General features: G+C 33.4%; 6 protein-coding genes across 6 annotated transcripts; 3 read left to right on the plus strand and 3 right to left on the minus strand.

The window, feature by feature from the left end:
* Positions 1–2,303: 2,303 nt before the first annotated feature.
* LOC128040495 (uncharacterized) lies at positions 2,304–3,906 on the minus strand. Its single transcript, XM_052629260.1, has 4 exons — positions 3,751–3,906; positions 3,370–3,492; positions 2,774–2,863; positions 2,304–2,438 (listed from the first exon to the last, which is right to left on the minus strand). Exons 1-4 carry the CDS (start codon positions 3,904–3,906, stop codon positions 2,304–2,306), a joined length of 504 nt encoding a protein of 167 aa, XP_052485220.1.
* Positions 3,907–10,949: 7,043 nt separating this feature from the next.
* On the plus strand, positions 10,950–13,771 carry LOC105780519 (uncharacterized). Its single transcript, XM_012604903.2, has 3 exons — positions 10,950–11,422; positions 12,351–12,567; positions 12,856–13,771. The coding sequence occupies exons 1-3, from the start codon at positions 11,201–11,203 to the stop codon at positions 13,338–13,340; spliced, it is 924 nt and encodes a 307-aa protein (XP_012460357.1). The 5' UTR covers positions 10,950–11,200; the 3' UTR covers positions 13,341–13,771.
* Positions 13,772–26,699: 12,928 nt separating this feature from the next.
* Positions 26,700–27,974, plus strand: LOC128032008 (uncharacterized). Its single transcript, XM_052629261.1, has one exon. The coding sequence runs from the start codon at positions 26,700–26,702 to the stop codon at positions 27,972–27,974; it is 1,275 nt and encodes a 424-aa protein (XP_052485221.1).
* Positions 27,975–29,459: 1,485 nt separating this feature from the next.
* On the plus strand, positions 29,460–32,624 carry LOC105778941 (uncharacterized). The gene has a single exon (XM_052629262.1). It carries the CDS (start codon positions 29,475–29,477, stop codon positions 32,622–32,624), a length of 3,150 nt encoding a protein of 1,049 aa, XP_052485222.1. The 5' UTR covers positions 29,460–29,474.
* An 8,722-nt stretch (positions 32,625–41,346) lies between these two features.
* Positions 41,347–43,956, minus strand: LOC105779793 (actin-58). The gene is made up of 5 exons (XM_012603719.2): positions 43,793–43,956; positions 43,227–43,296; positions 42,547–42,940; positions 41,706–42,319; positions 41,347–41,619 (listed from the first exon to the last, which is right to left on the minus strand). The coding sequence occupies exons 2-5, from the start codon at positions 43,284–43,286 to the stop codon at positions 41,554–41,556; spliced, it is 1,134 nt and encodes a 377-aa protein (XP_012459173.1). The 5' UTR covers positions 43,287–43,296; positions 43,793–43,956; the 3' UTR covers positions 41,347–41,553.
* A 614-nt stretch (positions 43,957–44,570) lies between these two features.
* On the minus strand, positions 44,571–47,520 carry LOC105780559 (very-long-chain enoyl-CoA reductase). Its single transcript, XM_012604955.2, has 4 exons — positions 47,147–47,520; positions 46,980–47,019; positions 45,126–45,880; positions 44,571–44,897 (listed from the first exon to the last, which is right to left on the minus strand). The coding sequence occupies exons 1-4, from the start codon at positions 47,213–47,215 to the stop codon at positions 44,829–44,831; spliced, it is 933 nt and encodes a 310-aa protein (XP_012460409.1). The 5' UTR covers positions 47,216–47,520; the 3' UTR covers positions 44,571–44,828.
* Positions 47,521–61,161: the final 13,641 nt, after the last annotated feature.

The raw sequence follows: 61,161 nt of genomic DNA on the forward strand, positions 1-61,161 counted from the left end.
CTAACTAGGCATGTATGAATGACATTTGAATGAATGTAGAATGTCATGAAAATGATATTTTAACACTTGAGTTGTCTTTACTCCAAGTTTATTAAAGTCTTATCGCTTAATGTACTATAGCGCCTTTATGCTCGGCTGGCGAACCCAATAAGCACTTGACCAGATTGCCCCCACTGTAAACCTCCAAGTTTGATCCACTGGGATGCAAAATTTGTACCATCTTTTCCCGTCGTAACCCAAGAGTAAAAGAATTGACCTTTTCTTAATCATCTGCTATCACAATTCAAGGATACAGGACGTGAAGCTTTTTGCTCTCTTACACCATTCCCAGGGTGTCCTGCCAAATGCTCATGCACAAATGAAGAATTTTCTTATCCAAGAACAACTTCTTCTCATTATTCGGTGATCATTGCTTGCTTGTTCATTGAAGCTTTGTCACCAACACAACATCTTGCCGTATTGTTCAATCGATGTTTTAGACAGCAAAACCTCAAAGGGATAGTCTGAATTTAGACTTTTCCTGGTGCGTTCTAAACAATAGTCCTGTTTTAGGTTCCTGTATTATTTAGAAACTTCTAGAGTAATATGCAGAACTTCCCTTGTGAAAGTTTTATTAGTCTATGAATCATTATTCTAATGATACATGCTTGCAAAAAGATAATAGATAAAAATAGAGTTGGTTCTGAGCACAGCTCGAAATGAATAAATTGCCAAGGATAATAAATATGGATAACAAAGAAATTGATTTAGGAATGTATATCTTGGAAATGAATGAAGTGTTCCAAGAATAACAAAAATAGTATAAGGATTAGGTGCCCTAGATATCGCAGCCTGAACTTCTCTGTACAGACTTTCTGAAGACCATTCTGACTTTAACATGTGTTTAGGAGATCTACAGTACTTTGTCGATGCCCCCAAAATGTCGTCTACCCTTTCCTGTTGATTCAAGTATAGCAAGACCATTGCATGCCCCGTTCTGATCAGTATTTGAGCTGCTCTGATAATCTCATGCCCCATTCTGATCAATATTTGAGCCGCCCTTTTTGGGTTTTCAACTCAAATCCCCTTTGGTCTAAGGCGCCCTTTGCGGGTTTTCACCTTAGCCTCTCCATTTTTACTTTTTCATTTTTCATTTTCATCTTTTCATTTTTTCACATCACTTCTTCTTCTTCTTCTTCTTTTTTGACTCAAACTTCTCTTTGTGGGTTTTTACCTTGGTCCTTTCCTTCTTTGAGCGGAGAATTTCCTGACTGAATCAGAGTTTACAGGACTTTACAGGTTTATCATCCATCTCCTTCTCTATAATCATAAGGTTCCTCCCAATTTGGCATCCGTTTCCCTCCATAATATTTTTTGTAGATGGAGGATCTTCAACATTTGGTCACCCTCGTGGAATTCTCTAGGATGAACCTTTTGTTATAGGCTTGCATCATTCATTTCTGGTACATCTGACCATGATGAATAGCTTTTAATCTTCTTCCTTCTATCAAGTTCAATTGATCACATTGCGATCGGATCTATTATGCTTCATCCAACTTGCTCAGCCAATACCCGGAGAGAAAGAATTTCAACTTCAATAGAAAAAACCGTGATGAACTAAAAAGGGTGGCATTGCCCCGGTAGAGTTTTCATTGCACCATTCATGATATTCACCTTGAACATACTGTAAATTTCTGATATCGTGCCGTTGCTTAGATTGCAATGACAGCGCTTAAACTGGGTACATCCTGGTATGACCATGCGAAGGCATCTTTGAATGCTTGAAGTAACTCAGCAACATCTTGCTTTGTTTTTTTTGATCGTACATGTTCCCTCAAGGTCGCAATTTCTATTATCTCCTCATGAGGTAAAATTTCCTTCCTGCTCTACCATCCTTAATAAGTCCAGAAATAAGCTACAATCCATGTCATCTTCAAAGTTTTGAGATCCCTCCAAACACATGTCTCACTCAAAAGGAGATTCTGGGTCTGTAACAGCGTCATTCATGTCATTGATATTTGGGGACCCATAGTGGGTACCAAAGAATATACAAAAGAATGTATGAATAATATGAATGAACGAATGAATGGTTTGGCAGAAAAAATCAAAAAGAACGACGAGAACGTAAATACTGAAAGAACATTTACTCAAAGATGATTGCAATAATGTATTCATTAAAATAATAATATTCAAACGTGAGCCTATTTCACAAAGAAATTCTTATTGCTTCTAGGCTGAAAGTAACAAGTGTGTTCTGAACATTACTCTAACAGACTCTAAATACTTTAGGGGTTTCCTCTACAGTCCCATTATTTAGAACACCTCTACGGCGAATATCTAACAAGGATCCTTTTAAATGTGTCTGCAAATATGGCATCGATGTGCAAATTTCTCACCACTCCTTCATACATTGCAGTCCCTCCATCCTCAATCATGATTGGGTAATGGATTTTCTGCACCTGATGAGCCACCCAACTTAACAACACCCGTGTTGATGAGTTTTTCAACTAGCTTTTTGAAGGTAATGCAATTCTCGATTGAGTGCCCTGTAATTCCCGCATGGTAGTCACACTGTGCGTTCGCATCATACCACTTGGGATACGGAGGTTGTGGAGGTTTTAAGTAATGAGGAGCAACAACATGCGCATCGAACAAACTTTGATACAGCTCCTTATATGACATCAGAATTGGTGTGAATTGGAGCTTCTCGATACCTGGTTTCACTCCAGATTCCTGTCTCATTGAACTTTATTGGTTAGCAGCAACCTTTCCTGGCTGACTCACTGTTACTGACCTCGAGTAACCCTTGCTGTACATGCTCATGTTGTTCACCTCGCTCTCCTTCCTCTTCAAGACTGATCTTCCCGTATCGATCTTCCCACTCCTGATGGCATTCTCAATCATCTCGCCATTCATGACTATGTCAGGAAAGCTTTTTGTGGCACTTCCTAACATGTGTGTAATGAACGGTGCCTTCAGGGTGTTAATAAACAACATGGTCATTTCCTTTTCCAAGAACGGTGGCTGAACTTGGATCGCGACCTCCCTCCATCTCTGTGCATACTGCCTAAAGCTTTCGCTCGGCTTCTTCTCCATATTCTGAAGGGTGATTCTATCAGGAGCCATATCTGTCACATTACTATACTGTTTCATGAATGCTTGTGCCAAGTCTCTCCATGAACCAATTGTGGTACAGCTCAGCTGATTGTACCATTTAGATGCTGCCCCTGCTAGGCTATCTTGGAAACAGTGTATTAATAGCTGGTCATTATTAACGTATCCAGCCATTCGCCTGCAGAACATGGTGACATGGGCCTCTGGGCAAGTCGTCCCATTGTACTTCTCGAATTCCGGCATCTTAAACTTATGAGGGAGTACCAAATTAGGAACTAAACTCAGCTCTTTAGCGTCAATCCCACGATAGCTTTTGGTGACTTCCATTGCCCTGAATTTCTCCTCGAGCCATTTGCACATTTCCTCTAGTTGCTTTGGTAACTCTTCCTTCATTCTTTCCTTCTCAACCATTTCATCAAAATCAGGAATGGCAGAGTTAATAGGATTATTTTCGGGATTAAATTTCGGTCCAAATTGGAAGCTCGAAACACCAGCTCGAAATTGTTGCGGCATGGTGGTGACAGTTGATTTACGCGGGCATTCTGCTTGAGTTCGCATATGTGGAGGGGTGAAATCTGGAGGATAGAGAGATTCATCATCATTTCCCTCATCGACATTTGCCATGGGGCCCTTTCCTTTATCACTTCCCTTAGTTACCAGTTGGGTTAATTTTGCCACTATATCTTCTTGGGATTCTTGCATCTTCTCAGACATCTCTTGTTTCATCTTGTCTAACCGCTCCTGCACCTGTAGCTGAAGTCGGTCCTGCATCTCCTTCTGACACTGTTCGAGTTTTTCCAATCTCTGATCCATATCTTTAATCTTTGCTCGAGTGCCGTAACGGTGTTTGGTTGGTTGGTTGGTTTCCAGGTTGACTGAGCAAAGATTTTAGTTCATTAGGATCATTTAGAGGTGTCTAATGCATATGATGTAATGAAATGCAAATGCATATAATGAATGCCTAAAGAGATGTTAACCTTGATTTAATTACATTTAAAAAAACTTTACTAGAAGACAAATTTCTTTACATAAAGCAGATATATATATACGGCTTTGCCCTCATATTCCAGTCGAAGACATCTTCTCTTTCTCCATCCGGATGCTAGGATAAACCTTGCGAATTCTTCAAAAGGGACGTCTCTTCTATCTCTTTTTGCTTGATCCTGGTTAATATCCATCATCTGCCCATCTTCATAATGCTCAGCGGCTTCTTTAAGGAAGTTATATAGTCGGAAACTCTTGAATAATCAGCTTGAACCATTGGGTCATGAAGTAAAGCCACGAACTCTTCTGTTGCCCTTCTTGTGTTTCTCGGAATATATTCAGGCAGACATATTATTTTCTATTTTATCAAGAAATCCATATTCCATGACAAGCTTTCTAAGTTAGTAATCGAATGTGAATCAACACCTCTTTTCTATAATGCAAATACAATGTAATCATGATGTCATGCAATCAAAACAAAATAAACCCAAGTCAGTATCAGGTATAAATATTAAATCTAATACAATCAAGAAATAATAAAAACTCCTAGTCAGGTATCTACTAAAGTTTAGAGTGTTTCTACCTAAGGTAAGTTCCTAAAGCTCACTATATGAGGTTTAGTTTCTAGAGTAAGGGTACCCGAACCAGCAGATTCCTCGATCCTCACCTATTATAGGCTCATATGGATCGAGTTCAGTTCAGGGGGATACATTTCCCTATGGCTGCACAGAGATGAAAATCTCACGAAGACATAAGTACGGATGTATCCCGGAAGCGGTCCACTACCCTGCATGGAGGTGAAAACCTCACGAAGGACTAGTTTCTCGCTCCCACTTAAGGGGTAAAATGCAAAAATGCAAATGCAATGTTACCAACATACCATGATGAAAAATCAATGAGTACGAAGGGAACTCATGAATTTTAAAAACTTTTGATTTTTGACACAAAGACAAACATAATCGTTTATGGCTCGACTCTCTAAGGTCCCCACTGAGTCGCCAAGCTGTTGAAACTGTTTTTTTGAAAACAAAAATTTAGTTGTCGACTTTAAAAATAAAATTGGAGTCGCCACCGATCCTTTATTAAGGTGTGATCGGCTCACCTTAAAAATTATGTTGGTCTATGAATTTTGAGAAAACGAGTTCGGAAGTCTGTTACGCACGAGGAAGGGTTAGCACCCTCGTAACGCCCAAAATCGGTACCAAATTGATTATTTGATGTCTTTGTGTCAAAAGTTAAAAAGATTTTAAAATAAGCTTGAATGATGAAATTTGCAAAACGATAACCAATCGTTCAAGTCATGTAAAGAAATCGAGTCCCAATACGTTAGGGTACAATTCCTCATAATTCCCCAAACTTGAATATCACTTTTATTTTATACGAAAATCTTCATTTCGAGAAAGTAACATGCCACACCCAATACGTTAGGGCACAACGAGTTAAGTTCCCAAAAATGATTTTTATGCATTTTGAATAAAAAATATTCTCGGTCATTTAGGATTGACAAAGAAAATCAGAACCCAATACGTTAGGGCTCAATTTCCCTCGAAAATCCCAAACTTCCAAAAGTGCTTTTATTCAAAAAAAACCTTTAAATCAAAAAAATAACTTTGATGAAGGGTTAAAACCAAAATATATTTTCAAAAGGGTATGTTAAAGAGCTAATATACAATATGATCTGAGATCCTTTAATTTTCAAAGATACGAATAAATATTTGCAAATATATATATACAAATACAATATAACAATAAAGTTGCAAACATATATACGCATATATCTAACACATATACAAGTATACATACCAATAAAAGGAATAAAATACACCCAATAAAACAAACACAAAAACATGTATTCAAAATAAAATAAAGGAAAAAATGCATATGTATATATTTACAAAATAGAAAAAATGTATAAGTCTATATATTTACAACATAAAAGAAATGTATATGTATATATTTATAAAACATAAAATATATAAAAGTTAAAAAGATAAGGAAAATAATAATAATAAAACGTATGTAAATAGGCATATGTATTAAATAAAACGACGCATGTATGTATATATTATATACAACAGTGCATGCATGTTATAAAATAATAATAATAATAATAATAGAATAGTATAACATAATTTAAAAATAATAATAATAATGAAACAGTTTAAAAATGATAGAAGGACTAATTTAAAACTTAAAACAGTAATTTGGGGGCAAATCCGTAATTAAACAAAAATAGCGTAAACAGGACCAAAATGAATGCGCAGACAACAAAAGGGACCAAAAGAAAAATATTCACGCCTTCAAAACGCAGCACTTTATGCAAGACTCAAATGAAATCAAAGCAAAATTTTGGGAAAATTGAAAAGTAAAACAAAACTTAATTACAAAGTGATAGAAAATCGGAAGGACTAAAAGTGAAATTAGCCCTCCATTAAGAAACGCGGATCTTGGGACCGGTCGGGTCGACGCGCGGATCTTGCCCTCATTAAACGGTGTTGTTTCAATTTTATTATAAAACCAACATTTCTTTTAAAAAAATCAATTTCTGCCATCTTTTCAACAAAAACAAACTTATGAACCCTAGCCTCCTCTGCTAGGGTTCCCACATTCAGCCGCCGCCGTTTTCAAGAACCCCCACGCCGCGGCTTCAATCGCCATCCTAGCCTCCGGTCGAGACGGAGGGAGGAGCAGAACGCGACAAGGCAAGGTCAGTTTCTCTTTTCCCCTTTTATTCTTGTTGAAAAATAAAACAAAACAAAACAAAATAAGAAAATAACAACGTAGTTCACCTAAAAAGCAAATCTTTGTATTCAGTGTTATCTCTCGTATCAGTATTCGACTATATTTGTCAGGATTTTCCTGTTTTTTCACTAAAATCTCTCCCCTTTTATATTTTTTATAATCGGTTTATATAACCGAAATAAAACATCCAAATATCAAATAAAATCAAAAAATCCATATTTTCTTGTTGTTGTTGCGATGAATACTGATGTTGGATCCGCTTTTCTCGCAGGTACGTGGAGGTGTGCGGAACGGCATTTACGGAGGGGTGGTGCGCAGACGGAGGCGTGTAAAGAGGGGTGCACGGTAGTTGCGGCGGCTGGTGGTTTCTTGCTTAGGGTTTCTGCTGAAATTTAGTTAGTGGGCTGTTAGGGTTTGGGCCTAGGTTTAGTTTATTTTTGTTTTGTAATGGTCTGGGCCAATTGGGCCTTATTACACATGAACTTTAGGATATTCACCCTGTCTATGATAATTTCATATCATTGTAAAATTTGAGATAAAATTATGTCATAAGAGGTGGAGGTTAGAAAATGTTTATGTTTAAACTTTTATAGCTGTAAAGTTATTTTAATTAGACATTATAATATTTTGTATTTTGTTGTGGTATGATATATAAAATATATATTATCTAACCACAATGATTTATTAGTGACATGAATTTATTATTTGTTACGTTTAATATATGTTTTGTTTATACCTATTCATTTTATTTTATATGAATAAATAAAATTTTATTTAAAATAAATTAAGCATTCATTAAGGTTATACAATAAAATGATTATATGCTCTGAAGAGTTAATATTGCATCAAACTCTAAAAGCTCTTTAAGAGCTTATATTTTAGCTCCTTGTGATGCAAAATTTTGTAAAATATAATATTATGTTTCAGATCAAAAGGTATATGTTGAATAAAACCTTCATGTGTTTTACATTAAAACCATATATATAAATAACACGGGATACTCATGTATTTGTATTATATATATTCCCCAAGGAATACATACACTATATGATTGAAATATCTAATGTGCTCCTGTAGTAGCAATATTGTGAAAATGACTTTAACAGTATTTTCGAACGATCTCATACCTTCTATTGGCTAAGCAAAATAATAAGTTACTAATGAAAAACTATGAAATTCTTTCCACTAGTTTTGTTTCATTCCCTAAAGTGAATGTAGCAGTACATAAAAGTTATGCAAAATGAAAATATAGAGATCATAATTGTTGTTGTAATTGAGGATGTGATCGGAGACTAATCATGACAACATGAATAGATAGATTTTGATTTGAAATCCACGCATGTTTTGTGATGGTGATTATGAAATAAAGAATCAATGGAGGCATTTAGAAGTCTAACTTACTAGATTTACTGCATTCCCTGAAGTGAATGCAAACATAAAAAAATAAAAGATATAATCATGGACCACTAAAAGTAGGAACATAGTAATAAATAAGAGAACAATGAGAGTTTCCAAGATAACTTATATTATCAATGTGATATGAAATATTATTGGCCACATATGTGGCGTATGCACAAATATTTTATTTCATTAATATTCTTTGAGAAAAGATATGAGAATGTAGTAATAAATTTTATCATTATAGATAGAAAGTATTTATCTTATTTGGTACTAAAACAAACAAATATTATTCCAATATTTGATAGTACAAAATTAGTCGAAAGCTCTAGAAGAGCTAATATATTAATATCTTGGGATGGGTAATCCATTGGTTTTAAAATATATTTATAATGGATCATATATTGAAATTGTGAATGAGGAAAATATTATCTTTCATATGAATCACTATTGTTATAAATATATATTTTGAAAGGATAAAAAGAGAGGATTGGGTTATTAATTTATATTTATTTTATAATATTTGTGATCTTCTTTTGTCATCATCCCCATTAAAGGGTTGGAAGCAAAATATTTGATGTGAAAGATTATGAGTAATAAAATATGATAATTCTATCTAAAGCTCATTATGGTTGGATGCACTGAAGTTGCAAATTTCTTTTAGATATTTGAATATTTGCATATTCCCGATGTGAATATTACGTATAATTGTTTGAAAACTATATTTACTTATTGACTTAGTAGCATTATAGGCTTCACATTGATTTAGACATTTCCAGTAGTAAATGTCACAATAGTATTTATATGTTGATACAAAATAAAAAAAGAATGACACTAAAATTATCAATTGTCAAAATTTATATTTACATTATTAGTACAATTGAAAACATGTTGAAGTAAACTAGAAGTTTACTAATACAAATATATTTACTATTTGACGTGACCAGTTAGACCATCCTGGATCATATATGATGCGAAAATTAATTGAGAATTTATATGGACATTCATTAAGGAACCAGAAGATTTTTTAATTGATTATTAAAAACTCACTTGCTAAAGTTTGAGATTTAATGTCTTGCATTTCTAAAATGAATATGGGCTCATTCATCCACAATGTGGATGATTTTAATATTATATGATTTTGGTAGATGCATCTACAAAATAATCACATATATGTTATCAATTTGCAACCTGTCGTTTGCAAGATTGCTTGTTTAAATAATTAATTTCAGATCATGCAATTAAGACAATTCATCTTGCTAATACTGATAAGTTTATATCTCAGTCTTTTATTGAATGAGTTTGAAAAACTTTTGTAAAAGTTTGCACATAATGGTTTAGAGAAATTTTGCAGACCCTTTAACACTTCCGACTTGGGGCATCCATTTTACGTTACTTAGGGATTGAAGCCAGCATCTTTTTTTCCTACAGCAGCTCTACACACAATAAGCTCTCCCTCGAGCTCCTCAAAATTTGACATCATGACCTCAGGTTTTGCCTTCAAAGTCACGGTTATAACTTCGACAACACCATTCTTCTTAGTCAGCTTCTTGGTCTAATCATTCACGGCTACATTAATGGTCTCTCGCATTGCATCTCGATTGGAATTGAGAGTCTCCATGACATAGTCCTCAAGCTTCTCTCTCGTCGAGTTTAACTCATTGATGCATCCCTTAACTACCACAAGTGCTTCCTTCACACCAGTTATGGATTCCTTGAGATTGGTGACCTGACCTTCCAAAGTCAACAGCATATCCCTTGATCTGCTATTTTTCCTTGTCTTTCCATAGGTCTCCATCGGGACATTCTGTTCATCTCTTCCTTTCGTCATCTCAATCCACACCTTTGAACACTAGCTCTAATACCAACTATCATGGGGCTAGAACTTTAATTTGCCTAATCGCGCAGCCTTAGGCGATTTCTTAGGTTCAAATTCGCCTAAGTCAGCCTTACTCTCGAAAAATGGTAGATCTCGTAAAAATTCTCTAAGGAACCGAAGCAAAGCGGAAGCAAACTCGAAAAAAGAAAAAAGAAGTCACAAATAAATAGAAAAATAGGCGCACACCAAGTGTTTGAGTTAATGCTCTTAAAAGTATTTTATTACTTTGAAGGTTTATAGCTGAGTGATTAAAATGAAGGGAAGACCTCTATTTATAGTTGAGCTCTCCCATATCCAACGATGATAATTGAATTAGATCAACGATTAAGATTAGTGTCTATCTACAAGATGAGAGTCCTAAGGGATTTAAACTCTATATAATATTATCCCTTAATTAAGATTTACATTAACCATGATAACCCTAGTTTTACTGTAGTGTTTAAGTAGATGGGTTTTTTCATGTGTTCCACGAATCGAGCCAATTGAGGTGGGTCAAATGAGCCACATTGATTAGTTGACCTCCATAAGATGTTCCATGTGCATTCATCATAGACTTTGATCCACAGTTTCCATTATTGGGTCAATATAATACTTTAGATCATATATATATATATATATATATTATAAGAATTAAGATTAACCCAATGTAACTTTAAAAAGAACACAATGTAATACAATAATTAAATTTTCTTAAATAAATCTTTAATTATGTCTGTTATTCTCTCTTATCACAATTACTTTTATTTGAGTAAAAAAAGAAAGAAGGATTGATAGCTCTCCATGCGTGTGGGGTCTTATGCTCCATTGTTAAAAGCTCATAAAATAAAAGCAGGGCTGCTGGATTACATATCATTTGGTAATTTCAACTTTTGTTTCCTTTTGGCCAATCATATTACTTTGTTTATAATAATAACAACCTGATTTGTTGTTTTTGCTTCCTTCCATCTTCTTTCTTTCTTTCTTTCCCCGTCCCTCCATCATCTCCCACAAGAAAACACACCCTCACCCTGCCCTTCATTTAGATTACGGGAACGCGATGCTTGGTGTGAATTGGTAGGAGGGACTGGGGAAATTCTGATCCTACGCCGGCGGTTTGTTTTGGCGATGGAGTGCAGCCTATGGGTGCCACCCGAGGATTATCAGAATAATAGTAATAATAACAATAATAATTTGTGGGGGTTTAGCCATGAAAGTGAACATGATTTGGCTTTAATGGTTAGCGATTTTTTGGAAAATAACGCCGGAAGCGCCGGTGCCGATTCTTGGTGTAGTAGCGATAGCGATTCTGGATTCTCCGATCTTATCCACCTCGCCGATAAAATATCTGTTAGTATTAACTCTCTCTCTTTTCTTTTCTTTTTTATTTATATTAACTGGTTGTCCATAATTGGGTGTTTTTGAGATTTTATCTTTTTCATCTTTGGAGTTTCTTGGTTTTGTAATTTTTTTTTGTCGGTTCTGGGTTTTATTTTGGGAAAGAACTAGTTTATTTAAGGAATAAGGGTTGAACTCTAAAGTTTGCTCATTTTATTTGAGAGTCTTCATTTTGTTTTTAACTTTTCCAAGGCCAAAATCAAGGAGCTGCAAATTTGAGATTGACAGAAATGAATTTTGTGGTTACGGATGAGAATTGCGGACTTTTATCTTCATAATATAATCTCTATATGATAGTTGTTGAAAACTGCTATAGCTTAGGAAATCTAACCATAATATTTGAGCTTGAAATTTATAAGCTTTGGTCATTTTTGTTTAACAGTCACAATTTTGTTATCCCTACATCTGTTTAGGGAGATTAAAGAATATGCTAATTCATTAGAAACTCCTATATATCATATATGGTCATTGTTCATATCTGGATTTTTCATTTTTCTTGGACTACCCCATACATCCGAACATGGATATAGAGATATGATTCTTCAAATATATGAGAAAACCTAGAAGAAAATGAATATTAACATGTTGGATACATACTCACACTCGACATGCACCCAAGTCCGACTAACATAGGTGCATACTGTAAGTAACATAGTGATTTGCTTCACATATCTGAAAATATTGGGAACTTCCCTTAAGATTGCCTTGTTAATGTGTTAATAAGTCTGCATTTTCTATAATTGCTCAACTCTATTTGGTTTCGAAACTGTAATCTTGTGAATTTTGGTGATTCTTTGTACTTTTACTATATCAGTTTCCTACCGAAAGCATTTACTTAAGGTTGATCTATCTTATTTCCTTTTGGTCGGTCTTGTTGCAGTACTATAAGCACCCGGTAGGCCAATATGAGATTGACCTTTCATCCGTGGTTCATTCTCTCGTATTCTCCATCAGTGAGACAGACCTACACTTTGTGAAGTCGGGGCAATGTAACACCAGCTGCATCAGGTATTCTCTGGTAAAGCTGTTGCGACTTTCCGGCTATGATGCTGCTGTTTGTGCGTCAAGGTGGCAGGGTAGCGGAAAATTTCCAGGAGGTATTCAAGGAGTCTCTGAATTCTAATTTTTGCTATCTCCTTTAGGTTCTTTGATTTTATTAGCTCTTGCATCATTTTTATTCAAGCTTCCTATTGCCTAGATGGTAGAAAAAGAGACCTCTTTCGAGCTGTGTTACATGTATCTGAGAGTTCATTCCTACAATTCGTGATGAAAATCAACTTCCCTTGAGATCTCTTAAACTAGTTCTAAAGTATATTCATGATAATTTCATTGCTTGAAAAGTATTAATTATTGTAATTTGACAAAACTGTGTGCGACACACGCAGGTGACCATGAGTATATCGATGTGGTCAATTACAACAATGGTTGTTCCGAGCGTTTGATTATTGATATTGACTTCCGAAGCCACTTTGAGATAGCTAGAGCAGTTGATTCTTATGGTAGAATATTGAATTCACTTCCAGTTGTTTATGTGGGCTCCTTGACTAGGTTGAAACAATTACTTCAGCTTATGGTCGACGCAGCTAGGTCGTCTCTTAAGCAGAACTCAATGCCATTTCCTCCATGGAGATCGCTTGCTTATTTGCAAGCAAAGTGGCACTCGCCTTACCAGCGAAAATTCAGTCCCGATGAACACGATATTAGTGGCAATATTCTTTCTGCCCATAAACAGTGCAATGGGAATTTAAGGAGATTGCAGTCGTCACTTCAATCCGAATTAGAAGCAGAACGATTGTTGAAACCTGTAAACGTTGATTGTAACCGAAGATTGAAGCTTGACAGGAGGAGGCAATCATTTAAAGCCCTTTAACGTGTATAGGTTTTGATCTTGAAGATGCAAGTTCCTTTTTTGTGAGAGATGAATTGTATTGCGGCCTTTTGTTAGTTTTCTTTATTATTTTTCCCGATAGCGAATAAGCGGCGGACCTCTAAATGAAGGGCAGGTTCATATAGCTGACCGTGAAGACAATAACACGTCGTTCAGGTATAATCTCCGAGTTGGTGAGAGGCATACATTTGTGTTTGATTTTTTTGTTCCACGGATTTAGTCACAGGACTGGATTCTGTGAAGTGCTGTAGCATTGATTGGTTTGAAAATGCTATCCTACACTAGTGGCATGGTCTTATAGATACTTAATAATTTTCCTTCTTAATATGGGTGCATAACTTTTGCAGCAGTCAAGAGCATATATGCTTTGGTTACAATTATACAACTAAATGAAATTGTAATTAGTTGATGTTCCTGTTGTGTTCTTTTGCACTAACTTCTGTTCCTCCAACTTTGCATTTCAAGTATTTTTCTTGGGATTTGATCAGATCGGCCGTAGTTTATTTGGTTTGATAATGCTTGAACCGATAGACATTCTGTCTGGTTTTAGCCTTAACTGGTTCAAGTTGGGTTGCTAGTCTGTTAATTATAATCTTAATAATTTACCCATGTTGGATGTAACATTCAAACTCAAATTCGAGTATGGAGGAGGATTATCTCACCATGTTTGAATGCCACTGATTTTACCTCACTCTATATGGAGAAACATAAAAGGAAGTATTTGTTGGATGCATTCTGACATACAAAGATACTCATTATGTGGGTGAAATGATTTTTCTAAACAGAATATATTTGAAGATTAAAACATCACAAACACATAATATAGATATGCACATTCGAGTTCTACTACAAAGTTGATGAGGGATGAGATGCAATCATGCAAATGAGATAAAAATAAGCATCAGATTATTCAGGTTGAAAAGTTGCCAAAAAATATTTTTAAATATATTGTAAAGTTCAAAAATATGTAGTTTGAATGATATTAAATCCATTAATATTAATATAAAAATATAAAACTTATTAAAAATCATTTATTAGTAATTAATATTATGATAGTATGGAATATATGAACTTAAATTATAAGTAATTCAAATGTGAAGTATTCATGATGATGATATTCAATTTAGGTTGTAGTACAAATATATTAAAATAATTTATGGTAATTAATTCTTACTATCATGACAAATTTTAAATACGATTTGTAAAATTTTATATTTATTTTTATAGTGAATATAAAGGGTAAACTACAGATAGTCACTCAATTATAAAAAAAATCATTTTAGGCATCCAAAATAAAAATATTGCAATTTAAACACTCACGTTATATAGTTCAGTCATTTTGGTCACTCCCATTAAAATCGTAAGCGACAAGCTAACGTGTTAGTTAAAAATTGATATAATAATAAATTTAACCCTCAATTTTACATACTATTTCAATTTAATCATAATTTAAAAAATTAACTCTCAAAATTTACAAATGTTCTCAATTTGATCCTAATTCTAAAAATTAAAAAATACATATTTTTAAAAATATATATAATAAATTTAAAATTGATATTAATATTAATATAATTTTAAATAAAATAATTAGATTAATATTAAATATATAAAAAGACCCTCGTATTGAAATCTTCTAGCACCATAGTTGATGTAAGGAAGAACCTGGTGTAATATTTCTCCGGTAAAAGAAAAAAGATACTAATTAAAATATTATAAGAATATTTGTCTTGTAAAAAAGAAAAAGAAGGTAGTATTAAAATGTTATAAAATATAAAGAGTTTTTAATGGTAACCCTCGTGGATAAAGTTGCACATAATCAATCTAATCTTATTTTCTGCAGTTTGATTTTGTCGTAAATCTGTGCCATTTCAAGTACATTTTACGAATTGTGCAACAAAATACGTAATAAATATATCTACAATTTGTGTGCTAGATAATATAAATATAATAATAGAATCTTGATTCAAGACCACAAATAAATAAGATAAGTACAGGAAATACAAATTTTAGTTAATGTTCTAAATTGAATCATAATAATAATAATGTATACTTGAATTTCGATTTTGTGTAATTTTATATATAAAATTTCGATTTGGTCCAATTCTTGTAAATTATTAACACAATTATTGATATAATATCATTTTATATTTATATATTGCATACATGAATAATTATATTTATCCAATATAAAAATGAATTGATGTATTTATTTCTTTAAATGTGCATGATTAAATTAAAATTAAAGTTTGAAGTATACATTTGAATCACAATTAGAGTTTCATGTTACAATCCGTTTTTCAGTGGTACCGGAAATGGTGCTTTTGAAACCCCATTCTCCGAAGGTTGAGTCTATAAATATTATTAATTAATGTTTATGAGTTAATTTTGGTATTATATTGAATTTTGGTCTAACTATTTTGTTAATTGGATAGTTAGTTAAGGTATAAGTGTTTCGACCCGAAAGTCAGTAATGTCGAAAATGGTGGTTTCAGAACCCCATTTCTGATGAACAAGTCTATAAATATTATTATTTTATATTTAATAGGTTAGTATAAATTTTAATTAAAGTTTGGTTCATTAATTTTTCTATTTAGATAGTTAATTAGAGTATAAGGACTAAATTGTAAAAATTTAATCTTTATGAATTTTTAATTGGTTTAAGGACCAATTAAGAAATTGGACCATTTCTAGTGTAAAAACGGTGGTGGATGACATCTAATGTCCACTAAATTGGTTAATTTCAATTAACGTTAGTCAATTATAGTTAATTATAATTAATTATAATTTAATCTAAGTATAAAAGTTAAAATTTAAAAGAAAAATAAGCATTTCATATATTCATCTTTTACTCGCGAATAGGGGAAGGAAAATAGGGTTTAAGAACTTAAGCATTCGTCTCTCAAATTGGTAAGTGATTCCAAGCTCGTTTCTTATCATTTTTATATTTTTGAAGTTTTGGGAGTTTGATTTAGTTAACTCATGCATTAATTTCCAAAATTGCTAAAGTTTATAAATGATGCTATTGATAAATGATTGAAGTTTTATTGTTAAATAGTTAGATTTTAAGCTTAGATATGAAAAGGACTAATTTGTAGAATAAAAATGGTTAGTTTTGAACATAAGGACTAAAGTGTAAATATTTCAAAATTTATATTAAATTTATGTAATTATAGATAGTAGAGGGTTATATAAGGATGAAATTAAAATTATATTGAAAAACGAAACTTAAATGTGAAAGATATAGTTATTTTAGTTTGAGAGACTAAATTGAATAAAACGTAAAACTTTAGGGGTCATCCAAAATATGAAATTGAATTGATATATGTTTACAATAGGCTGTTAAAATATGTTTATAATTGATAAATTGAAATAAATTATTATAGATCAAGATTTGAATCAATCGGAAGATAATAAAGAAAAGGAGAAATTGCATATTAGTCCTTGACACCTTGTTTGCTTGTTGTTTTTCCAAGTAGGTTCATTTGGAACTTATTATATTCTATTACATTTTGTTTTAATTGTGTGTTTATACTATTTAGTTTATATATACATGTGTAATTTTGATGATTTTGACATCTAAAGGACTAAACTGTAAAGTATGAATTATACGACAACTATGAATTGATACGAGGTATAGAATGGTAAAGAAATGTTTATATGGATTATGTTGTATGTATAAAATGTTATAGGGGGGTTGAATTGATACGGAAATGGTATTAAAGCCGTTGTGAACTTAGTAAACTATTAGAATATGAATAACATGCCATTAGGGTTTCAAAAGGAAAACGGGTGTTGTAATAAGTGGTTAATTCGATGGCTTGAGGTCCAACATATGTTGCGGATTCTCTGAAGCTAGTGTTAGCAGCATTGAACCAAGCTAGTGTTAGCAACCTAAATCCAAAGCTAGTGTTAGTAACCCGATAATGGTAGCATATGTAATCAAATTAGTCTCAAGTATCTGAATTCAATTTACTTCAGTTCTCTGAGCGAAAATAGAAATAGAAATAGAAATGGTACTATATGAAAACGAAATGGTTGGAGCATATATATATATATATGAATGAAATTATATGCATATGTTATAAGTTGAAAATGAACTAGTTGGTATATGTCATATGATGGAATGTTAAATGTTTATATAATTGTATTATGACTTCATGACTTGTAATCGAACTAACCCATTTGATACATTTGTTGAAATGATTATGGAAGTGTAAGGTTGCCAAAGATGCCTAAGGTAAGTTAAGTAAATTTCATATGGACTTACTAAGCATTCAAAATGCTTACTCGTTATCTCTATTTTCCTTGTAGATCTTCGGTTTAGCAAAACGTGTCAATCGGATCACCTCGGAGCTTACACTATCCAACCATTGATACGGTAGACTTTAATTGTATTGTATTTGGTTTTGTGACATTTATATAGGTTGTGATTGTCATTACCTAAATGATAGTTAGATTAGTCCTTGTTAAATTTTAAATTTTGTAAGGTTAATGCCCACATGTGTGAAAGTTGTTCTTGGGAAATATGTTGAGATGTTTTGAATGGCATCCAAATGGTATCTTGAGTATAGATGGCATGATAATATGATGGCATGAATGGTTGAAATGTATAATTGGTTTGGTATGAGATTTACAAATAGAAATGATGAGTTTTGAATGTCAACTGAGCTATGTTGGATTTGTTGATTGAGGAATGGATAAATTATGGCATTTTGATATGTTTTAAGTCGTTTATTTGCAGGTTTATAGTGTGCCTATAAACACCATTGAATTTGAGTTGGTTTGAGCATGTAAAAAGTTTCAAATTGTGTGATTTTTGACATTCTGGTAAAATGTATCAATACCATAGGCAAAGGTATAGGTACTTTACCAAATTTTATGAAATTTTCAAACATTGGTCCTAAAAATAGTATCGATACTAGAATAAGTATCGATACTTTATAACATAGGTATTGGTGCTAAGTTCCAGGTATCAATACTTGAGCATTTTATTTTAATTTTTGAAATATCGAAGCTAGAAATGGTGTCATTACCTAATATAGGTAGGAGTGAGCAAAACTCGATTCGATTCGAAAAAATCGAAAAAAAAATTCGAATTTCGAGTTAAACGAATCGAGTTATTCGAGTTAATCGAGTTATTTGAATCAACTCGAATTTTTTTTTCGAATTTCGAGTTCGAATCGAGTTGAGTTTTCGAATTCGAATAACTCGAATAATTCGAATAATTCGAATAATTCGAATAATTCAAATAATTCGAATATTAAACTATAATATTTTACATTTTTACCCTAAACTCCCAAACCTTTTTACTTTTCACTCAAAACTTTTACTCCTTCCCACTTTTCCCCCAAAACTTTTACTCCCCTCCCCTCCCAACCCCCCAATCTACCCAAAATCCATTTCCCATCAAAATTTTACTCTCCCATTTACTTTTTCTCAAAATTTTACTCCAAAAAATCCTCAAAACATTTTATTTTCCCCCACTATTTTTACTTCCTCCCACTTTTCCCCTAAAACTTTTATTCCCTTCCCATCCCACCTCCCATCTACCCCAAACCCTCCCCCCTCCAATTTTTTTTTAATATTTCCCTCCAAAATTTTACTTTCCCTCAAACTTTTATTCCCCAAAACTTTTTATTTTCCCCTAAACTTTTACTTCTCACCCTTTACTCTCAAATAAAAATCAAAATTATCCAAAAAATCACTAAACATAAATAGTAATAATTTTATTTATATCTACTATTTATATTATTAAATTAAATTTCACATTTTATATTATTTATATTATTGAATTGTTTAGTCATATTGAATATTTATATTAAAATTGAATTATTAATTATGCCATAAAATATTCGTGTTAAAATTTTATATTGGTATCAATTTCACATTTTATTTTTAAAATAACTTTTATTAAAAATCATATTTTTACATTTAATATATTATTTAATTCCAAAATACATAGTGACAAGAATCTAAAGATAATTGAAACAACTAAGCAAGCAAATAAGCTAATCAATATATAAAAATTAATAAATAAATTATGAGGTGATGAAAGTTAATAAAAAAATTGATTAAGGTGGACAAATTTTATTACGATGGGTGACAATAGTTACAAGGACTCAAAATTATTTTTTAAAAATTAACTCGAACAAATATATTCGATTCGATTCGATTCGAATTCCATCTCACTCGACTCGATTCGAGAAAACTTCAAATAAAGTTAGGATGATAAAATGAGATTCGAAAACTCGATTAACTCGAAAATTTTTGATTCGATTAGATTCGATTCGATCGAATGCTCACCCCTAAATATAGGTATCGATACTTGTTCTCAAATTTTGAAAATTTTACAGATTGATCCTTATTCAAGCTCGGGTCAACTTAAGAGCTTTTGTAGGCTCGACTAAGGCTCGGATTTTAATTGTATATCAAGATATCTAAGTGTTTATAACATGATTGAATGTTTGAAGGATTTATTTATGATATATTTATTCATCTGTAATTTTGAATATGCTACAAATCAGTCCTTGTTAAATTTTGAGTTGATTCAAGAGTGTACATAGGCTCATATAATACCTGGGAAAGGTTGTAATTGGTGATTATTGAATTGAATTGATTATGATTGTATGAATTATGTGTGAATTGAATATTAATTGTCTATTTTTACTTTGAAAATGATTGTAGCATCTCGTAACTTGGATCCGGCAATTGGGTCGGGTGAGGGGTGTTATATTTCATGTGTATTGTACAAGCCCAATTTTCATGCCCGGGCCCAATTAACCTCTAGCCCAAGCAAAAACAAAACACAAAACCTGTTAACAATTGAACCAAAACCAATTAACTTACCCAACTAGCCTAACCCGGAACCCAATTACAAACAGACCCAATTACCATTAACCTAACCTGCCCAATCCATTACAGAACAGGCCCAAACCCGAGGCCCAATGTCTTAGCCCAGTAAGCTAACAGCCAAAACTAGGGTTTCAGAAAGTCTGAAACCCTAGCGCCGCACCTAGTACTGTCGCCGCATATCCCATTGGCCACTTGCCCCAGACCTACCGCCACTCCTCTGGTAGCCACCAACTCCACCGCCATCGTCACATCACCTGCAAAGAAGATGGCAAACACGCAAGCAGAAACGAAGACAAACTTTTTTTTCTCTTCTTTCTTTCGGCTATAAAAAGCCAGATCTATTATGTTTGGAGGGGCTTTTTTTTTTCTTTTCATCTATTTTGTAATATTTACCCGGAAATATAAACAAAAAATCGAAAAGGTGATTTTTTTTATTTTTCGCATCTTTTATTCTCTATATTTATTTATTTTTAATCTTTTACACATATATACATATATATATTAAAAAGCAGTTTATTTGCAAAAAAATCAAAAAAAATACCTTTTGAATTTTTAAACCACCAGCGTCTTGATGGCCATGGCAACTATTAGTCTTGACAAGGCGATGATCGGCATGATGGGGTGAGAACCCCAAAAGGTAGAGCCTTAGAGAGAAAAGAGAGTTTTCTTTTATTTTTTTTGAAAATTTTAGAAAAATGAAATTTGGTGTTTTTTTCTTGAAAATTTGGGTTTAAATACCCAAATTGAAGCAGCGCCGTTTAAGACGAGGATCCGCGTGTCGACCGACGACCGGAGGATCCGCGTGTTTTTAGTTTTGGGCTATTTTGCTTGATCCCCGATTTTGCAGCGTGTTATAATTTGATCCTTTTTTCGTTATTTTCTCTTATTTTTAATTTAGCCCCTGCAATTTCATTTTGTTCCGACTTGGCCCATTTCAACGCTGCGTTTTGGGCCTGTGGTTTATTTGCAGTTTTGGCCTTTCCCTTTTCAGCACGCGTTGCAATTTGGTCCTTTTTGTTTTTTTATTTCGATTTCGCCCAGTACTTCCGTTTTTATTCTGATTTAATCCATATTTTAGCAATTTTATTATTATTATTATTATTATTATTATTATTATTATTATTGTTATTATTATTATTATAATTGTTTTTATGCATATACGTATTTTTTTTAACTTATCTAATATGTAAACACTCATTTTTATATACATATCTATCTATATATATATATAATTAAAACATGTATATTATATATATTATTATTTCATATCTATGTTTTTATTTATTTTTAAAATATTATATTATATATTATCTTATTTTATTTTTATAATCCACATCTGTATATTTTTTATCTACATACATACCTTCTTATGTTTTGTAATATTTATGCCTTTCTTAATATATATATGTACATATTTTAACCTTTGTAAATACATATATATATATTTATATATATACATATATTTTAATTTTTGCCTATATATATCTTTATATTTAATCGTATTTACTATTTATTTGTTTCATTTTCATTTTATTTTGAATGAATGTTTTAATTTCATTTGTTTTTATACTTTGTTATTTTTATGTTGTAGATTTGGCCTTTTATATCGTTGTTATTGCTCGTATTTTTATACTTTTATACTTTCATATTCATTATGGTTTTACCATGCATAAAAATGTAATTTGCTTTCGTATTTTTGTTACGGTTTTCGTGTTTTTATTATACTCGATTTAACAAAATTTGTTTTGAATAAATAATATTTCGTGTTTAGATTCGAGAAGGTCGTACCTAACTTCTGGGTTTCGATTTTCACGATAAATCTAAATGTACGAATCTTTTGAACTCAAATTTTAAATGATCTCGGGTTAAAAAAATCGCGTCTCGACTTCTTGGTCGTGATCTCTTTTAAATCCGAGAGGGCTAAAATTTTAAATAAACATTTTCATTCACGTATCGGGAATTGAGACATCGTGTTCTAACTTCTGGATATGACTCTCTTTCTCGAATAACGTGAAATATGCTTCTTTTCAATTTTTTTTATAATACAAGGATCGTATTTTAATTCCTTCAAGTTCTCAATTTTCGACATCAAAACATTAGCTAATCAACTAGGTACCAATTTTGGGCGTGTCGAGGGTGCTAATCCTTCCTCGTGCGTAACCGACTCCGTGCCGTTTTCTAAATTTCAGAGACCAAAACCGTTGTTTTAATAAAATCAAATTATTTATTAAAACATCCTTTTCAAGGTGACCCAATCACACCTCAAAAGGATTGGTGGCGACTCTGTTTCTTTTAAAAAAACCAAGTCGACCCCGTTTTCCGTCAAAAAAAATGGTGTCAACAGCTTGGCGACTCCACTGGGGAATTTTTCAAAATAAGTGAGTCAAGCCACGAGTTGATTACTTTTTGTTTTTTTGTCGAAATTTGAAAACTTGATTTAAATATACGATCCTTTCATTGCATTTCATTCGTTTGTATTATAATTGTCATTGTTGTGGTTTATAATTGTTGTGGTGGTTTAAATTTTGGTATCTTTTTGCACATTGCATTGCATGACCGTTGGTCACACCTTTTAAGTGGAAGTGAGAAGCTACTCCTTCGTGAGGTTTTCACCTCCGTGCAGGATAGTAGATCACTTTCGGGATACATCTGTACCTATGTCTTCGTGAGATTTTCATCTCCGTGCAGCCATAGGGAAATGTATTCCCCTGAACTGAACTCGGTCTGTATGAGTCTATAATGGGTGAAGATCGAGGAATCTGCTGGTTCGGGTACCCTATCTTTAGAGCCAAACCTCATGTAGTGAACCTTAGGACCTTACCCTAGGTAGAGCCACTCCAAACCCTAGTGGAAACACCGATATATGCTTTTATTCTTTCGCATTGTTTTGAATTGTATGTTTATACCGATACTAACGTTCTTTGTTTTATTTTGGATGCATGACATTTCAAGCGCATGGCATTTCATTATAAAAGGCGTTGGTTCATATTCGGTTTCTAGAAAGAAAGCTTATCATGGAAAGGGATTTCTTGATAAGGTGGAAGATAATCGACGGTCCGAATTTGGTCAAAACGACACAACGAGAGAAAGGGATAGTTTGGTGAAGGATATGAATCGAGTTATGGGACTTCACCGTATTAGTGTAACCCAGAACAATTTGTAAGAATTGAAAGAAATTTGGGGCGATGGAGCGAGGAGGATGACGATTGTTCTATTCCGATTATGGGGATTTACCGTACTTGCTAGATATGAAGGTAGACAAGCACCTGTTTCGGGCTCTCGCGCAATTTTGGAACCCCGCCTACAGTTGTTTTACGTTCGGAAAAGTCGACTTAGTACCTACGATAGAAGAATATATGGCTTTACTTCGGTGTTCGAAGAGTCAAGTCGATAGAATCTACTCAAGAGCTGCAAATGCACCCTTTTTGAGAAGATTGATGAACATAACAGGCATGAGTGAGTAGTGGGTCACAGCCCGAATCAAACAAAAAGGGGATAACAAATGTATTTCTTGGAGGAATTTGAAAGATGTGGTCCTAGTGCATCCAGATGTACAAAAGAGAGTAGATGTCTTCGCTTTGTACCTATACGGCTTAGTTATCTTTCCCAAAGCTTTGGGGCATATTGATGAGGCAGTCACTGATCTATTCGACCGTCTCGACAAGGGAGTTACTCCGATTCCAGCAATTTTAGCAGAAACATTCAGATCATTGAATGCCTGTCGACGAGCGGGTGAAGGCAGATTCGTTGGATGTGTACAGTTGTTACTTGCGTGGTTCCACAGTCATTTTTGGAAAGTGGATAAGGTGTCATATCGGGTCTTCTCTGAAAACTATTCGCCACTAAAGGAGATAGTAGGTACACCGCGAAGAGATGATATTTCGATGGAAAAATGGATGGCAATTCTTCAGACCTTGCAAGAAGAGGACATTGAATGAAGAGCTCCGTGTTTACTTCCAGACGAAATTTTGTATCGGTGTGGTGATTTTGATTGGGTCCCCCTACTTAGAATCTGGGGAGCTATTGGATATGCCCCGTTATTAGTGCTCAGACAATACCGGTCAAGACAGTTTATACCCGCAACCCAGGGACTAGCCGTGTGTGAATTCGCGTATGGGGGTGATGGTTACAAAAAGAAGATTCGAGAGATATCCAATGCGTGGAACCAAACTCGACGGATGAAGAGGTTGGCTGTAGGACCGATGACGACTCCTGAGTACGATGAATGGAGGGTCAGAAGAATCAATGACAATATTCCCAAATCGAGTCATGAAGGCAGTCAGTCATTAGAAGAACATTTAAAGGTCGTCCCTTCTGAACTGGAAATTTTAAAACAGGATTTCGAAAGAAGAACTGCAGAGTTGGAAAAACAGATAGAGCAAATGGAAGAGGAAAAGATGAACTTAAGATTGGACGCAGACGTTCAGAAGCTCGAGGCTGAACGATTAAAAAAGGGGAAAGCTAAGGCTGAAGAAGATCTTGATAGTTTGAAAACAGATTATAAGAAGTTGCGATTATCAATAAGGACTGCCGGGTTGGGAACATCTTCTGAACAGTGGCGCAAAGAGATTCAAGAAGAAAAGAATAAGGCTGATGAATGGGAAAGGAGGTTCCAAGAAATTCAAGCACAGAACGAGACTTTAAAGACGAGTTTGTCGGAGAATCAGAAAGAGAAAGGGGAGCTGGAGAATAGAGTGACTGAAGGATCTCTTCATCGGCATCGAAATCAGAATTCTGTGATGGAATTGAGGGCAAGCTTAAATAGAATTGAAAAAATGAAGGAAAGAATTGAAGAGTTAGAAGCAGCATTGCGAAATTGCGAGATTCAGATTGAGTACTTGGAATCTAATGAAGATCGTCAAGCCAAGCAGTTGCACTACTTTCAGAACCAAGTAAGAGATAGGGATCACATTATGGGAGAAGCAGTGCTTCAAATCAGAGAGGTGGCTGACCATTTGCAGACGTTAGCAGTACAAGCTGATGTGTTGAGCGTGAAGTACGGATTAGAGTCAAGTCAAGGACAAGAGTTAGCCTCGTTACTTAAGAAAATTAGAGTTTTGGGTATTAGGGCTAAGTCGTATCTGTAATCCACCTTATGTAAAGAAGTTTGTTTTCTAATAAAGTTTTCAGAATGGAATTGAATTAGAATCAATGTCCCTTTTTTTGCATTCATTTCATGCATTGCATCACATTATATGCATTAACAACCATTAAAGGACCCTAATTGAATAAAATTATTTCAGCTAACCTGGAAAATCGACATTGTTACGGCACCCGGGCTAAGTCAAAAATAATGGAACAAAGGTTGGAAAAACTAGAACGGCTTCAAAAGGAAATGCAAGACCAGTTGCAAGCGCAAATGAAAGAACAGGTGGAAAAGATCCAGAAAGACATGGTACAAAAGATGAAGGAATCTCAAGATGACCTAATGATTAAATTGACGCAATTAATAAAGGGAACGGATAAAGGGAAAAGTCCTGTAATTTGCGATGAAGAAGGGAACAATGATGAACCACTTTTTCCTCCAGGATTCACGCCTCCGCATGCGCAAATTCAGATTGAAACACATATACGAAAACCTTCTGTTTCGATTAAGCCTCAGCATTGTCAAGGTGATGCTTCAATATCGAAGAACCTTCAGGTCGGATATGGTTCTGGTCTTGGTGATAATCTGGTTGTCTCGGATTTCGATGAAGTAGCGGAGAAAGACAAGATGAAGGAAGAGTTACCAAAGCAGTTTGAGGAGAAATGGAAATGGATTGAAGAAAAGTTTAGGGCGATAAAAAGTATCGACAGCTATCGTGGAATAGACGCGAAAGATCTGAGCTTAGTTCCGGATTTGGTGCTTCCTTACAAATTTAAGATGCCGGAATTCGAAAAATACAATGGAACTAGTTACCCTGAGGCTCACCTTGCTATGTTCTGTAGGAGAATGACGGGGTATATTAATAATGATCAATTATTAATACACTGCTTTCAGGATAGTCTTACAGGCGCGGCGTTAAAATGGTACAATCAGCTAAGCCGATCTAAAATTGCTACTTGGAGAGATTTGGCACAGGCATTCATGAAACAATACGATCATGTCTCAGAAATGATGCCTGACAGGATAACTCTGCAGAATTTGGAGAAGAAATCAACGCGAGCTTTAGGCAGTATGCACAAAGGTGGAGAAAGCGGCGGTCAGGTGCAACCACCTCTTTTGGAGAAAGAAATGACGACGCTTTTATTAATACATTGAAAGCCCCATTCATCACTCACATGTTGGGAAGCGCTTCAAAGAATTTCTCGGATATAATCATGAGCGCGAAATGATCGAGCATGCTATTAAAAGTGGAAGAATAGACGGAGGGAGAACAATAAAAGGACGACCCGAGGAAAGAGAAAATGAAGTGAATAATGTGAATGCTTACGATAAATCAATTCATCGTAAGTCAACCAAGGAAAGCGGTTACTAATCAACAGGGCTCATCGAAGCAAGAGTCGGGAATGAGGCAAAATACTGAGAAGCCCCAGTTCACTCCCATTCCAATGACATATAAGGAGCTGTACCAGAATTTATTTAATGCGTATGTTGTCGCTCCTCGTTACTTGAGTCCTCTACAACCCCCATATCCAAAATGGTATGATACAAACGCTCAGTGTGACTATCATGCCGGAATTTCAGGACACTCAATAGAAAATTGTACTGCTTTCAAGAAGGTAGTGGAAGGACTTATCAAATTGGGCGTTGTCAAATTTGGTGATTCACCTAACACGGAAAGTCCGTTGCCCAATCATGATGAAGGGGTGAACGCGATAATTGAGAATGGAGGAAGGAGAGTCAAAGCCAATGTAGCAGAGATAAGGACCCCCCTTGAATGGATTTGGAAGCAAATGGTGAAAGGGGGTCGCATCAAGCAAGATTCAATAGAAAGGCCTGAAGGAGCAAGTAAGTTTTGTGAGTTCCACGCAGAAGAAGGCCACGACATCCAAAAATGTACCGAATTCAGAACCATGGTGCAAAACTTAATGGATAACAAAGAGTTGGAGTTTTACGAAGAGATTAATGAACTAGAAGAAGGAGAAGTTTATGCTGCAGAAGAAGGATCCACGGGGAAAGTCCAAAAGGCTAGCCACCCAGTGGTAATTATTTCAAAACCAATGAGCAGAGAATCTGGAATTCAAATAGCGCCAAAGATCATAATCCAAAAACCTGTATCCTTTCCTTACAAGGATAGCAAAAAGGTTCCTTGGAATTACGACTGCAATGTGACAATTTCAGGGAAAGAAAGCTTGGTAAACGCTTCAGGAAAAGATGAAGGATTCTATACACGAAGTGGAAAACGCTATGATCCGGCAAACGCGAGAGTGGAATCCGGAAAAGGAAAAGCCTTAGCGGTTGAGTTGGGAAAAGCAAAAACAGACAAAATTAAACCGCGAGTCAATCAGCCGGTAACTGAAAATGAGGCTAGAGAATTTCTAAAATTCTTGAAACATAGCGAGTACAGCGTGGTAGAACAATTGCATAAACAACCGGCTCGTATCTCGGTGCTCGAATTGCTTATAAGTTCAGAGATACGTCGTAATGCGTTGATTAATGTGCTAAATGAAACTTATGTCGCTCACGATATCTCAGTGAATAGGTTGGACCGCTTGGTTAACAATATCAGTGCCGACAATTTCATTTTCTTTAATGATGATGAAATACCGCCGGGGGGAAGAGGAGCCACCAAAGCATTACATATCTTTGCTCGTTGCGGGAGTATCGTTAGCGAGTGCTAATTAATAATGGGTCACCTTGAATGTTTTACCCTATCCACCTTAAATAGGTTACCAGTGGATAGCTCTCACATGAAATCATGCCAGAATATAGTGAGAGCATTTGATGGTACTGAAAGGAAGGTAATGGGAAGAATAGAAATACCCCTCTTAATTGGCCCGAATATATACGAGGTGGATTTTTTAGTGATGGATATCAAGCCTTCGTATAACTGCTTGTTAGGAAGACCCTGGATTCATTCAGCAGGAGCGGTGCCTTCATCATTACACCAGAAGTTGAAATTGGTAACAGAAGGACGGTTAATTACGATTGACGCTGAGGAAGATATCATTGCATCGGTAACCAGTGACGCACCATATTTGGGAACAGATGATGAGGCAGTTGAATGTTCATTTCGATCCTTAGAGTTCGTAAATGCAACCTCTGTTATTGAAGGAAAGAAGATCCCGATGCCCAGCATATCTAGGGCCACGAGGATGGGGCTACAAATGACAGTTGGGAAAGGAGCTATGCGCGGAAAAGGACTGGGAAGATGCCTTCAAGGAATGATAGAGGCACCAGTGCTGAAGGACAAGCAAGACCGTTTTGGTTTAGGATTTAAACCAAATGCTAAGCAAAGAAGAAAAGAGTTGGAGAAAAGACAAGAGAGGAGGAAGGCACGTGTGAACGGAAAAGAAGTTGATTGGGAACCGATGGCTTTCCCCCACATATCCAAGACCTTTGTATCGGGAGGAACCATGTATTCTGGACTGAGGACTCCAAGAAGGGAGATCACAGAGGAAATGCTAGGAAACTTGAACATCAATGCCATATCGGAAGAAAAATCTGAAGAAGGAAGTACATCAGGCATCTATCCCATTGAACCTGGGAGTGTTTTAAACAATTGGACTGCAGAAGAAATGCCTGAAGTTTTTAGAGCTTTTTCAGAGTAATATTCAAAACATGCTAATTGTTATAAGCTTAGAGAAAATGAAACTTTTTGTGAAATGAAAGGGGCTTATATTTGAACATTGTGATTTCAATGAAATATATTTTCGCATTTTGAGTATATATTCTTTTAAAATTCTTTACATTCTTTCACATGAATAGTCATCTTGGATGCCTTCATTCCTGATCATTCTTTCATTCATTCATGACCATATTAAATAAGAATTCTTAAATTCATACATTCCCTGTACATTTTTCGGTATTTATAACAGGTCTCAAGATATCAATGACATGAGTGACTCTACTATGGACTTGGGAAATCCTTTTGATCGAGATGTGTGTTTAGAGGAATCTCAAGATTTTGAAGATAACAGATTGCAACCTATCTCCAGGACTTGTTGAGGATGGTAGAGCAAGAAGAGAAACAAATCCTACCTCACAAGGAGACAGAGAGACAGTGACCTAGAAGAGGAAAGATGGTGAAGATTGGCACATGCATAGCTGAAGAAGTAAAACAAGACCTCATTGAGTTACTTCGAGAATTCAAAGATGTCTTCACATGGTCATATCAAGATATGCCGGGGCTAAGTACTGACATTGTAGTACACCGACTTCCTATAAAGGAAAATTGCAAACCAGTTCAGCAAAAACTCCGAAGAATGAGGCCAGATGTTGTATTAAAAATAAAAGAGGAGGTGCAAAAGCAATTCGACGCTGGATTCCTGCAAGTGGTCAAATACTCCGAGTGGGTGGCCAATATCGTTCCTGTCCCTAAGAAAGATGGGAAGGTACAAATGTGTGTAGATTATAGAGATCTAAATAAGGCTAGCCCAAAAGATAACTTTCCCTTACCGCACATTGATACCTTGGTAGACAACACAGCGGGGCATTCACTATTTTCTTTCATGGATGGTTTCTCTGGATATAACCAAATTAAGATGCATCCTGAGGATATGAAGAAAACTACATTCATAACCCTATGGGGAACATTTTGCTATAAAGTGATGCCATTTGGGTTGAAAAATGCAGGGGCAACGTATCAGAGGGCCATGGTAACACTGTTTCATGATATGATGCATAAGGAGTTGGAAGTCTATGTTGATGACATGATTGCGAAATCTAAAACAGAAGAGGAACATGTGCAGGTCCTTAAGAAATTATTTATGAGGTTGAGAAAATTTCAGCTAAAGTTAAATCCAGCAAAATGCACATTTGGGGCCAGATCAGGAAAATTGCTTGGGTTTGTGGTCAGTGAGAGAGGAATCGAGATTGATCCTGACAAAGTAAGAGCAATACAAGAGTTACCTCCGCCGCGTACTCAAAAAGAGGTTCGAGGTTTTCTAGGAAGACTGAACTACATCGCTCGGTTTATTTCACAATTAATCGAGAAATGTGATCCTATATTCCGTCTCCTTAAGAAACATAATCCAGGTGTATGGGATGAGGAGTGCCAAAAAACTTTTGAAAAAGTTAAACATTACCTATCCAACGCCCCAGTGCTGATGCCACCTTGCCCAGACAAACCGCTCATACTGTATTTGGCTGTATTTGAAAATTCTATGGGATGCATGCTTGGTCAACATGATGAGACAGGACGAAAAGAAAGAGCAATCTATTATCTCAGTAAGAAGTTCACCGAATGCGAAACAAGATATTCGTCAATCGAGAAGTTATGTTGTACCCTGATCTGGACAACTCGGAGACTGAGACAGTACATGTTGTACCATACCACCTGGTTAATTTCTAAATTGGACCCTCTGAAATACTTGATGGAATCAACTGCTTTGAATGGAAGAATGGCCCGATGGCAAATTCTCCTATCTGAATTTGACATAGTCTATGTGAACCAGAAGGCTGTAAAAGGGAGTGCAATAGCGGACTTCCTGGCAAGTAGGGCTCTGGATGATTATGAGCCATTGAACTTCGATTTCCCAAATGAGGATTTGATGTATATCGCAACTGTAGAGAAATATTTCCAAGAAGGTGGTCCTTGGAAGTTGAGTTTTGACGGAGCTTCAAATGCTATAGGCAACGAAATTGGGGCAGTACTCGTGTCCCCTAGTGGAGATCATTACCCTTTTACTAGCAAATTGGATTTTGATTGTACAAATAACATGGCTGAGTATGAAGCTTGCATTATGGGCATCCGAGCAGCCATAGAACGGAAAATTAAGGTGCTAGAGATATTCGGGGACTCTGCATTAGTAATTTACCAGCTCAAAGGGGAATGGGAAACAAGAGACCCCAAGTTAGTCCGCTATCGAAAATTGGTTATGGAATTGATTGAGGAATTTGATAGTGTCACCTTTAGTTATCTCCCACGAGATGAGAACCAGATGGCTGATGCTTTGGCTACCATGGCATCTATGTTCAAAGTGAACAAGCTAGAGGATATGAAGCCTATCCAGATCAGCATTTATGAGGCTCCAGCCCATTGTTGCAACATCGACAATGAAGGAGAAAAGGATAATCGCCCCTGGTACCATGACATATTACGATATGTGAAGAGTCGTGAGTACCCTGACCATGCGACGGAAAATGATAAGAAGACATTGAGGAGATTAGCCATCGATTATGTCTTGGATGGGGATATCTTGTATAAAAGAGGAAAAGATCAAGTATTGTTGAGATGTGTGGATGTTGTCGAAGCTAAAGAAATTTTGGAAGAAGTGCATGAAGGTATTTGTGGAACGCATGCCAATGGCTTCACGATGGCCAGACAAATTATGAGATTTGGGTACTATTGGTCCACAATGGAAGGGGATTGCATTAATTATGCCAAAAAGTGCCATAAATGTCAAATCTATGGTGACAAAATGCACACACCACCGTCACCTCTTCATGTTATGGTTTCTCCATGGCCTTTCTCCATGTGGGGAATGGATGTTATCGGGCCAATATCTCCGAAGGCTTCTAATGGGCATCGTTTTATCTTTGTGGTTATTGATTACTTCACTAAATGGGTGGAGGCTGCTTCGTATGCAAATGTCACGAAGTCAGCAGTTAGCAAGTTTCTGAAAAAAGAGATCATATGTCGATACGGGATGCCTGAAAGGATTATATCAGATAATGCACTAAACTTGAACAACAACTCAATAGCGGAAGTTTGTAGTCAGTTCAAGATCAAACACCACAATTCGTCACCGTACCGTCCAAAAATGAATGGTGCCGTGGAAGCAGCTAACAAAAATATCAAGAAAATTGTAGGGAAAATGACTGAAACCTACAAGGACTGGCACGAGAAATTACCTTTTGCCCTTCTGGCATATCGTACCTCTGTTAGGACCTCTACGGGGGCAACGCCGTTTTCTTTAGTCTATGGGATGGAGGCAGTTTTACCCATAGAAGTTGAAATTCCTTCTCTTCGAGTATTAGCTGAACTAAAGTTGGATGAGGCTGAATGGATTCAATCTCGATATGACCAGCTGAACTTGGTAGAAGAAAAGAGGTTAAAAGCTATTCGTCATGGTCAGATGTATCAGAAACGAATGATGCGAGCCTATAACAAAAAAGTTCGTCCCAGAGAATTTTACGAGGGGGACTTGGTGTTGAAAAAGATTCTTCCTCTACAAAAGGATTTTAGAGGAAAATGGATGCCAAATTGGGAAGGTCCATATGTGGTAAAAAAGGCTTTTTCAGGAGGGGCTTTAATCTTAAGCGAAATGGATGGTAAAAGCCTGCCAAATCCTGTGAACTCAGACTCAGTCAAGAAATATTTCACTTAAAATTTGAAGGTCCAAAAAAAAAAAAAACAAAACAAAAACAAAAACAAAAAAAAAGGAGAGGCCAAGGTGAAAACCCGTAAAGGCGCCTTGAGACCAAGGGGGATTTGAGTTGAAAACCTGAAAAAGGCGGCTCAAATTTTGATAAAGCATGAGGTGAACGAGATAGCTCAAATTTGGGTCAAGACCTGGGGCATGTGGTGGTCTTACTACCTGAATCACAAGAAAGGGTAGGCGACATCTTGGGGTATCAACAAAATATTGTAGATTCCCTAGGCACATATTAAATGGTCTTTAGAAAATTTATGCAGGGAAGCTCGTGCTGCGATATCTGGGGCACCTGTCGTATCTTATATTTTGAATCTTGGCAAAATTTGTTGCCTTGATTGATGTATTTCAAGCTTTGTTCCCTAATAAAATTTCATTTTGTCTATTTTCATCTTATCTTAGCAAAATTTGTTAACTCATTCATTTCGAGATTTGTTCTCAATAACATATTGTTTGTTTGTTGCGATAATCTTTCGATGGACTGAATGTTCAAGCAAATGGAGTTTTGCATATTACTCTAGAAATTTTTAAATAATGAAGGAATCTGAAACAGGACCGTTGTTTAGAACACACCAAATTTGAAGTGTCTAAAAGGAAAAGGTCTAAATCAGGACTATCCTTTTAAAATTTGTTGTCCAAACGTGGATAAAACAAAATGACAAATGTCGTGTTAGGTGACAAGGCTTCAATGAACAAGCAAGCAATAACCACCAGGTAATGGGAAGAGGTTTCTTCGGATAAGAATTTCCTCATTTTGTGCATGAGCATTTGGTATGATACCTTGGAAATAAGGTAAAGGACCAAAGAGCTTCACATTCTGTATCCTTGAATTGCGATAGGAGAGGATTGAAAAAGCCGTATCTTTCTACCCTTGGGTTACAGTGGGAGATTGATGATGCAAATTTCATGTCCCAGTGGATTGAACTTTGACGTTCACAGTGGGGGGCAACTTGGCTAAGTGTTCCTTTAGAAAGATTAGTCAAGCAAGAAGGTGCTGTAACACATCAGTCACAAAGCCTTAATAAACTTCGAGTAATGATAACCCAAGTGAGATCATTCACGAAAAATAAAATGCTGCATTCATGCAAACACCATTCACACATGTCTAGTTAGGAGCATTCATTTCATTTTGATCATGTCATCCTAATCATTAGGCATAATTAGGTTCATTATACAGGTCATATCTCCCTGAGATTACAGTGGAGTAGACTGAAGAATTGCAGATCTTATCTCCCTGAGATTACAGTGGAGCAGATCAAAGATAGTAATTCTATCTCCTTGAGATTACAATGGAGCGTATTAAAGGATCTTATCTCTCTGAAGTTACAGTAGAGTAGATCACATCAGGTCTAATTTCCCTGAGGTTACAGTGGAGTAGACCGAAGAATTTCAGATCTTATCTCCCTGAGGTTACAGTGGAGCAGGTTAAAGCCAGAGATCTTATCTCCCTAAGATTACAGCGGAGCAGATCAAAGATAGTAATCCTATCTCCTTGAGATTACAATGGAGCGGATTAAAGGATCTTATCTCTCTGAAGTTACAGTAGAGAAGATCACATCAGGTCTTATTTCCCTGAGGTTACAGTGGAGTAGACCGGAGAATTTCAGATCTTATCTCCCTGAGGTTACAGTGGAGCAGATTGAAGCCAGAGATCTTATCTCCCTGAGATTACAGCGGAGCAGATCGAAGACACTATCCTATCTCCCTGAAGTTACAGTGGAGCAGATTAAAATAAAGGATCTTATCTCTTTGAGGTTACAATAGAGTAGATCGCATCAGGTCTTATCTCCCTGATATTACGGTGGAGTAGACTTAAACCTAAAACCTTGTCCTTCTGAAGTTGTGGCAGAGTAGATTGAAGCTACAAGTCGGACATCCCTGAAGTGCAATGGATTGAAGCGACAAGACAGTGGACTGGAATAAAGCTACTTGAAGAAAAGCGTCAAGAGGAGTCAAGACTCGGCGAGACCGGGCAAAAATTGGTCTTTCTTAATCTTTGCTCTGTTCTCGTTACACGACAACGAGCAAAGAGGGGCAGCTGTACAAGCCCAATTTTCATGCCCGGGCCCAATTAACCTCTAGCCCAAGCAAAAACAAAACACAAAACCTGTTAACAATTGAACCAAAACCAATTAACTTACCCAACTAGCCTAACCCGGAACCCAATTACAAACAGACCCAATTACCATTAACCTAACCTACCCAATCCATTACAGAACAGGCCCAAACCCGAGGCCCAATGTCTTAGCCGAGAAGCTATCACCAAAACTAGGGTTTGAAAGTCTCAAACCCTAGCGCCAAGACCTAATCTTGTCGCCGATATCCCATGACCACTTGCCCCTGACCTACCGCCACTCCTCTGGTAGCCACCAACTCCACCGCCATCGTCACATCACCGCAAAGAAGATGGCAACACGCAAGCGTAAACGAAGACAAACTTTTTTTTCTCTTCTTTCTTTCGGCTATAAAAAGCCAGATCTATTATGTTTGGAGGGGGCTTTTTTTTTTCTTTTCATCTATTTTGTAATATTTACCCGGAAATATAAACAAAAAAATCGAAAAGGTGATTTTTTTTATTTTTCGCATCTTTTATTCTCTCTATTTATTTATTTTTAATCTTTCACACATATATACATATATATATTAAAAAGCAGTTTATTTGCAAAAAAATCAAAAAAAATACCTTTTGAATTTTCAACCTGCCATGCATGTGATGTGTATATGCTAGTCTTGACAAGGCGATGATCGGCGATGGGGTGAGAACCCCAAAGGTAGAGCCTTAGAGAGAAAAGAGAGAGTTTTCTTTTATTTTTTGAAAATTTTTAGAAAAAATGGGGGCTGGGTGTTTTTTTTTGAAAATTTGGGTTTAAATACCCAAATTGAAACGGCGCCGTTTAAGACAGGGGATCCGCGTGTCGACCCGACCCGACCCGGAGGATCCGCGTGTTTTTTAGTTTTTGGACTATTTATGCTTGTGATCCCCGATTTTTTGCGTGTTATAATTTGATCCTTTTTTCGTTATTTTCTCTTATTTTTAATTTAGCCCCTGCAATTTCATTTTGTTCCGACTTGGCCCATTTCAACGCTGCGTTTTGGGCCTGTGGTTTATTTGCAGTTTTGGCCTTTCTCTTTTCAGCACACGTTGCAATTTGGTCCTTTTTGTTTTTTTTTATTTCGATTTACTTGATACTTAGTTTTATTCTGATTTAATCCATATTTTAGCAATTTTATTATTATTATTATTATTATTATTATTATTATTGTTATTATTATTATTATAATTGTTTTTATGCATATACGTATTTTTTTTAACTTATCTAATATGTAAACACTCATTTTTATATACATATCTATCTATATATATATATATATAATTAAAACATGTATATTATATATATATTATTATTTCATATCTATTTTTTATTTATTTTTAAAATAAGTATATTATATATTATCTTATTTTATTTTTATAATCCACATCTGTATATTTTTATCTACATACATACCTTCTTATGTTTTGTAATATTTATGCCTTTCTTAATATATATATGTACATATTTTAACCTTTGTAAATACATATATATATATTTATATATATACATATATTTTAATTTTTGCCTATATATATCTTTATATTTAATCGTATTTACTATTTATTTGTTTCATTTTCATTTTTATTTTGAATGAATGTTTTAATTTCATTTGTTTTATACTTTGTTATTTTTATGTTGTAGATTTGGCCTTTTTATATCGTTGTTATTGCTCGTATTTTTATACTTTTTATACTTTCATATTCATTATGGTTTTACCATGCATAAAAATGTAATTTGCTTTCGTATTTTTGTTACGGTTTTCGTGTTTTTATTATACTCGATTTAACAAAATTTGTTTTGAATAAATAATATTTCGTGTTTAGATTCGAGAAGGTCGTACCTAACTTACTGGGTTTCGATTTTCACGATAAATCTAAATGTACGAATCTTTTTGAACTCAAATTTTAAATGATCTCGGGTTAAAAAAATCGCGTCCTAACTTCTTGGTCGTGATCTCGTTTAAATCCGAGAGGGCTAAAATTTTAAATAAACATTTTCATTCGCGTATCGGAATTCGAGACATCGTGTTCTAACTTCATGGATATGACTCTATTTCTCGAATAACGTGAAATATGCTTCTTTTCAAATTTTTTATAATACAAGGATCGTATTTTAATTCCTTCAAGTTCTCAATTTTCGACATCAAAACATTAGCTAATCAACTAGGTACCAATTTTGGGCGTATCGAGGGTGCTAATCCTTCCTCGTGCGTAACCGACTCCCGTACCCGTTTTCTAAATTTCGTAGACCAAAACCGTTGTTTTAATAAAAATCAAATTATTTATTAAAAACATCCTTTTTCAAGGTGACCCAATCACACCTCAAAAAGGATTGGTGGCGACTCCCGTTTCTTTTTTAAAAAAACCAAGTCGACCCCGTTTTCCGTCAAAAAAAATGGTGTCAACATGTATAATTGCACCAAATTAAAGTTCATGTATAGAATTGTACATTAAATTAAAGTTCATGTATAATTTTGAGATATATCCCTAAAATAAAAGACTAATATTTTAAAATTTTAATCCAAATGGTTGTCCATAGCTATAGGTGTGCATGGGCCAGGTCGGGTTCAACTAAAAATTCAAGCCCGTTTGCTAGGCCTGAGCACGACCCGGCACGAAAAATGAGCATAAAATTTAGCCCAAGTTCGACCTAGATAAAAATGCTAAAACCCGGGCCCGACCCGGCCTACCCATATTAATTTTTATATTATTTTTATATCATTTTAAAATATATATAATACATCAAAAATACTAAAAATATCAAAATAAATATTTCCCAACAAATTGAAAATAAAATTTAAAAAATATGTATACTTAAATAACATTAAGATAGATGCAACTTAACAAGCAAATGCCTCTAAAAGAATAACAAAATTAACAAATGTCTTTAAAATAATAACAAAATTAACAATAAAATAAGTTTTATACAATATCCAAACAATAATAACAAAATAGTAGCAACATAATAGTAAAATGGTAGCAAAATAGGGGAAAAACAACAAGAAAATAATATTAAAAAAAAGTAGATTTTTTTTGTCATTTAGTGAATTTGGGTCAGGCCCGGGCCCTGATGCCTTACCTAAGGCCCGACCCATTTTTTAAACAGGCCTTATTTTTTGTCCAAGCCCATTTTCGGGCCTATATTATTGCTCAAACCCTCCTACATTTCGAGCGGGCCTTTAGGCCGGGCAGGGTGATCCGACCCATGAACAAGTCTATCCATAGCAAAGTCATGAACTTTACGCCTTAATAAATCAATTTAATTTTTATTTTTATTTATTTAATATTTAATTAAATAAGAGTGGAATTATAGAGAGGGTTGGATTTTTATTAAATATTTAATATGCAAAGGCAATGACTTTACGCCTCAATAAATTATTTTAATTTTAATTTATTTAATATTTAATTAAATAAGAGTAGAGTTACACAGAGGGTTAGATATTTATTTATTATTTTAGGTATAATTACTAATATTCAATTGATAACACTCTAGAATAACGTATTTTATATATTAATTATGTATTTATTCGAGTATGATCCTGTTAATTTGAGCTATTTATGATCTTTTATCTCATAGGGACTAAATTTGAGGCAAAAGTAAAATTAAGGGTCAAAAGCGTGAATTTAGAGATAAAATGGGCCAATGTGCGACACAAGAAAAAGTTGGTGCCAAAAGTGCAAGCATGGAGGACACAAGGGTTGAAATGCAAAAAGAAGAGATTTTACTCTATCAAACTCTATTTTAATTATATTATGATAATTAATATTAAGATAATTATTAAGGATTATTTAATTTTAGGATTTTATTTTATTTATCTTTATTTATCTTCAATTAAATGTATTTACCTTTTGGGAGTTTAAGTAGGATTAGACTATCTCCCCTAGCACTATAAATAGGGGGTGAAGTGACTCAAAAGGGATGGATCTTTTTCTGTAAACACTCTCTCCCCAAAAGTTTAGGCTTTTGTTCTTCTCATATTTCCTTTCAATAAAATCTCCATTTTTATTTTATTTGTTTTCTTTTCCACCACAACCATGAGCCACTAAACCTATCCAGCCGAAGGTTGTTGATATTCCCCAAAAAAGATTCTTGAGCCTTAGAGTCTGTACTTAGCCTCTTTGCCGAGTATTCATCATTTCTCCGCACTACGGGGTTGACGCTTCCGTCCATGTCCCTTATGAAGTAAGCTTTTCAACGTATGCAAAGGCGGCCGCTTTGTATGTTTTGGGAAGGTTGCACAGTCGGTTCGTTAGCTTACTGCGTCAGAGGTTAGCGAGCCCAAGAGACAAAATGGCGTGGGATTTGTCATTGAGAAGCGTTGATCTAGCATAAGATGATCCCACAGAAGCAATTGTTGGCTAGAGTTAGGTTCCACTAAATCGTAAGTCTAAATCCTTGGAGCTAGTGGTCGTAGGCGTACTCTTCCACTATAACTGGTTTATTCGGTTTGGGAAGGATCATCTAAAAGCCGAGGATTGAACCCAAGGCGAAACAAGACAACTGGAGGCTAGAATCTCCCATAAGAGTTTCCTTTCCCTTAACTCTATTTTTAATTTCTCGAATTTTTGATTCAATTTTCTTAATTTTGTTTTTATTTTATTTTTCGTTTTCAGATCCAAACCTTTAATTCTGTTTTTTTTCAGGAACGCAGGTTTTCTTGGGCAAGATTCTGCCGGGATTTCATGGAACAAGATATTGTGCAAATCCAGTCCCTAAGATTTGACCCTACTTCCCTTTTACTATTATTTTTCATTATTTATTAGGGATAGGATATTTTTAGTGCTTTCAACGACCGCATCATTAATTTTAATTTATTTAGTATTTAATTAAATAAGGGTGGAATTATAGAAAGTGTTGGATATTTATTAAATATTTAATATTTTAGGTATAATTACTATTTGAATGATTAATTTTAAAATTTTTAAAGACACATGTCACTATTTACCATTTTAAAGTTGATGTTTATATATATATATATATATATATATATATATATATATATATATATATATAAAGAGTTTTATGCACTTTTTTATCATCGATTAAAATTAAATCTATGGTTAAAATTAAATATCAGGTAGTTAAAATGACAATTATTTCTTTCCTTTGCATTATTATCATCCTTTTATTATTTTTATTTTCTATTTGAAATATTCGTTAATATCTAAAATCTTTTCCTCTCGAATGAATCGGTAGACAATACTAATATCGATCACCAACAAGCTAATATTGGATTAAAATCATTTTGGTTGGTGACCGATATTAGTATTGTCCATTAATTCACAGAGAAATGAATTTTAGATATCAATTGAATCTTTCAAATTTGGACAAATAGAAAATTAAAAAAATGGTGGAGATGATAATGATATTTAATTTTAGTATTGTTATTTTAATTAATTGACATTTAATTTTAATCATAGATTTTGGAAATAGTAAAATTTAATAAGTGAAATTTTAAAATTTTAAAAACTATAAATACTAACTAAAATGATCAAAGATAAGGGTAATTATTTGGTGCACAAACAATAAAAAAATTTTATTCCACAAACAAGATTAAGATTTTAGCACATGTCTTATTTATTTTAAAATTTTAAAATATTTTAATACAAATTAAGAATCTTGACTCCACAACTAAAATTAAAATTGTATAGCGTAAAATGGTCGGGATTTAGAGGATAACAGTCATTGGTAGCTGTCCCTCATGTTTGTGGTGCAAGTGCAACCTGATCTTATAACCCTAGGCCTAGGTTACGTTTTATACCATTAGCTATAAATATATGAATTGGTTGTGAACTGTGGTGCATGGATCTAATTTCAACGCATAACCAACCAAATAAGGACACAACCAAAGCCACCCAAAACAGATATAAGTTGTATGTATGGAAACAAAACCTTCCAATCTGTTTACGTCAATATTTGTTTAAATTAATATCTTTTTTTATTCAAATTTAGAAGGTTTAAAGGCTCCAACCAATATTTGAGCGAGAAATATATACTTAGTTGTTTAAAAAAAAATTAAGAAAAGATATATATATATATATATATATATGCATGTTCAAATAACGGTCTACTATTTGTTGCCCCGGAAATTCGAATTTAGATGAGTTTTATAAGTGAACAACTCTTGACCACTAGGTCAATCACGAGATTTCAAGAAAAGGAAGAATTATTGGAAAAGTGAAGATTGTTTTAATCGAATAATAACATGATACTTTAACATTAAATAAAACAAAACAATGTGAAGAGATTATTTAATAAATACTAATAATTTTATTTAAACATTAATTATAATAACTTCGGTTTATAGTATTTATTAATTATTAATATGGTGGTGTGTGGAATAAGTGCGGGCACTTACAGGAACATCATGAGAGCAATTAGTGTGAACGCAAAACTATGAACCTTACGGGTTGGAGCTAGAAACGTTGAGATTGAAGTAAATAGGGTTTATGTCTAATAAGGCCCATATTATGCTTAATATTAATAGGACAAGATTGAGTAGACCCTTTCATCTTCAAACGCCCGCATACTCATATCTAACCTTCATGTAAGATAGTGGAGACAGTATGCGATGGAAATTATAGTAAAAAGAACAGAAAAAGTTTGTCTGAGATTCAAAGAATTGGAACAAAAATTAAATCACTGGCTTTCTCAAAGTTCATTGTTTCACTCCAACATGAAAACACACAGAAGGATAACAAACCCATTAGAACAAAGCAAAGTTCCAAGCTGCATCAAGAAACAATGAAACAGTACTTCTCTCTTTCATCCTATCCCCATACCAATAACATTTAGAAGCATTTCCTGTGGACGATCGCTGGACCTGATTCATCATACTCGGCCTTTGCAATCCACATCTGAAACCCAAATATCGACCCAATAAGCATGCCGCATTATCAGTTATATATATACATATATGCAAATCTGAAGTCCAATAACTTACTTGTTGGAAGGTGCTGAGGGAAGCCAAGATCGAGCCTCCGATCCAGACACTGTACTTTCGCTCAGGTGGAGCGACAACCTTGATCTTCATGCTGCTCGGAGCGAGTGCCGAAAGCTCCTTGCTCATTCTGTCGGCAATACCCGGGAACATGGTTGTACCACCACTAAGGACAATGTTACCATACAAGTCCTTCCTGATATCCACATCGCACTTCATTATTGAATTGTATGTAGTCTCATGGATGCCTGCAGCTTCCATACCAATCAAGGATGGTTGGAAAAGCACTTCGGGGCATCTGAAACGTTCAGCACCAATGGTAATAACCTGACCATCAGGTAACTCATAGCTCTTCTCTACTGATGAGCTTGTTTTTGAGGTCTCTAGCTCCTGTTCATAGTCAAGGGCAATGTAAGACAACTTTTCCTTAACGTCTCTCACAATTTCCCGTTCGGCTGTGGTGGTGAAGGAATATCCACGCTCAGTCAGAATTTTCATCAAGTAATCAGTGAGGTCTCGACCAGCCAAGTCAAGACGAAGAATGGCATGTGGGAGGGCATAACCCTCGTAAATAGGCACTGTGTGGCTGACACCATCTCCCGAGTCCATCACAATACCTAACATAAAAACAGGCACAATGATGTTACATCTCTCATCTCTCATATACCAAAAAAATATGTTCAGCATTAAATTTAATTCAATTCCAACCGTAAACTTCCAAGGAGTTCACCAGCCCTCCAAGCCAATTCAAATTGGAAAATTTTTTATGCACTAATAGCAGGTGATAATCAAGAATCAAAACAGACAGTTGAAACTCAATGGATGGATCATTTATGATTCTTACCGGTTGTACGACCACTGGCATAAAGTGAGAGCACGGCCTGGATAGCTACATACATAGCAGGGGCATTGAAGGTCTCGAACATAATTTGGGTCATTTTCTCCCGATTAGCTTTTGGGTTAAGAGGAGCCTCAGTAAGGAGAACTGGGTGCTCTTCCGGGGCAACACGAAGCTCGTTATAAAAGGTATGATGCCAAATCTTTTCCATATCATCCCAGTTGCTCACAATACCATGCTCAATAGGGTATTTCAAAGTCAAAATACCTCTCTTTGATTGAGCTTCATCACCAACATATGCATCTTTCTGGCCCATGCCAACCATCACACCGGTGTGACGTGGCCGACCGACGATGCTAGGGAATACGGCTCGGGGAGCATCATCCCCAGCAAATCCAGCCTAAAACATAACATTTTTACAGTCAAATTACATCATAAAAAAAGCATAAACATCAACCTTAACTGATATAACGCCCAAGTATTGGAAACACACACAAATTTCCCTCACTGCAAATCCAGCCAAAAACATAACATTTTAAGCTCACTTATACCATATAATCTTCTTCTTCTTCTTCTTCTTTTTTTAACTTATCTCATATAGAAAAGCATAAACATTAATCATAAAACTAAGTATTAAGAAAACAAGACAAATTTCCGGCAATGATAAGAGCTTTCAAATGATTTACCTTAACCATTCCAGTTCCATTGTCACAAACAAGTGGCTGAATATCCTCACCTTCTGCCATCTTCTACAACCTGCTATATATATAGCAAAAGGAAAACGTTATCTTTAGGGATGAATATACAACCTAAGGAAAAAAAAAAAAGAAAAAAAAAGCTCAGATTCTCCCATAAATTCCATCAATGGAATCTCAAATTTATATCGAATAAAATCAAAATAAAAGTCAATCTTTCTGCAATTTAATTATATATTTATCCATTCTTCCTTGATTTTCTTTCTTTTTAGGTCTATAAAGTCAAAATTCAAGCATCCTCAGATCCCATCAAGGAACTGAAATCTAAAGCACCATCACAACACATCAGCCAAGGGAAAAAAACTACATCAAGAACACAAATTAGATCTTAAACACAAAAACAAAATAAAACCAATGCTTGAAATGGGATTGTGTTTCTTTATTTCGATCAAAACAAAGAAAAACCCAATTCATAAAAACAAAGCAAAGAAACAACCCAGTTAAAAGAAAAGCGAGAAACGGCCGGCAGATCCAACCAAAGGGCAAAAAGAAACGACCTTGGGAAAATCGAAGGTGTGTTTGATGGGGAAGAAAGCGAGGATTAGAGAGATTGAGGAACTGGTTCTTTGAAAGTGAGGCAAAGTGAAGGCTATGCAATGACAGGAGTATAAGAAGGTGACGAGAGTGAATGTGGGCCGTTAGATTTTTTTAGGAATGAGAACGCGTCATTGGGCTCTCAATATTCCACTCATTTCCCACCCTTTGATTTATAGTAACAAAAATGATTTTGGTTTTTTAGTGGAAAATACAACAAATAATTTTACTTGGTATTTTTCAAAATATAAAATAGTGTAATACAATGGCAGCCATTGAAAGTAAATTATCCATTCAAGTATTCTATTTTTGAGGTCCTATTTTTAAAGAAATTTATTGATTGAAGCATGTTACATTTTTGTGGTTCTATTTTTTCTTCAAAAAAATCATGGCATTCAATAAATGAGCTACACAATTTTAACTTATTTTTTGGTCAAATAGCTGTTACACTAATGAAATTAGTTGTCAGCACCAACCTTTTTATATATTATATGGGTTAAGTCCTTAAAAGCATTGTAGTTACCAACTTAAATAGTTTTAATAAATTATGAACAAGTATCAGTCAAGATTTATAGGTGCATTCATTTGCAAACATTGGAAGTATAGTTTTGCTTGCTTGGAACGTTAAGCGTGTATTGATAAGTTTCACAATCACAATTTCTTCATTAACCTTGTTGGTTTGGACAAAATTCGAGAGTAGGAATCCAACTTCATGTATGCGAGTTGCAGTCCGAGGACGGGTTTTTGAAGTTAGCTCAAACTTTGATGCCAGTAGTATCAAGCTGATTGAATGGCATCAACCTTTACCAATTGAATATTTATACAAAAAGAAGGATCATCCTAATGCATATCAGATGCATTACATTATCTAAACTGAAAACAAAAATGAATTCTCTGGTCATCTTATGTTCGTATCTGACATGAACTCGAATCCATGCTTCTGGAATGAAAACTTAATACTGAAAAAAGTCCAATGAGTAGGAGGTTTTAACCATCATTCTACAGGAATGGGGGAAGAATTACCCATCTGCGCGGGTACTTGGGCCTTCCTTCATTGCCGTCAAATAGCTGCGAGGAACAAGAAGTTAAAGGTAAGGGGAAACTGTAAACCGAAGACATGATAATGAGATTAACAGAGTTGATATTCTATCTATTAACAAGACATGAATATATAAACAATAACCTCCAGGCGAAATCCGAGTTCAATATAAGAGATGCACATGCACTCACACGCAATGTATACTAACATATAGAATGTTATATGCAGAAAGCATATTGAAGGAAACCTGGAAATACCTTCTTCAAACGGCGGTGCTTTGCGAGGGCCCAATTGGTCATGATAGAAGTAGCAACTACGAGAAATACATAACCTGCAACAGTCTGCGTAGCAATATTGAAACCGAGCCATTGGTAAATCTCTGTAGTGTAGTTTGCACATGTCACAATGTTGAACAGAAATCCATGAGGAATTTGATAGCCTCCGCTCCCATCAGGGTTTCGTAGATTCTTCAGTATGATATGACAATATAAGTTTGACAGTTGACAAACCAACCCAAATCCAAACCCTATCTTCATTTGAAGATCACCAACAGGTGTGTAAAGTGGGTGGTTTACGTAGTAAGCTATGTAAGAACCAAAGAGCCAATAATAAGCACAATTCCGGAAGACATTTGAGAATGGAGATGTTGCATGGCTGAAGCGGTGGACAAAGAATGTTTCCGTAATACGTTTGAGGTAGTGGAAACACCAGTAATATACAGCATATGTTTGAACTGGGTGGATCACACGATCCTCTCCATAACCAAAGAACTTGTACACTGGAAAGTAGTAGAAGATAGGATAGAGGATCAAAGGACCCAAGTATTCAAAGAAGAAAAGTGTACTATACGATACTTGCGGACCCAGATCCTTGAACACTACAGTTAACTTGTTCTGTTTTTCATCAGAGTAATCTTTGAGGCTCTTCTTGTAGTTAAGGACGACAGGTCTCTCCTTTGATCCCGGAGGTACTGGGAGTGTTAGTCTTTGTCTTGAAGGATAAAACTTTTTAGCTAGTAATTTAACATTCGAAAATGGGGTTAATAAGATTCTTATGACCAATGAAGCTGCCTACAAACATACTATCAGAAACACATCTAGGAATCACATTTGGGGGTTAAGGGCTCAAATTCCAAATTCATAGCAACAAGAAAAACAGGCAGAAAAGCAATGATCACTGCTATTGGTGAGTTTTTCTTTCCCATCAATTTGAATGCAACTCAAAACATATCACTTCTACAAAACCATTAGAAACTTAAACAGGATGAAGAATTCAAACATAAAATCTACCAAGGATTTAAACAAAAATAAAAAAGCGTAACTGAGTGGAAAGTTAGTGACACTCAGTGACTCCGTAACCTTGCACATGAACTAGTAGATGCAAGCAAATCACCCTAGATGTAACATACAATGCTATAATTATTTAGACCAACGAAACATGGAAAAAAAGAGAGGCTTAAAGCTATTAAAACATGAAACATAGTAGGCATCTTTGTGTATGCTTACATGAAATATATAAACCAATTTCTAGGCTATCGTTACAAGCTCGGTAAACAGTAATATGACGCTTATCTATCAAATGAATATGACGCATACCTTCAATTATTTTCGTTATCTTAATCATATAATTAGAAACATAGGCTGGATAAATATATATAAATGTTATATGCAGCAGAAAACCATAATTTGCATTAGCAATTTAGTGTTGGTACATGGCATCTAGAAGCACACACAACTAGGAATACAAAAGGTCTTTAATCGCAACGATAAGTGTCCATAAGGAAACATCGCCTTATCTGATGTTTCAAGTTACTTCCTCACTCAACAACCAACTACATTAGAACATCCATGCAATGCAATGCGCAAATGAAAAGATAATAATAACCGAAACTCCAGCGCCCACATGAAACAGGAAAGAGTACACAAAGCACATGAATCAAGAGAAAACCTTAAACAAAACAAGAAGATTTTCAGGGAATCTCCCACAAAAATTTAAATGTTTTCCCAAAGCAGAGTTATAAGTTATTCCTTGTTCTGATAAGAACTACTTAATTGGCAAACAGAGTATGTTATTAAGCTAATTTTAAAGTACTAATAAAGCAAAGTACTTACTTCTCTTGTAAATTGCCTCCTGCAGATCAGCCACGGTAGCCTACAGAAAATAAAACACAATAGAATCAATTTATTTTCCTTCATTTTCCAAGCAAACAATCAGCCGAAAACTATAAACACACATAAAATGAAATAAGATAAAACCCAAGAAAGATAAGAAGGGATACTGAGTCAGGAAGCTCGAGGCCACCATTGATGAACTCTCTTCCACTGCGTGAAACTAGAGTGACCTTCATCCTATAGAACAAAACAAAAGATACCCAAAATTTGTTAGGGGGAACGTAACAGACCCTTGGAAGCTTTTTGTGCACGGAGATCTCGAAGTTTATAAGTTGAAAAAAAGGAAAGTGAGAAGGTGTTTGTGAGTTGATGAAGAAATGGTATTAAAGGCGTATGGTTTGAAGGGGGGCTGACGATCAGTTTTAGTGAGTCCAGGTTTCAACAGAGGTGATGTTCACACATCATCCATCTTGCCTACAAAATTACAGGTCAGATTATAATTTCCATCACGTACCACCTCAAATTATTCCGATGTCACGGCTAATTGTAAAACTCTTCACAAGTTAAGGAAAGGTCTAAAACCAATATTAAAAAAGCCAACAAATATTCATTCACTATTTATAAAATTAGAATTTAGTCTATATATATTTTATTTTTAGGAATTTAATCTCTATTTTTCAGATTTTAAATTTCAAATTCAATTATTATCATCGTTAATCTTTTGTTAAATTTATTGATGTGACATTTTGAAGTAAAAAATTCTATTAGTAGCCATGTAACTAAAAATATGACGTTGTAATTAACTTGAATTAACAAAAAAATTAACGATATTAATAACTAGACTTGCATTTTAAATTAAAAAGTAGATGAACTAAATTCCTTAAAATAAAAATAAAAACCTGAATTATAAATGTATGAAATGTATAAAGACTTAGAACCTATTTTAATCTAAATATTTTGTTTTTTATTAAAAAAGGCCATTATATATTAAAATAATTATCCACTTCATGAAGGCTATTTTTTTTCTAAAAGTCCAAAAATAAAATAAAAATTTCTGAAGAGGTGAAATGTGGTTTTATAATTATATAATTTTAAATTTTCACAATTTTGAAAGAATTAAATTGTAGAATTTCTATTTTAGAGTAGTTAAATTAGAATTTCTTTTTGTGGAGAAAAATAATTTTACATTTTAAAGTGATTATTACCAATAATTTCTCTTTTTTCAGTGCAGGACTCTTTTGCTCTCTAATTTAATGGTTAAATTATTATCCAAATTTAAAGGCTTGGCCAAAATTTGTGAAGGATTTGAAAAAAAAATATTAAGTTCAAAAAATTAGTTTCAGCGAAAAATTAAATCCATTTAAAATATGGGTCGAGTTCAAGCTCAAACATTCTAGTCTCGAATTTCATTTGGCCTGATCCATTTTTTAAATTTGTAATATTTATACTATTATTTAAGCTTCAGCTTAGTTGGTATCACCCTCAACCAGGTTATCAACTCGGTTAGAAAAATTATTGAAATATTCTTTCGCAATTAAACTAAATTAAATAATTTAAGAGTATTTTAGTCTTTTTATTTTAAAAAAATGTGCATATGATAGGTTTTGAACTCGAACTATTACATTAGTAAAATATTTAATTTACCACTAAGTTAAAATTTATTTAATAATTTTATACATTTCATTTCATTATGCACACTTTATTATTTCAATCCATTGTATATCTATACTTACTACTATTTATAAGCTCCTAATTAAGTTGGTGTCACTTTCAAGCGGGTCACCAACTCAATTAGAAAACTTACTAAAATGCCCTTTCGTAATTAAATTAAATTATATTATTCGAGGGTAGTTTCAAACCTTACTTTTCGTTATTTATTATATGTTATTTTTAAACAAACATTTGTGATCTAAATCCATAGTTTCCACACGCATACATGTGTGATAGGATTTTAGTATTATATTATGTTATTTTCATACATTATGTAATTTATAACCTATAAAAATTAAATCTTTAGTGATATATAATATTATAATGTAAACATTAAAATGCTAAGTTCCGTATTTATATAAATTTAATAAATGAAAAATATATAAAAATTTAAATATTAAATATAATATAAATATTTTAAAATAAAAAATAATATGGGGAAGTAAAATGGGCCAGATAAACTATTTACAAATATAAGTAATTTTGAGCAAAATTTTAAACTCATATTTTAGACCGAATAAAACTTGAACAAATATAAAATATTTTAAACCGAACAAAACTTAAATAAATATAAAATATATTAATATCACATTTAATCTCAACTTTATCTCACTCGTAAATACTTCTACCTAATGTGGTCAAACAATTTATTTTTTTCCCAGAAATATCCGCTTATAGCTGTATTTCTTAAGCTATTCACTTCCCATATAACATTTTATTTTAATTTCACTTCTTTTCCCACATTGTAGTGGGTATAACTTTTCTTTCTTTCTATTTCCAGTTTCTCAAGCATTAATATTACTTTTTTATTTTTAAGTTAAATTATTTAATTGGTAACTCAAGTATTAATATTACGCAACTATAAAAAATTCCAGTTTCATCACCAATATTATCGATATTAATTTAAATGATGCGCATTTTCACTAGTTGGCATATTAAATTAAATTTAAATGTCGACTCCTTGAAGTTTTTCAATCTCTGAGTATATGCGCGTTTTCTTATATAAAGTCAATAACCCTTTTGATGGGTCATTTATCGATGCATATTTTATATGCTCATGACCTAGTCCGCGATGAATGCTTGAATTTGTCTCACCCTTAGTTTTCATTGTTACAAAATCGAACATTCGAATACATTCTTTTAAAAGTTTATTGTCTTTCTATCTGAAATAGAGAAACTACTCATAAACAGGTTCACTAGCTTTTCGAATGAATTGATGGATCCTTTTGGTAAAGACAAATACCAAGTTCTTGTGCCATCTCTTAGTGTCATTAAGAAGGCATGACACTTTAGTGCATTAGAAGCACCAAGAATATCCATTCGATTATTGTAGTGCGTCAAGTGATCCTAAAGTCGCCCTAACCATTATACATTTCCTTGGGTAACTTGAACGTTATAGGCATATATTATGCTACTACCTTAGGAGTTAATGGCTCGTTGAAGTAGTCTCATTCAAATTCAACGGACTTCAATTTGTGAAAGCATTTCCTTTCTTAGGGCTTGCAATATCTGGTTTCGAAAAGCTCTATTTGTTGTTGTGGATTTTGTATTTGTGGTTGGTATGGAGGATTCAATGTTGGGTTCACATGAAGCCTTAGGTTGCGTTGCCTATTAGGGAAGGATTGGACAATTTCTTCTTATTGAACCTCAAGTAGAGGATTTTGTTGTTGAGGGTTTCTGTTTGCCATGAGCTCTTCTAAAATTCTTATTTCTTTGATTCACTTCTTATTGCCACTCCTATTAGTATTCTCATATTTTCTTACAGCTCTATAAATTGTTATGAACCAGGTCCTGTGATCTTTGCTCACCCTGAGGGGGGCATTGGGGTTGCCTTGAGGGGTGGTGGGTTTGCTAATTCAAGTATTGAGTATAATATCTAGATAGGGATATTGTGATACAGGTTGTATAATATGGGTAATAGGGATAATACAGGTTGTATGGATCATAGCGATGGTTTATTGTGATTGTTGTTGAGGATATTGTTGTCTGTGCTAGTTTGAGCCTGGTTTTAAGTCGTTTGAGGTTGGTCTGAGTTTGTGGGTCTTGCTCTCGTTTTTCTTCTTTTCTAGGAATACTTGGAGTGAACCATGTTTATTCATCGCACTAAATGTTGATACCAAGAAGTACCGTAGAGATCGCAATTGGTTCACCTTGTTTGGGTGGAGAGCCGTCAGGTGTTGATGGCATTCAAATCTTACCAAACAATATTGTGTTTTGCTTAGGACATGGAATACGTAAGTGCTATGTAGTTTCCTTCTACGCAAATAGGCTATGTGTTTCCATGGTTTTAAGTTTGGTCATTTCAACATGAAGATACCAGGCGACGTGGGTGTCTCACACACACACATTATTGGTTTTGTAAATGGAAATGCATGCAGTGGTTCATGCAAAACGGGTTTAAGGTGTTTGATTTTCAAAGTATGAAAAATGTTTATAATGCATGATGACACGTGAGTGCATTCCGTGCAATTATTTGGGCTACTTCATGCATTTCGTGAACTTAAGATGGTGTGCAGACACGGAACTACGTCCTGGCCCCTTGCCCTCACTACTTTTTTTCTCTTATATACGAATATTAAATTCTTTATTTTCTCTTAAAAATGTTACAAATTTGTAAATTTTATGCTAAGAGTCAATAAAACAATGACAAATCTTGATTTCAATTTATATTTCGCATTTTTACCACGGTTTCATCTCGAATGATGTACATTTGTATATATTTGATTTTAAAGTTGTTTATGAGTCAGATCGAATCATAACTTAATTTCATTAAAAAATTAAGATCAAGTTCATTTTCAGAAATTTTTATTTATTTTTATATTAATATTTATATGTTTTATCATTAAATTTAAATTAACAAATATATAGTTTATTATTTAAATTGAATTTGTGTTAGGACGAATTAAGTCGAGATATAAAATTATTATCCAAACTAAACAGACCAGACGGGTTGTCCATGGACATTACTATTAGGTAGCATTTGAAAATGGAATTTGGATTTAGATTTTAAATTTTAGCTTTGAAATTTATGATTTAAGAATTTATTATTTTTAAATTCTTTGTTTGGTAATTGAAATCTTTGAAATTTAAGATTTTGAGTTAATCCAAATTGGATAATTTAAATTTAAATTTGGATTTCAACTAATTATAACCTTTAAAAATATATTTTTTAATTTAATTATTTAGGAAGATTTTGAACATTGTTGTTTGAACCAAACTGGATCAGTCGATAGGACCAGGAATTGGTCAAGGTACTGGTCTGGAGAAAAATATTAGATCAGTGTACTCAGGAACCTGTACGGATCAGTTGAATGGGCAGTTGAACCAATTTTTTAGATATTTTTTTAATATTTTTTAATGATTTATTTAATAGAATCAAACGGACCAATCGTACCAATCGAATTGATTAAACCAATTAGACCAGCAAATTAATGGCTTAATCAGTTTGACCACCAATTCTATTTTGAAAACTTTGATTTTGAATGAAAAAAAAAATCTTTTCCACTTGTTATGAACAATTTAGGATAAGATTAATTGTTTTTGTATCTTCTTTCAAAAAGTTTTTTTTTAAATTATGCATTAACCAACAAAATGTAATTTTCTATTTTATATTTTTATAATTTTTTTGGGTTAAAATATTAATATGAACTCTCAACTTAAATTAAATGCATGAAGCTTCGTCATTGTTTTTAGAATCGGATCAACTGGTCAAATCAATTGTATCAAAAACTGACTATGGTACCAGTCTAGAATAAGAGGGGTCAAATTGGTTGATTCATGAACCAGTTGAATTGGTCGGATCAGCCGAATCGATAGTCAAATTGATTTTATCTATTTTTAAATATTTTATTTCATGCCAGAGAATATTTCCTGTTCACTCGTTTTTTTCTTACAGGAAATATTTACTATTCACTCCAGAGAATATTTCCTGTTCATCTTCATTCACTTCTTTCTTTTGCATCATTTTTTCTTGGTCCTGGTAATGGTTATTGAGGTGGTATCGTCTGCAAGATCCACGATTTTGATTGAAGACGTTGAAGATTTCTCGTCTTCGGATTCAAAATCCATTGAGCTGAGCATTTCAACCATGAGTTTTTTGTATTCCTTCTTGGTATTGGCTTGAGCTAACATCGCACTAGCAGTCGATTTTGCTTGAAGGAATTTTGTTGTGGTTTGATTCGGGGCTGCGGACTTACATAATCTCGTATTCTTATTGAAAAAATTACCCAAATATTTTGAATCATATTTTTCATCATTAAATTTGTCCCACCAATTAGTTCTGAAGTTTCAAACTAATAATGGAATTCCAGTATATGGATCTTGTTCATAGGAGTAATTCCAAGAAACAATCCAAGAAATGCACAATTTTGAGAAAAAAATGGATTGTTCTGTAAATGTGTTTTTGGTCTGGTTCAGGTTGAAATTTGTCAAAGAATTTGAACTATAAGTTTTGAATTTTTCTGGTAGGATCTCGAAAGATGATGGTCCATACCAATTCCACCATTCTTGGAACCAGTTTGGAAATTTGAATTGGGTACCGTATTTGAAATATATAAGTCAAGAATGTATCATATGTTGGTTGTTCATTAAGAAGGCATTGTACCATGTCATTTGGTAATCCCAATATATGAAATATGGGTGGTGGTCAATTTTGGTGGTAAATTTGGCTAGAAATTTCTTTAGAGAATTTGGGTTTTCATCCCAATCCTTTTGGTCAAAGAATTTTTAATATTTGGGCTGTTGAATGGGTAATAAAATTTGGATCTTTTGGGTCTATATAGTGTTTGAACCAGTATGTTTTCATAATATTGCTGGTGTTTTAGAGAATTTGGGTTTTCACCCAATCCTTTGGTCAAAGAATTTTTAATATTTGGGTTGTTGAATGGGTAATAAAATTTGGATCTTTTGGGTCTATATAGTGTTTGAACCAGTATGTTTTCATAATATTGTTGGATTTTTGAGAATCCAATGGCTTGAAATGTCATCCATTGAAAAGTTCTTTTGTAAGTTTCATCCTCCATAATAATAATTTTTTCAAAACTTTTGTTTGGAAAATATTGTGAGGATTTTTATATAGCAGTCTGTAAAGACACTACTATTTCTTTTGGAAAAACATCTTGAAGAGATGTCTCTTTTAAAATATTTTTGAGAGTTTTTGGTTTGTGCACCAGCAATTTGCTTGAGAGGAGTTTCCTCTTTCATTTGAGAAAAGGCCTGTAATAGGCCAATTTAGCCCGGGCTCACAAAAAAAAACCCAAAATAATAAAACAAAGTCCAAGTCCAATCCAAAATTATATCATTTGGCCCGATCGGAATGACCCATTACTTGAAAAGGTTGAAGGTCCATCTATAAGCTTGACGCATATGGAAACATAATGTAACACCCCTAACCCGTATCCTTATCCAGAATAGGGTTATAGAGCATTACTGGAGTTTACAAATTAATTTTCAGACATTTCATTTCATCAAGCATTCATATTTATGACCAATTAAAATCAAAACATTTAGGAGCTAACATTAACCAATTTAACTTATACAAGTCATTATAACAAGAATCAAATCATCCAAAATTACCAATAGAACCAATGGATAATGTGATATATCTCCAACAAGCTTCCAACTCAATCGAGCCCGATAATCATTTAAATGCATCAAATAATTATACATATTACCAATAATAATTGATTCCAATAATAAACACACACATATATATAATATTCATTACCAAATAGCATTCACTTCAATTAAAATTTTATAGAATATAGCTCATACAAGCTCACCGGACTAAATTGTAGAAATACCAAAATTCAGGGACATTTTGGAAATTTTCTATTTTCTCATATTTCCACCCAATATTGTTCTAAATTTCATTCAAATTTGTAATTTAGATAAATAACCAATCCATTTCATGCAATTTGGTCACTTTTTGACATTTTTACATATTTACCCTTAAAGTTTCACATTTGTTCAATTTAGTCCCTGGACCTAAAACATGTAAATTGGTCATTTTAATGAAAAATAATGCTAGTTAAATAATCATATATTTTCCTCCTCCTCCTCTCCATTCCACATCTTTAATGTATATAACATGCTTATAGGTAACATTATCTATAATTTCACCATTTACTTATATAAATTCATTCAAAGCTGTCCACTTGAGTTGTAGTTACTAAATTATTTATATCTTGAGATACAGAACTCCAAATTAAGATCCATAAATTTTATCTGAAACTAAACTCACATATGTTCTTACCATAAAATTTTCAGAATTTTTGGCTTAGCCAATAAGTACAGTTTATTCTTTAAAGTCATCCCTATTCTGCTGTCTAACAGTTCCGACTCTTCTTCACTAAAATTAATTATCTCCTCGTATAGAATTCTAATGATGTTTCCGTTTATTTATATTGAAAATATACTCATTAAGGATTTAAAATATAAATTTAAGCCTCTAATTATTTTTCTCCAATTTTTATGATTTTTCAAAGTCAGTATAGGGAACCCGAAATCATTCTGACATTGTCTCACAAAATTTATTATATCTCATGATTTACAATTCTATTGCTTACACGTTTCTTCTATAAGAAACTAGACTCAATAAGATTTAATTTCATCTTTTATTAATCCTCTAATTAGATTTTCACAATTTATGGTGATTTTTCAAAGTTAACCAACTGCTACTGTCCAAAACTGTTTTAGTGCAAAATATTGATTACTAAGTTTATAACACTCTTATTTTCCTTCTCTACACTATTTCTCATCACTTTCTCTTATTTTCTCTTCACTAACATATCAAGAACATAAAACCTTATATAATAAAACCCTACATTAACATCAATTTCATAATTTTTCAATAATATCAACTCAAAAATATATTGAAATCTTGATGCTCTTACCTTGCTCAATTGATTTCAATCTTTAACTTGATTTTCTCTCTCCTCCAGTCTCTATTTCTTGAATCTAACTTGATATTCTAGCTCCCCATAGTCTCCTTGTTATCTTTATCTCTTGATGGACATGAAAATTCTTTTGATTTTTAGGTGAAAATGGTAATTTTTTTGAAGGAGGGACAAAATTGTAAAGAAAGCAAAACTTTCTTTCTTTCTCTCTTCTCCTCACGTTGGATGCATGGAAGATGATGGGTTGGTTGGTTTTTTTTTTTCATCTTTCTTTCTACATATATATACTAAACAATAAAATAATAAAATATTATTTAAAAATCAAATTAAAATATTAATAAACTAATATTTATTTATTTATTTAATCTAAAATATCTCCAACATCATCATTATCTTCTAGATTTCTCTCTCTTCTAAATGACTATTTTCTCTTTATGATCTTTTAAAATTTCATCCTTGAGTCATCACTTAATTTGATAAAATTACGATTTAGTCCCTCAAAATTTTTCACCTTTTTCAATTTGGTCCTAATCCATCCATTTTTCTTAGTTTCTAGATCAGTCCATCCTTAAAATATTTACACCTTTGGTCCTTCAACTTTTTTTGTATTTACACTTTACCCCTCAAATTTTGAATATTTACTCTTGACCCACAAAACTTTTCTCACTTTTGCGATTTAATCCTTTCTTGAATTAATATGTCACAATATACTTCCCAATGTTGACATAACTCAATATTACCCTTTTTATCACTTTATTTCCTTATTTTACTATACCAAGGATAATATCTTACTGTAGAAATTTTCAAAATATTACATTTGTGGTCCCAAAACCACTGTTCCGACTAGGCCCAATTTCAGGCTGTTACACATAATCTTCAAGGATATGCAATCTTAGATATGATATGCAATCTTAGAAGATATGATTTTATAATCTTAGAGATTTAATTTGTAGATACCCTTTAATCTTAGCCGTTAATGTAATTAATCTGTACCGTTGGATTTTGGGAGGCTCAACTATAAATAGAGGCCTCTCCCTTCATTGTAAAAGACTGAAGTTTGGAGCAATAAAAATTCTTAAGAGCATTCACTCAAATTTCTCCCTCTCTTGCGTTCTTATTTTCTGTGGCTTGTTCTTATTTTGTTCTTCGTTCATCTTCGTTTCTTTTTAAGTTGCTTTCATTCGAGTTGGATTTTGGTGGAGGAATTTCGTTGACTCTTCATATTGTGAGAGTTAGGCTGACTTAAGCGTTTTTTTTAACCTTTTTTATTTATCCATTTAATTGTTTAATCATTAATTATTCTTTTACTTTTATTCGTTTATTTATCCATCAACTTTCTTATTTACATATTGTTCATTTATTTAAACATTCTTATCATTCTTTTATTTTCTTCCATTAATTATATGCTTTATTTGTTTTTAATATTATGTCACACATGTTGTTTATTTTTTAAAAACTCATGTTATAAATCATCTATTTTAAATTGTTTGATTATTTGCTTTAAATTTTTTTCCATATATTATCAATTGCAATTTTTTTATATACTATCTATTTTATATACCATTTATTTTTAAGATGTTTTTGTATAACTTGTTCTAAATTCCTTATTACACAATATTTATTTTTAAACTCATTTATATATTATTACTTTATATATTACCTATTTTCATTTTTATATATTATTTATTCCAAACTTATACATATATTACCTACTTTTTTATATATAATTTATTTATTGATTTGTGTATTGTTGATTTCAAATTTCTTTTTCCTTATTATTCATTTTCAAATTCATTATTTTTTGTTTACATTTTATTTTGCCTTATATATTTTTTTTTATTTTATACTCTTTGTTTTAAATTCATTGGTCTTTGATTATTGATGCTAGTATTTAAATAATTGCCATTATGTGTTTTATAAATTGTTTATTTGTATTTTCATACTGCCCTTTTTTTTATCAAAGTTTTTACTTATCGTTTTAATATTGCGTCAATTTTTCTCAATTTTAAAAAAGAAAACTTTTAAAAATAAGACAATATTCGGTACTTTGGAGCTTTGAGAAAATCGTGCCCTAACTTACTGGGTTTCGATTTTTTTGATCCAAATAACCGAATATCCTTTTCTGGATGTGACATCTTATTACATTGGGACAAGGAGGTCTTAACATCAAATTCAATTTATTCAGGTTTTTAAAGAGGATCGTATTTTAAAATCTTTTCAAATTTTCGACAATAGGACGTTAATTAATCAATTAGGTACCAATTTTTGGGAGTTACGAGGGTGCTAATCCTTCCTCATGCGTAACCGACTCCCGAGCCCGTTTTCTCGAATTTTGTAGAACAAAATCATTATTTTAATAAATCAAAATGTTTTATTAAAATGATTAATCTCAAGGTGACCCGATCACACCTCGAAAAAAGATTGGTGGCGACTCCATTTTCGTTTTAAAAGTCGACCCCATTTTTCAAAATAAAAATGGTTTCAACAAGGCCAATGCCACTTCTGGAGATTGAGAAAGGGACTCAATCTATTTTTTGATTTGAGAACCAATTTCATTTGGATCTTGTGCATCTTGAACGAATGTATTTTTGGAGGATTTTGATGAGGATGATGGTCTCTCATTTTCTTCTTCATGGCAAATTTCATATCATGACTTAATTTGTTTTGAGGAAATTTGGGTTTTGGATGACTCTCCTATTTTTCCTTTTTCTTTGTCTCGAAGTTTGGGTAGCATTTTTAAAGAAACTCTATGGTGAGAAAATCAGACAAAAAATTAGTTTCTCCTTTGATGTATTCAATATCAAAATCAAATATGCTCAAAAATGTCTGTCATCTTGCAAAAATCTGTTTTGAGGCAATATTTTGAACATCTTTTTGTAAAACTTCTTTTGCGGATTTGCAATCAATTCATAAAAGAAATTTTTGATTTAATAAATCACTTTGGAATTTTGTAATGCATAAAACAATTGATAAAATTTCTTTTTTAATAGTACTATAATTTTGCTGAGTTGGATTCCAATGTTTGGAAGTAAATTAGATTATTTGCTCTTTTACCCCTTTAACTTGTTTTAGGATTCCACCTTATCCTATTTCAGAAGCATTTGTTTCTACTATCTTAGGGGCATTTGGATCAGCTAAATATAAACAAGGAAGCTTAGTATTTTTTTTTTTTAATCAATGAGATAATATTGGTGTGGTCATTTGTCCAAGGTTGTGGATTCTTTTTGAGCCTATCATATAATGGTTTACATAATTTGCTAAGACTTTGATAAAAGTCTATGACATAATTGAGGCTTTATCAAGGATTTGGTCTGGGAATTTGCTAGCAAATTCTATGGACCTTTCTACTAGGGTAATGGTTCCTTGGGTAATGTAATGACCTAAAAACCTTACTTTGGTTTGGAACAAACTTATCTTGGATTTAGAAACTAATAAACCATTATTTTTATGACTTTTATAAAGATGGATAAATGTTTGAAGTGTTTTTCTAAATTTTCTGAAAACGCCAATACATCATCGATGTATACTATTGTGAATTGAGAATATTGGTAAAAAAATATTATTCATTATTCTTTGAAATTCGGATGGAGCATTTTTTAATCCAAAAGGCATGGCATTCCATTCATATTGCCAAAATGGTATAGTAAATGTTGTTTTGTATCTTTCTTCTTCTTTTATTTGGATTTGCCAAAATCCTGATTTCATGTCAAATTTTGAAAAAATATTTGCATTGTAAAGTTTTTATAACAAATATTTTTTATTTGGTATTAGGTACCTAACCCATTTTAAGGCTTGATTGAGAGGTCTGTAATTAATTACTAATCTCGGCGTTCCTCTTTCGAGTTCTGTATTTTTTATTACATAAAATGCTAAACAACTCCAAGGAGAACTGCTTTTCCTAATTAATTTTTTATTAAGAAGATCTTGTATTTCTTTTTTACAAAATTCTTTCATTTCTTTGTTCATTTGTATTGACCTTGCTTTTGTAGGTATTTGTCTTTCATCAAAATTATTTTCATATGGTAATGTTACTTGTGTTATTTCCTATTCCAAAAGTATTCGAATGTCAAAACAAATTGTTGATTCTATTTCTTCTTTGATTTGATTTATCCTTTTTGGACTTCTCTTTTTTAATTGTTCAATCAATTTTTAAACATATTTCTTCTTTCGTAAAAGAGATTTGTTTCATTTATGATTAATTAAATTATTGATTTGCCCATTATAGATTGATAAAGATTTTAATAAGTTAAGATTTCTTATTTTTGGTTCTTCTACAAAAGGGAATTCTACTTTAGTGTTTAAAACTTTGGTAGAGATAGAATTATTTGTTCCTAATATGACGTCTTGGGTAATATCTTTTACCATTAGAAAAACATGTTTGATATTTTATACATTTGTTGCATATTTCGCATTGAGAATTTTGTAAGCAATTTTAGTTTTTACCATTTGCAGCTTTAAGAGATTTTAATGTTTTGTCATAATATTTTGTTGGAATTATCCCTTCTCTAATACAGTTTTGGTCTACTCCTGTATCAAAAAGAGCTATTGTTTCTAATTGAATTTATTATTTATAACAATATTTATTTTTATTAAATATCTTTGGATAGATGCTTCAGTTAGAACCATCATATATTCCTCTGTATTTTCTTCAAGTTAGGGTTCAATTTCTGACGAACTATTTTCTGCGATTTCATGTTTTAAGGTTTGCGTTTGTTTTTTCATTTCTTGTTGTTCCATTTTAAGCTGAGAAAGTTCTAATTTAATTTTTTTATTTCTAATTATAATTCAGAATTTGTAATTTTTCTGGATTTTATTTTTTCATATTTATTAAATATTATATCTTGTATATTGTACATTTGTGATTGACTAGAAATAATTTCTTTTCTTTTTCGGTTTATCTTTCAATGAGGATTTTAATTTCAAAAGGTATTCTCTTTTAAGTTCGGGTCTTGAATTTTATCAATAACTTCAATCATGAATTCTTGGTCTTTGGTTAACATATTAATTGAAGGTTTATTTTCATCATCGGAAGATTGGGATGTTGCATGTAATTCATCTATTTGTAATTCATCTATTTCGATAGATGTATCATTTTCGAAGAAGTTGTTTCTAAGAGAATCTCATTTATTTTTATTCTATTTCTTCATCTAGATTTAAATTATTAATTTTTCTTTTAATTTTGCAATATTTTAAGATAGGTCCTGATTTTTCCACATCTATAACAATTTATTGTTTTATCTATTTTGTTTTCTGTTTTTTGTTGTTTCTTTTCTTTTCTGTATTCTCTATATTTTGGTTTTTATAATATTCTAAAATATTCTTTCTCCTATTTTTTGGTTTTACAGGGCAACATATTTTTGAAGAAGGTTCATTCCTAACGTCAATAACGTCAAATCGATGGCAGAATGATCCTAATTCCTTTCTACATTGATATCTTTCTTAAGTTGTTTTTGTAATTTTAAATCTTGACAAATTTTTAATCCTTCTTTTTGGGTGAAACTAATTAGTTCACCATATGTAAGTTTTTTCATACGGAATAATACATATGTAATTTTCTTTTATTTGATTTCTAACTT

The sequence above is a fragment of the Gossypium raimondii genome, chromosome 4 (assembly GCF_025698545.1).
Source record: "Gossypium raimondii isolate GPD5lz chromosome 4, ASM2569854v1, whole genome shotgun sequence".
Taxonomy (NCBI): Eukaryota; Viridiplantae; Streptophyta; class Magnoliopsida; order Malvales; family Malvaceae; genus Gossypium; species Gossypium raimondii.

What these genes read in the sequence shown, in the direction of transcription:
- LOC128032008 (XM_052629261.1), top strand. Translation starts at nt 26,700, where the DNA reads ATGAGGCAAAATACTGAGAAGCCCCAGTTCACTCCCATTCCAATGACA.
- LOC105779793 (XM_012603719.2), bottom strand. Translation starts at nt 43,286, where the DNA reads ATGGCAGAAGGTGAGGATATTCAGCCACTTGTTTGTGACAATGGAACT. An exon ending in TGCCAGTGGTCGTACAACCG is followed by an intron (nt 42,320 to 42,546) that starts GTAAGAATCATA and finishes TTTTTATGTTAG; the next exon opens with GTATTGTGATGGACTCGGGA. An exon ending in CCCTCAGCACCTTCCAACAA is followed by an intron (nt 41,620 to 41,705) that starts GTAAGTTATTGG and finishes TTTGGGTTTCAG; the next exon opens with ATGTGGATTGCAAAGGCCGA.
- LOC105778941 (XM_052629262.1), top strand. Translation starts at nt 29,475, where the DNA reads ATGCCGGGGCTAAGTACTGACATTGTAGTACACCGACTTCCTATAAAG.
- LOC105780559 (XM_012604955.2), bottom strand. Translation starts at nt 47,215, where the DNA reads ATGAAGGTCACTCTAGTTTCACGCAGTGGAAGAGAGTTCATCAATGGT. An exon ending in GCCTCGAGCTTCCTGACTCA is followed by an intron (nt 47,020 to 47,146) that starts GTATCCCTTCTT and finishes TATTTTCTGTAG; the next exon opens with GCTACCGTGGCTGATCTGCA. An exon ending in AGCACCGCCGTTTGAAGAAG is followed by an intron (nt 44,898 to 45,125) that starts GTATTTCCAGGT and finishes TGTTCCTCGCAG; the next exon opens with CTATTTGACGGCAATGAAGG.
- LOC105780519 (XM_012604903.2), top strand. Translation starts at nt 11,201, where the DNA reads ATGGAGTGCAGCCTATGGGTGCCACCCGAGGATTATCAGAATAATAGT. An exon ending in ACCTCGCCGATAAAATATCT is followed by an intron (nt 11,423 to 12,350) that starts GTTAGTATTAAC and finishes GTCTTGTTGCAG; the next exon opens with TACTATAAGCACCCGGTAGG. An exon ending in TAGCGGAAAATTTCCAGGAG is followed by an intron (nt 12,568 to 12,855) that starts GTATTCAAGGAG and finishes CGACACACGCAG; the next exon opens with GTGACCATGAGTATATCGAT.
- LOC128040495 (XM_052629260.1), bottom strand. Translation starts at nt 3,906, where the DNA reads ATGGATCAGAGATTGGAAAAACTCGAACAGTGTCAGAAGGAGATGCAG. An exon ending in TGGCAAAATTAACCCAACTG is followed by an intron (nt 3,493 to 3,750) that starts GTAACTAAGGGA and finishes ATGGTTGAGAAG; the next exon opens with GAAAGAATGAAGGAAGAGTT. An exon ending in ACGCTAAAGAGCTGAGTTTA is followed by an intron (nt 2,864 to 3,369) that starts GTTCCTAATTTG and finishes GAATGCCATCAG; the next exon opens with GAGTGGGAAGATCGATACGG.